Source organism: Thalassophryne amazonica, chromosome 1, assembly GCF_902500255.1.
Source record: "Thalassophryne amazonica chromosome 1, fThaAma1.1, whole genome shotgun sequence".
Classification (NCBI taxonomy): domain Eukaryota; kingdom Metazoa; phylum Chordata; class Actinopteri; order Batrachoidiformes; family Batrachoididae; genus Thalassophryne; species Thalassophryne amazonica.
The window spans coordinates 95735598-95807686 of record NC_047103.1 but is presented as its reverse complement, the minus strand read 5'-3'; the positions used below and the strand labels follow the sequence as shown (position 1 = coordinate 95807686).

The 72089-nt window shown below is 41.1% G+C and overlaps 1 long non-coding RNA gene across 1 annotated transcript; it reads left to right on the top strand.

Moving 5' to 3' along the window:
• The first annotated feature begins 51523 nt into the window (after positions 1–51523).
• Positions 51524–63857, top strand: LOC117519962. The gene is made up of 3 exons (XR_004563493.1): positions 51524–51534; positions 56726–56737; positions 63497–63857. It is a non-coding gene; the product is annotated as an uncharacterized LOC117519962 (long non-coding RNA).
• The last annotated feature ends 8232 nt before the right edge of the window (positions 63858–72089 follow it).

Genomic DNA, 72089 nt, shown 5'->3' with positions numbered 1-72089 from the left:
AGAAGGAGAGAGCATATCTCACCAATATTGGCCTCTCTTCATTGGCTTCCTGTTAATTCTAGAATAGAATTTAAAATTCTTCTTCTTACTTATAAGGTTTTGAATAATCAGGTCCCATCTTATCTTAGGGACCTCATAGTACCATATCACCCCAATAGAGCGCTTCGCTCTCAGACTGCAGGCTTACTTGTAGTTCCTAGGGTTTGTAAGAGTAGAATGGGAGGCAGAGCCTTCAGCTTTCAGGCTCCTCTCCTGTGGAACCAGCTCCCAATTCGGATCAGGGAGACAGACACCCTCTCTACTTTTAAGATTAGGCTTAAAACTTTCCTTTTTGCTAAAGCTTATAGTTAGGGCTGGATCAGGTGACCCTGAACCATCCCTTAGTTATGCTGCTATAGACTTAGACTGCTGGGGGGTTCCCATGATGCACTGAGTGTTTCTTTCTCTTTTTGCTCTGTATGCACCACTCTGCATTTAATCATTAGTGATTGATCTCTGCTCCCCTCCACAGCATGTCTTTTTCCTGGTTCTCTCCCTCAGCCCCAACCAGTCCCAGCAGAAGACTGCCCCTCCCTGAACCTGGTTCTGCTGGAGGTTTCTTCCTGTTAAAAGGGAGTTTTTCCTTCCCACTGTCGCCAAGTGCTTGCTCACAGGGGGTCGTTTTGACCGTTGGGGTTTTTACGTAATTATTGTATGGCCTTGCCTTACAATATAAAGTGCCTTGGGGCAACTGTTTGTTGTGATTTGGTGCTATATAAATAAAATTGATTGAATTGATTGACACATGCAGGTAGGTTATTTCTGAATGTCTGTCATTTTCATTGACTCACAATCAGTAACATCACAGCTGCCACTTTTATGATTTCAGCTAACTTTTTTCTGGCTTTTAGATAGACCCACTATGAAATCTCACAAAACTTATTTTAAACAATGAACTATTTCAGGGGTGGGCAACGAGGGCCGAGACACTGCAGGTTTTCCTTGCAACCAATCACCTCACCTGGTGGGTTGCTGATGAGCTTCTCCCCTGCACATAAACACCTGGTCATCAATGAAATCACCTGCTGAGACACCTGAACATTAATGAAATCACCTATGAAGGTGAGTGGTAGCAAAGGAAAACCTGCAATGTCTCGGCCCTTTATGGCACATGATTGCCCACCCCTGAACTATTTCAAAATATGACAATAAATCAGTTTCATGAATAAATGAAACAAACCTTGTGAGGCCTTTTTACATTTCCTACTTACTTTACTCAACTAAAACAAGTTGTTTGCTTTTAGATTTTGGAACATCAGTTGCAAAATGCCTGGAAAAACCCAAGATTCCAATGTTTTGTGCCATTCAGACCTTTTTGAGAGCTCAACTGCCAAAGGTACCTTTCAAACTTTTAAGAGAGAAAAAAAGTCATATCCACTACACCCTGTGCTTTTTTTCCCCTGATTTATTCTTAAGGATATAATTGCTCATTAACCATTTTCTGTTTTAGTGTGTGCAAAACAATGAGGGTGAAGACGTACGGCTACAAATCATTGGTGACCCTGCAGATCCACTCCGTGACTGGTTGCTGAAAGGCCACATAAATTCTACACATCTGACCCCAGAGGAGAAATCTGTTCATGTGAACCTCAGCTCACTCTGTGTAACAGTAGAAAACACTTCATGGATTTTGAAGTCAAGGTGGAGGGGGCTACTGGTTGGAGAACGCTGGTCACTTTGATGGCATGTCTCCTCAGCCTGGATCACAGGTCTCGATGCAGAGCCGTTCCGGTGGGAGCAGGACAAAGATGCCATTGAAGGAATACATGTTCAATCACTTCCCTCTCTGAAATGGTCATCTCCATTAACAAAATAATAATTTAAAAAAATCTGACAAACACATTTTCTCTTTTTTTGTTGTTAAAGTGAATATAACTTTCTGCCGTACACGTATAAAAATAAAAACCTGGCAGTACTACAACGATTTGGTTAAAAATAAAATATAGTGCTAAAAACTTTTATTCACTTCCATCAGATCTTGGCATTACTTCTTAAACTGCCATTACTGTGATGTCAGATCATAAAACCAAACCCTAAAGGTGGCTCTTTGTCAGCAAAATAACATACTTCCAGGAAAAATGTGAAGAAACTAAACATCAGGGCCAGTTTCTTATATTCAGTTTCTACATGTTGTGTGGGCTGTAGTCAAAGTTTCCACTGTTATTGGGTCGGGTGGTCAGGTGGTTCGCTGTGATTCGTGATGAAATAGTGGACTTAGTAGAGGACCTAGCTGAGATGCGTGCACATCATTTAGGAGAGATTAACTCACCTGTTCCAGACTAATATGACCCCAGTGAACAACTTGAGATATGTGCCAAAATCTCTGTCCAGGACTAACAGCCCAAAATGCCCACGCCCTTTTTCATCCCAAGTGTTACTTCAAATACAGATGTATTTTCTAAACAGCAGCAGCTAGAGATTTTCCAAGGTGTTGAAAATGACCAGTACATATTTGGGAGGGTCAGAAAAAAGTGTAAAATTTCTATTTTTATATTTTAAGAGAAAATGGTTAAAATAAGGGGGTCAACGTATTACCACACATCGAAAGAAAAATGAGCGTTTTCCAAATATTACATTTTTATTTTCAGTCCTACTGTTATCAAAAGAATATGCATTTAAAGTGGAAAATACAAAACAAACCTTGTATCTTTGGCAGACAGCAGTATCTAGAACTCTTAAATATTTTAAAGATTATCAGGGAACATCCACAACAGAAAGTTTAAGATACTAAATATGTGGTGATTCCAGACTGTATGTAGGTTGTTTGATCTTTTTTTTTTTTTTCTTAAAATATAAAAATTAGAAATTTTACACTCTTCTGTGACCCTTCTAAACATGTACTGGTCATTCTCAGCATATTGAGTACCTTGGAAATTCTATACCTGCTGCAGTTCAGAAAATCCAGTTGTATTTGAAGTAACACTCGAGACGAGTGGTAGTTTTCAGGCTGTTACATGCTTGTCTCAGCTAGGTCCGAGACTAACTTTGTTCATGTAAATGTAGAGCTGATGAGTAGGACTGCGAAAGGAGAGCCTGAAGACCATCACACAGTTGCCCTATAATGCTTTCAGTTGAGCGGGTACTTTCTTGGAAAGAAGTCTCTCTTCTCTTTCCAGATTCCTCTCATGCTGCTGTTGCATGTTGTCCAGGAAAGATCTCTGCTGGGCTGATCGATCACCCAGGAGCTTGGCATAACCAGATGATGGCTTTCATTCTAGAAAGAATGTATAATTTCAGTTAGCAAAGAAAAAAAATGTTCCTCATGTTTTTCTCTTTGTGGATCTCTCAGTCATGTATTATACCAAAGAATCATCCTGCTTCTGTATTCAAATGTTGTAACTCGTCCACACGGCTTTTGACTTCACAAAGCTCAAAACAGGAAAACAAAATTGAAATGAAAATATGTTTGTGTCTCAACTGTCTAAAGGATATTAACTGTCATATTCTGCTGGAACTTTCTAATATTATCATTTCTAAAAAATAAAGCACTCCAAATAAATAAATAAATATGCAATGACTTTGAACGTTATTTTTTGAACAAACTCTACAGGAACTGTCAAGAACTCACTGTGGTCTTAGTTTGCAGCATATTACTCTTAAAAAAAAAGCTCACTTTTTTGTCTGGAGTCTCCTCTGTGTGGTCTTCAGGTTGTGGAGATCTGCTGTCATCAGTCTCCTCCGACATGCTGTTTACATCATCATCATCATCATCTGTATATATGAGAGCAGAAATTAACGTGATGCACTAAAGTGAATGAGGATAAAGAGTGTTGGTTAACTCGATGATCAGACTGTGTTCATGCACTTTACTCCGAGAATAAACTTATGGGATAACTTAACATGAATCCCAAAGACTTGAACTAAAGCCACACATTTGGCTCAAAGTACGTCTCGTAAAAAAATTAAAAAAAGGAACGTTGAGTTAGAGTGATTTTATCAGGACTTACCTCCAGGCTTTCCGGTGTCTCGGGTGAACTTTCCTCCGGTGTAAAACCGACTTCTACTCCAGTGTGCTCCTTGGAGAGGGTCGTCCTCCGATTATTATCCATTAATTCATAATAAGTGAAGCTGGTTGGAGCTGCACTGCTTCTGCTCGTTTATCTTCTCCTTGTAGAAAGCACTCGTTGCTTCCCAGCAGTTTTTAATTTGCTCTACTGACCTGCTGACTCCGGACACAACAAGTCTGTGCTGCCAACTTACGTCCGTCAAGCTTTTCCACTTATTGTAAATTCTTTTAAAACGTTGAGGAGTGTTGTCTCTTGTAAAGTCCAGCTGTGTTTTTTCCGTCACCATTTCCGCGAACACAGAGCAGGAAGCATCACGTGGTGATGTGACGTAACAAACATGCGCAATAAGGCTCCTCACAGGCGGACAATCCGACGTGCCGTTTACATGGAACGCGATCAGGTTAAAAACAGGGTTACACCACCTCCTCTAACCCGATTGTAATTTCAATTGGATTGTGCTATTCTAATCAGATGGAGCTGTTTACATGGCGTGATTTTGATCTGATTGTTCAGTCTGGTTGTTCAATCAGATTACTTTTGGTCCATGTAACTGCAGCTACTATTCGAACGATTTTGTAATATTTTATATTGAACTCAATAACACAATTATGAGCAAAGAACTCTTGCTGAAGAACTTTATTGATACTTTTCCTGAGACTTCTCAAATATAATTCAAAATGAATCATTGTGTCTGCAGACTGTACATATTGTAAATAATTTCACTGTAAATAATAAGGCACAGCCACATAACGCAAAATACTTGTGTCTGTCATCTTTACTGTCACACACACCTCCCAGAGCCGAAACTACTACTTCTGATACTGGTCCATATCTTACCAAAATTCTCTTTTATAGTACTTGCTACGTACAGAAAATGTTTTAGATCTTTGAGTTCAGCTCATAAAAAATGTGAGCAAAAACAAAAGTGTTGCGTTTATATTTTTGTTCAGTGTACTTATGGACATGTCTGCAGGGGATATATTGGAAGGTTATTTTGTTGAATTGACTACATATACACATGTGGTAATTATTAAACAGTTATATAAAGTCAGATGTCACCTTACTATTGGTGAACTTGAGTAACCTTGAAAGGTCAAACTCATTTAGAATGGCAATTCAGAGAAATCTGTGACAGATACATCCTGACAGATGTCTCTTTAATCTAGCATAAAGTGGTCCAGTTTTAGACAAACGTTTCAAATGTCCAGGTCACACAGAACCATATATTACGGTGCCAGTGAAGCAGGTCAGGCTCTGGTTGGGTCTTGTGAGGGTGCTGCAGGTTGTAATATCCACAACACCATGGAACAAACATCCATGCAGACAACCTGGCCATCCCAACTATCTGCTGCAGGCAAGTAAAAATATGGGCATCCCTCGGCCTCCACTGTCCTCAAGTCCTCAATGCTGAGGCACCTGTGTGCTGGATTATGCCTACAACATAACTAAAATGTTGTACTGGGTATTCCCTCACAATGCAAGTAATATTCCACATCTGAGTCTCCCTTAGGAAGTGTGCTTTTGATACGAAGTCATTCCAGCAATGCTCAAGGCAGAGAAATCAGGTACAAAAGCCATCCAGTCATCGCGTTAGATCACTGGTTAGAATCCAAGTCTCACAACCATGCAGTAACAAAGATAAAGGGGCATAAAGGCAGTGGTGGGCACAGCTAACCAAAAAAAAAATTAGCTTCGATAATAGATAATCAGCTAACCAATAAACCACCCAAAAGTTATTGGAAGCTACAGATAACTGATAACTTCCAGTATTGTCTGCGGTACACTTGCAACTACAGTGGGGTAAAAAAAGTATTTAGTCAGTCCCTGATTGTGCAAGTTCTCCTACTTAGAAAGAGGAGAGAGGTCTGTAATTTTCATCATAGGTACACTTCAACTGTGAGAGACAAAATGAGAAAAAAAAATCGAGAAAATCACATTATAGGATTTTTAAAGAATTTATTTGTAAATTATGGTGGAAAATAAGTATTTGGTCAATAACAAAAGTTCAACTCAGTACTTTGTAACATAACCTTTGTTGGCAATGACAGAGGTCAAACATTTCCTGTAAGTCTTCACCAGGTTTGCACACACTGTAGCTGGTATTTTGGCCCATTCCTCCATGCAGATCTCCTCTAGAGCAGTGATGTTTTGGGGCTGTCACTGGGCAATATGGACTTTCAACTCCCTCAACAAATTTGGTATGGGGTTGAGGTCTGGAGACTGGCTAGACCACTCCAGGACCTTGAAATGCTTTTTACGGAGCCACTCCTTTGTTCCCCGAGTAGTGTGTTTGGGATCATTGTCATGCTGGAAGACCCAGCCACATTGCATCTTCAATGCTCTCACTGATGGAAGGAGGTTTTGGCTTAAAATCTCACGATACATGGCCCCATTTATTCTTCCCTTAACACGGATCAGTCGTCCTGTCCCCTTTGCAGAAAAACAGCCCCAAAGCATGATGTTTCCACCCCCATGCTTCACAGTACATATGGTGTTCTTGATATGCAACTCAGCATTATTCTTCCTCCAAACATGACGAGTTCAGTTTTTACCAAAAAGTTCTATTTTGGTTTCATCTGACCACATGATATTCTCCCAATCCTCTTCTGGATCATCCATATGCTCTCTGGCAAACGTCCGATGGGACTGGACATGTACTGGCTTAAGCAGGTGGACATGCGTGGCACTGAAGGATTTGAGTGCCTCTGTGCGTAGTGTGTAGCCTTTGTTACTTTGGTTCCAGCTCTCTGCAGGTCATTCATCAGGTCCCTCTGTGTAGTTCTGGAATTTTTGTTCACTGTTTTCATGATCATTTTGACCCCACAGGATGGATGGATGGATGGATAGCTTTATTATCATTGTCATTACAAATGCAACAACAATGAGATTACATCCACACTCACATTTCCACAGACAAACAGCAATTAATCCACAATTATTACTTGTTTACCGTAATAATGGCACACATCAGAATTAAGACAACACATATACATTTGACATTGTTTATGTGCACTAAACTTGAAACAGTCTGTTTTCCAAATTGAGGCGATGTGAGTGTGTGGTAGCCTCTGCAACTGGAATCGCGTCACCGCCAGCTTGGGGGGAACGGGGACCTGCCACAGCTAAAAACCGCGCAGCCCCTGCAGGGGAGAGGGGTGGCATGAGTGGTGGCTGGGATGGAGTGTGTGATCGGGGGGGCAGGAAGGGAGGTGAAGGGAAAAGTGGAGCATGCTTCAGTCTTTGTCCATGTGTAAGTCTGTCCGTTCTTGACTTCCGGTCTGATGGGCGACGCAATGGCAGTGTAAAAAGAAAGCTCCCAACAGCTAATTCGGGAAAATACCCGAAAACAAACTCGAATCACCCGTTTTTGTGATTAGTTGATAGTGGGTTACAAAAGTGAGACAGAATGTCGAAAAAGAACAAGAGGACTAACCAGCAGTTAATGGAACGAAGTGCAGAGGAAGAGGTGCAACAGCAAACTACTAGCAATAGCGACATCGAGAGCGACACACTGCTAAATGCTAATATGAAAGATGGGGAAGGCAAGTCTGACTTAATCCTAAAAGAGCTCCGCGATTTTAGGAGGGAAAACAAAGAACAACTAGAAGCAATGAGAGAAGACATGAGCGAAATAGGCAGGAGAATGGATGAAGCAGAGGAACGAACAGTGACTGTGGAATCGCGCGTACAGACCTCCGAGGAGATGCTAATGGATCTAGCAAAACTGCAATCTCAAATCGAAGCTCAACTCCTGGACTTACAGGGTCGCTCCAGACGCGATAACCTCCGAATATACGGAGTGAATGAGGGGGCCGAGGAAAGGGCTCCATCTGTCATTAATTTAGTTGAAAATCTTCTTGTAAATGGCTTGAGCTTTCCCACGTCTATTGCACTTGGTACTGAGAGAGCACATCGTGCTACCGGAGCTAAGCCTCCAGCCGGAGCACCGCCTCGGTCCTTTGTGGTCAAGTTTGCAAGTTATCAGAGGAAAGAGGAGATTTTACATCGGGCGTGGCAGACAAAAGGCTTTGATTTTCAAGGCAAGAAGATATACATGGATAACGACTATGCCCCAGAAGTTCATCGTAAGCGCAAGGAGTAGAAAGCAGCAAAGGCAGTACTCCGTGAGAAGAACATCCGATTCCAAACGCCTTTCCCGGCCAAGTTGAGAGTGCATTACAGCGGAGGTACAGTGACCTACAACTCTGCGCAAGAGGCAACAGAGGACATGATCAAGAGAGGGATGACAGTCGACGTGGTCAAAACCCCCGTTTCAATGATGGAGAAACTTAAGCAGCAAATGTGGCAGACAGTGAATGAGAGAAAGGAACAGAAAGGAGTCGGGACTCAGACGCCAGGATTTAAGGAGAAACTCCAGGAATTTCGACTCCATAATGGCATTGCTTGAAGCATTTGCTTCCAGAAATTCAGAAACTGCGGTAAAATGTTGTAATCTTGTTAACTGATGTTAGGACCTCAGAGAGCTAGCCTTATTTGTTGAGTACTTTTCGATTACGGGAACCACAATACTTTTTGGTCGGACCAATACTGATGGATGAGAAACAACACAGACCCACGTTACAGCCACCAGCCTAAAGAGGGCGCTCCAGCACAAGAAGACGGAGCAACCCTTTCCTTCTCCATGGCCAACAATGAGGCCCTTTTTTGGAAGTCACAGTGTTACTTTTATTTTTCTACTATTTGTTCTACTGTTAATAGTTCTTTGTTCGAGGGATACAGGTTTTGCTTAAAGGAAATATTAAAACACATAAATATGCAAGATATTAAGTCTGTTAGGGTAGCTACATATAATGTTAATGGGTTGGGAAATCCTGTTAAAAGGAGTAAGATTATGACAAAGTTAAAAAGGGAGGGAATTGAGCTGGCTCTGCTCCAGGAAACACATGTACCTACAACTGAACATGAAAAATTAAAGAAATGGAGATTTAAACAATTTTCATCATCTTGTTCCCAAAGTTCAAAGAGAGGTGTTGTAACACTGATCTCAAATAGACTAAATTTTGAGTGTATTCAGGAAAAAAGAGACTCTGAGGGAAGGTGTAGTTTGGTTAAAGGTTATTTAGAGAGTATTTTGATAACAATTATAAATGTTTATGCCCCTCCAGGTTCTGAATGGAAATTTTACAAACACATCTTTGAGTTAATTTCCATAGAAGCAGAAGGAATTCTGATTCTGGGAGGTGATCTGAATGTCCGGCTCAATCCACTGATTGATTCATCAAACCCACAGGCACAGGGAGCAAGTAAAATAACTAAAAGCATTAAAGCAATGATGAAAGAACTTGGGCTCCTGGATGTTTGGCGAGAACTCAACCTGATGCAAAGAGATTTTACATTTTTCTCACACCCTCATAATCTTTGTTCTAGATTAGATTATTTTTTCATATTTCAAAATAATATTCATAGGGTGATAAATTGTAAAATAGGAGTTATGGACTTATCAGATCATGCCCCAGTTTATTTGGACATAATTATAAGCGGTGAAAAAAGACATACATCCTGGAGATTACATATAAGTATTCTACAGCCTATGAGGGAGCAAATTAGAAAAGACATAGAGAATTACCTAATTGAAAATGATAATAAGGAAGTCACACCCATAATTGTGTGGGATGCATTAAAAGCGTTTTTTGGGGCAAAATTATTGGTTACAGTTCAAACTTAAAAAAGAAAAGGAATCACTGTCTAACAACTCTCCAAGCCCATTTAAATACTTTAGAAAATGCCCACAAATTGAACTCAAATAGGAACTTGAAAATAAATAGATAAAACAAAGAATGAAATAAATGAGATTCTTGCCAGTGAAATAAAGAAGAATATGACCTTTGTAAGGCAAAGTTATTATGAAGCGGGAGGAAAATCTGCAAAGTTACTGGCTTTCAAATTAAGAAAACAACAACTGGAAAATACAATTAATAAAATAAAGGACCCCCAGTCAAATATTATGGTCTCAAAATTAGAAGATATCCAACAGGCATTTTTGACATTTTACAGTCAGTTATACTCCCAACCAAGAGTGAATGATAGCCTTATGACTGCATTTTTGGATACCGTTAATTTACCAATAGTAAGTGAGGACCAAAACAATCACCTGGTCTCTGAAATTACTGAAAAGGAAGTCAAAAAAGCAATATCTGATTGTAAAACAAACAAACAACCAGGACCGGATGTGTTTCCATCCGAGTGGTATAAGGAGATGAAGGACCTTATTATCCCTATACTGACAGCCTCATTTAATCATGTACTAAAATATGGATCAATACCTCCATCTTGGAATGAGGCAACCATATCTTTGATTCATAAAGAGGGAAAAGATAAAACTGACTGTGCTAGTTATTGGCCCATAAGTGTACTTAACCAAGATTATAAAATATTTACACACATCATTTCCAAGAGACTAGAAAATATCTTACCCGAAATTTAGACCAGACTGGCTTCATTAAAAATAGACAGACACAAGATAATATTCGCCGAACATTACACATTATTGATAATGTAGTTAAAACCCAGGATAAAATGTTACTGTTGAGCCTTGATGCTGAAAAGGCATTTGACCGTATTAACTGGAATTTTCTGTATAAAATTTCAATTCCACCAATCATTCGTAAGAATGATACAGTCACTGTATCAAAGTAAATGGAGCCCTTTCTAAGTCTTTTAAACTAGAAAGGGGAAACAAGCAGGGATGCCCAAGTAGTCCGTTGTGCTTTGCCATCTTTATTGAAGCGTGGAGTCGAGGTGTTACCCAAAATACTAATATTACTGGGGTGAGCATGAGTGGTCAAGAACATAAGATTTCATTATTTGCAGACGATGTGCTGATATATTTGACACACCCTAACTCATCTCTTCCCAGTCTCCTTTCCTACTTGGATACGTTTGGCTCAGTGTCTGGGTATAAATTAAATATCTTCAAAACACAGATACTTAGATTTAATTATCAACCTTCCCAATCACTGACTTCTAAAATTCAATCAGACTGGAATTTGGAGTATATAGGGTATTTGGGGGCGAATATTCCAAAAGACTTATCAAAAATGTACAACTTAAACCTGAATCCTCTTTGCCAGAAGATCAAAAGTGATATCAAAAGATGGGGTTTACTACCAATTTTTAATTTTGATTCTATAGTGGATACAGTTAAAATGAACATTTTACCCAGGATCTTGTATTTATTTCAAACATTCCCAATTCCAATTAGTGACATGCAATTCAATAAATGGGATAAATTAATTTCTAGGTTCATTTGGCAGGGGAAGAGGTCAAGATTGAGGTTGAAGACTCTTCAATTGGCTAAAGAAAAGGCAGGCCTTGCCATGCCATGTTTTAAGGATTACTATATAGCAGCACAATTTAAAACCCTGGTGTGTTGGTGCAATATTGATTATGAGGCCAGATGGAAAGAAATAGAAGCTAAAATTTCTGAAGATGGTCCAATTCAAGCCAGTTTAGGAGACAGAAGACTTATTAAAAGACAGATTCAACAAGGAAATCAATGGATTAAATTGCCATTAAAATTATGGTTAAATTTTATTAAAATAAATAAATTTTTTGATCAGGTGAGAATACTACGCTGGGCTTCCAGTGACCCACATTTTGCACCAAACGGAATGGATAAGATGTACGGATCCTGGACAAGGAAGGGCCTAACTTCATACTGTACCTATTTTTCCAAGGAAACTTTGAGGGACTTCCAATCACTAAAAAGACAATTTTATTTTTTTTAAATTTATTATTAATTTATATAGCGCCAAATCATGACAAAGTCGCACCAAGGCGCTTCACATAATTCACAACAACACAAATTAATCTAAATTCAAAATTAAAAGCAAGAAAAGCACAGTTAAAAGATAAAACACAGTAGAATAAAAAGAAATTACAAAGCAAACACAAACAGATTAAAAAATTAATGATAAAACAGTCTAAAAAAGTGGGTCTTCAGTCTTGATTTAAAAATCTCCACCGTGTCAGACTGCCGAATAACAGCAGGTAGATCATTCCAAAGAGCCGGACCACGGTAGGAGAAGGCTCTATACCCCACAGACTTTTTGTTCATCCTCGGAACACACAGAAGCCCTGCGCCCTGTGAAGGCAAAGGCCTCGCAGGTACGTAGGGCTTAACCAAGTCCGCCAAGTAGGAAGGCGCCAGTCCATGAACAATTTTATAAACCAACAATAAAACTTTAAAATCCAATCTGGCAGAAACTGGTAGTCAATGAAGGGATGCCAGAATGGGAGTAATGTGGTCAAACCTTCTACTTTGTGTCAAAATTATGGCAGCAGCATTCTGCACCAACTGAAGTCCTCGAATGCTAGACTGCGGCAGACCAGAAAATAAAGCATTACAATAATCCAATCTAGAAGAGACAAATACGTGAATCAGAGTCTCAGCATCAGCCATAGACAGGATGGGGCGAATCTTTGCTATATTTCTCAGATGAAAGAAAGCAGTCCTCGTAATGTCCCTAATGTGGAGGTCAAAGGACAACGTAGGATCAAAGATTACCCCAAGGTTCCTCACTTTGTCAGCATGATGTATAACACATGAACCTAGGCTAAGCGCCAGCTGATCAAATTGGTGCCGATGTCTTGCTGGGCCAAGAACCATCATTTCAGTCTTATCAGAGTTCAAAAGTAGAAAGTTGCTAGACATCCAACTTCTCACTGCTGCAAGACAGTCCTGTAAAGATTTTATGTGGACAGGATTTCCAGCAGCTATCGGCATATACAACTGAGTATCATCAGCATAACAATGAAAAGCAACCCCGAAACGCCGCAAAATGTTCCCAAGGGGTGCCATATACAGGGAAAAAAGCAAGGGACCCAGAACGGATCCCTGTGGAACCCCGAACTTCATGCCCTTAAAGTCAGAGTAGTGTCATTGCACAAAACACAATGGGAACGACCAGACAGATAAGACGTCAGCCACACAAGAGCAGTTCCAGTAATCCCGAAACAGTTTTCTAGCCTATCAAGTAGAATATGATGATCAACTGTGTCAAACGCAGCACTGAGATCCAACAACACCAATGCTGTAGTAGTATCCGAGTCCATTGCTCGCAGAAGATCATTAACTACTTTAATAAGTGCTGTTTCTGTGGAGTGATGTCTTCTAAAAGCAGACTGCAGTGGCTCAAAAAGGTCATTCTCAGTAAGATAGTCCACAAGCTGCTGTGAAACCACCTTTTCCAGAATTTTAGAGCAGAATGATAGATTTGATATCAGCCTATAATTTTTCAATTCACCAGGATCAAGATTAGATTTCTTGAGTAGTGGTTTAACCACTGCAGATTTAAAACAATTTGGAACAGATCCAGAGTTTAAAGAAAGGTTAACAATTTCCAGCACAGTCGGCCCAAGAATGGGCCAAAGATCCTTAAACAATTTTGTTGGTATAGGATCAAATAAACAAGTTGTGCTTCTAGTAGACATCACGAGTTTCGTCAGCACACCTTGTGAGATACTGTTAAATTCTGTGACTCTAGGTAGCACCTCAGTAGTAGTCCCCAGCTCAGTAGTCCCCCAGCTTCAACCAAAGTATGCTGAGATGTGCTCAACCTAATATCTTCTATTTTCTTTTCGAAATAGTCCAGAAAGTCCTGTGCTGAAAAAGGAGAACGACCAACAGGTGGCTGTCCATGAATAAGAAATGCCACCGTATCAAACAAGAACTTTGAGTTATGCTTGTTTTTGTTGATCAATTCAGAATAATACGCCTGCTTCGTAGCCAATAAAGCATGCTTATAATCTAAAATAGCTTCACGCCACGCAAGGTGAAACACCTCTAGTTTGGAACTACGCCTTTTCCGTTCCAACACTCTAGCCTTCTTCCTAAGGTCACGCAAATAACTATTGAACCAGGGTGTCTGTGCTTTGGGAAGGCGTGGCTTTAATAGAGGAGGCGCAATCTTATCAAGTGTGGTTTTTAGCACTAAATTCAGGCTATCTGCAAGACTGTCTACTGACTGAAATTTCATCAAGCTTGAAGTTAGGATTTCAGGTAGTCTTGCTTCGAGTTCAGTCAAAGTTGAAGGTTTAATTTGTCGCCGCAATGATAGGCAAGGTTGTTGCTCCACTAAACGCGGCAGCGTAATTGTAAACCTAATAAGCGAGTGGTCAGTGACCGCTGATGCAAGAGGCAGGATGTCGATATTTGTGACAGCAAGGCCACGTGCAAGAACCAAATCCAGAGTATTGCCACTGATATGCGTTGAACCATGAACGAACTGCTGAAATCCTAATGCATCCATGATTTCCATAAATGATTTACCGAGGGGATCAGAGAGCTTATTTATATGAATGTTAAAGTCACCAATAATCAAAATGTTGTCTACACTAGTTGAAAGACTAGAGATGAACATGCCAAATTCATCTAAAAAATCAGAATATGGGCCAGGAGGCCTGTAGACAGTGACAATATAACATAGCTGATTTCCAGTTTTATGACCCTGACAGTACTTAGCATCATGGGCATAACGGAGAATCAGATGCTCAAATGAATTATATTTCTGACCCCCAACAGTTACTAAAGTAAACCTGGATTTATAAATAAAAGCAACACCCCCGCCTTTCTTCACATCACGTGAAACGTTACTAAAAGTGTACTCCGGTGGGCAGGCCTCATTCAGAGGAAGGACAGCTGTGGATTTAATCCAGGTTTCACATAATCCAAGCATATCCAGACAATGATCCACAATTAAGTCATTCACCAGCAATGACTTCAGAGACAATGATCTGATGTTAATGAGACCCAAACTAAGGATCTCGGTGGGATCAGCAGGTTTTAATGAGGTCATGCGGAAGTTCTGCTCCTCAGCAGCCAGTGACGCAGCGTGTTTCAACGGCCGGAGGAGCTCAGGTGAAACGCCTCGTCTGAGAGCTCGCGGACGACAGCACTGGCGTAAAAACTCCGCAGCCCGGCGAGAGGCAGCAGCGGGAAGCTGCGGCACAAACGGGCACAACAGGACGAATCCAGCAGCCTCTCGTGCGCAGCGCGCGCTCCTACGCCCAAAAATATCGTCCATCACAAAGGCGGCGAGGATCAGACCCTCTAGTGAAGGCTGCCAGGTAAAACTTAAGTTTCACCAACACACCGCTCCGCTTTCTGCGCCTTCTAAAGCGCCTCCTCCAGAGAGGAACGTAAGGAAAACGGAGCAGGTGGAGCGGGACGTCCGCAAGCACAGGTGGCAGAGCAGGGCGGGGCCCTCCAAGCCCGGACCCAGATGACAGCAGCGGCTCATAAAGAGCATTAATGTCCAAGAGAGACTGGCGACCATACACAAGCAAGGCTGAAGTGTCCCAACAGAACACACAGAGCAAAAACACAGCAACAAATAGCAAAAAACTCGACGAGCGACAGGGCTGACAGCATGCCAAACACACAGGCGCCATCTTCCTCCACCCACTCCAGCTCAATAACAAGGATTTTTACAGATTTTTACAAATCCGCCATTATATCACAAGCTTTATACCAAAGAATAGCAATGTATTTGAGATGCCAATATTGAGGATTTTTATTAAGGCCTACCAGGGTGATTCTGGTCTAAAATTGATTTCAAGATTATACAAGGATTTCCAGGATATTAAAAATGTAAACACAGAATATATTAAACAAAAGTGGGAAATGGAAACAAATACCAAAATGACAACCAAACTTTGGTTGAAATACACTGCATTCCAATGGAGAAATTCCAATTCAGTCTCCTTGAGATACTTTGGTTGAAATGCCTTAGTATAGATACTTTATTACACCAGTACAAAACTCATACTACTCAGGTCTCAAGTCTGTCAGTTTATTGTCTTTGTGGGCTGAGAGATAAGAAGGAGCCGAATAATCTCACCAAGGCCTGAATAAATTCCTCTGGAGGAAAAGAGTGGGCAATTTGTCCTTCAGGCTTGATAAGCCTGGAGTGTTGTGGTTGAGCAGTGAAAAACACTTTTAACAGTTCCACTTGAAGAACCAAATCCCAATTATGAATTAAGAATATTCCCAATAATGAATTAAGAATATTCAACGGCCTCTGAAACCTTCAACTTCAACTACAAGGCATGCATCTAGTCCAAGATGTCATCCAATTTGTGTCTGAGTTCAAGAGTCATCACAGTCTGAGAATGCACTGCCTTGCCAACCTCGTTAATCATGACGGACAAGCGAGGGGCCATGGTTCTTGATGCCGCCATCTTGCCAATTTTCTGGTAGATCAGGGCAGCACATAAGCCAAAAAGTACCAGCCCTGCTACCATAAGTCCATCTGGGCAGGTAGGATTCCCCGGTCCTGACCTTCTTGTAGAAAAAATGGTGTCAATAGCATTCAGAGACCAGCTGATCAATTCCATGGTAAATTCAATAGTAGTCCAATAGATCCAGTATCCAATATAATTTGAGGAATTCACAGTCTGGTGAAGTAGGGACTTGAAGGTTAAAGCAGAAAGCAGAGATAAGGGAGAGTGGAGGAGATGCAACCGCCCTCATTGGAGTCCCAAGCTATTAATGACATCTGGGATGACATCTTGCGTGGAGCCCCAGATCAAGGGACATTATCAATGGTCTTGTATATCTTCTATTTTCTTACAATTGCTCCCACAGTTGATTTATTCACACTAACCTGCTTGACTGTTGTACATTCACTCTTCCCAGCCCAGTAGATGTGTACCCAGTACACATCTACAATTTTCTTCCTGGTGTCTTAGACAGCTCTTTGGTCTTGGCCATGGTTGAGTTTGGAGTCTGACTGTTTGAGGCTGTGGATAGGTGTCTTTTATACAGATAATGAGTTCAAACAGGTGCCATTAATACAGGTAACAGGTGGAGGACAGAAGAACTTCTTAAAGAAGTTGTTACAGGTCTGCGAGAGCCAGAAATCTTGCTTGTTTGTAGGTGACCAAATATTTATTTTCCACCATAGTTTACAAATAAATTCTTTAAAAATCCTACAATGTGATTTTCTGGATTTTTTTTTTCTCATTTTGTCTCTTATAGTTGAAGTGTACCTATGTTGAAAATTACAGACCTCTTTCTAAGTAGGAGAACTTGCACAATCAGGGACTAACTAAATACATTTTTACCCCACTGTAACATCAGAAAGAATGACAAATATACTTCAGATTGAAAGTGTTATTCACTCAGGTTTGTCATGCTTTTCTCAATAATCTCTCTGTTTAATGTGAGACATCTGTGATATATAAACAATATATCAACTATCAAACTTTGTATCCTATTCATTACAGCTGGCAATTTTGCAATGATACCATATTGAAAGCAATTTCTGTAATTTATTCCAAATCCAAATTTTCAATACACATGAAAAATTACAGCATGATGGTGAAATTTATTGGAAGTTTTGTGAAAACCTGAGAAGCATGTGACCAACTTTGTGTGAATCAGTCTTTAGTATGTGTGTTATAAGGAATAGGTTTAATACATGTGTGTTATAAGGAATAGGGACCTTTCTGCAGCCTGCTGACCAGGTGCAGACCCACTGCACTTTTTGGATGCTTGCCGTGGTCCAGGTAGAGATTTCTTTTTTGATTTCAGGCTATACTTTACAGGAGCCTTGTCCACTGCATCTAGTCGCAAGTACAATTTTACATTCTGCTGGGCCTCATTCACTGACAAGGCAGTAATGGTCTGATTTAAAGCCACAACATATGAGGCCAGCCTGTCCACTGCCTCCCATCCAGGCAGACCCCTGGCATCCTGTAAGACACATTTTTGAATCATAAACTAGGTGGGGTGGTTTATGGGTTGAGGATTTTCTCCTGCAATTTTTGGTCAACATGTAATATAAAACATTTATTTGTCTGTTAGCAGGATTACGTAAAACCGCCTCACAGATTTTCACCAAATTTGTACCACAGATACATATTACGGCATGGAAGACTGAATTTTGGAGGTGATCCAGATCGGCGGACATCAGAAATCTCTGATTGCTCTTATTTTAACTTTTACTTTTATGACAAGTTATGTTCATGGATCTATGAATTTTTTTAATACAGAGTTCCTAATTAAAAATACATTCAATAAAACTAAAAAAATTGAGAAATTTAAAACAGACTAATTTTTCATGATCTGCAAGTATTTATACACTCATTACAACAATGCACAACTCACATGTGCAGTCATGTCAAAGGGAAAGTCTTATTCACTCTCTGATGATGATGATGATGCTAAAAGTTCTCCACTTCCACCTGTTAGATAATATCTGTGCTAATTCTTTATTTTGTGTTAGCTATCAACTATTTGTGATATTTGTTTTTTAAGTTCTGAGAAATATAAATTAAGTTTTACGTGATCATGTGTCCAAGTTTCAGACACAGGGAGATCTTCCCCTGTTGGTGAGAGCCAGCAACATTAGAAATGTGACTAAACCACACCTACTGTTAACACCCACAAGGTATAAAAAGTGTTGTATGACTCATTTTAGGGGCCTTTCACAAGATGGACACTGTCTGTGAGGGTCCCAGGCCTGGTTTCTAACATGACCTTGAATAAACAAAATGAGGAATACAATGGTTTGGTTTTTGGCAAGGGGCAGAATCTTACATAAAAGAACCGGTGTCACATACAGTTCTTTCCGCCATACAATTCTTTCCGCCTGATTTCATTGGGCAGTGCACGGAATGTTACGCATGCGTAGATCTATTTAATCGTATTTATTCGTTGTTGTTATGCATGCGTAGATCGGTAGAACGGTAAGGTCTGATTTAATCAAAATTAGAGACTGTCAAGTTGTAGCTTAGAGTAAATTTCATGACATATAAATATTATAATTTACAATCTAATGATACGGTAAGTTTTGTTTGAGGAGTTTTGGGTTTGACTCCCAGGCTGGGTTTTCATCTTTATTGATGGGAGTTTCATCTAATTTGTTTGTGTATCCATAAATTCTTTAGAAATGATGAAACTTTCATTAGCATAAGATGCCTCTTGTTGGTTAGGGACAAATTACCCAGTGTCCCTCTCCTCTAAATGAAATTTGTTGATTACAATTCACATTTAATTGTGTACTAATATGCAGTGGATACATATTATAAATTTCATACCCCATTCAGTGCAAAAGATTGAAATTTATTGAATTGTCATTCAGTTGACATCCTTTTACACAATTCTCCAAATGAAGGAAAATCACAAATACTTACAGATCAGCTCATGTACTGCAAGTCACCATCGGCAAACTTGAAGGTTGTCACCACGCTCGACCAGGTGAAGGAGATCCTGACGAACTTCCACTCCATAGCTAACACTACGGCAAAGATCCTCAAGCACTACTGCTGGTCGGCAATGAAAAGTGCCGTGGCAGAGTTTGTGAGTATGGTAGCTGAAACATGTTATGAAATGCAGATCCTTTATTTGGCAACATAGATGCACATTTATTTAACTGAGAACTTGATATAATTTCAGTCACAGGCCTGCTACATATTCCACCAGTAACATATGAATGCCATACTTTGTATGACCTGTAAGATTTAAAAATTATCTATAACAACGATAGATAGTCCAGTTGTTAGCAGTTAACTTTTCCCATATGAAGATGATGGAAGATTGGTCCTGCTTGAAGCATTTTGGTCAGAGCCATTATATGGATGCGGTGAGTATTATGCATTGATAACCAATACAATTATGGCTTTATCATGTCCTGTTCTCAATGTTCTGATCAATTGACTATAGCATACTTCATGGCTCTTCTGAACGACTGATGCTTTCACTGATTCTAAAGCTATGTATTTGGAATTATTCAGAAAAGAAGAATCTCCCAATCCTGTTAGCTGTGACTTCTCTGGAAATGTAGTTCTTAGTGATCAGTGAAACGTTGAGTGTTTCATATACAAACACAGAGAACTGACATATTTCAAGAGGATGTCCAAACTTAATTAACACATGGAAATGTCAGTAAGACATAATTTTCTGTGATAAATTAATTACATAAACAATTGGTGATGATACAGTCAGTTTTGTTTGAAGAGTTCTGGGTTCGACTCCCAGGCTGGGTTTTCATCTTTGTTGATGGGAGTTTCATCTACTTTGATTGTGTTTCCATGAAATCTTTAGAAATGATGAAACTTTCATTAGCATAAGATGCCTTTTGTTGGTTAGGGGCAAATTACCCAGTCTCCCTCTCCTCGATATAACATTTATTGTTAAATTATGTATATATTCAGCAAATTCACATTATGGGATGCAATTGAAATTAATGTCTGGTGTTGATTTTCAGCAAATTTCTCAAATGCTATTCTTTGCTTCACATAGGTACAACTGAAGGGGGAATACCAAGATGGCAAGAGATACTCATGACCTATCAAGGATCCACAAAGATGCACATTGAAAATTTGGAATATCCTCATGGCATTATAACATATGGTCAAATTTGCATTACTTCTTATGACAGGCCATCATTCATTATATGTTACTTAACCTCTGAACTCAAAAGATTAAACGAAAAATGCTATTCCCCTCTGTGTTTGTGTTCACTCCACAATAATTGGAAAAGTTGTGTGATTACATTTTCAGTACATGTAATCAGTACATGTAATGCAATAGCAACAAACACTACTTGGCGGACCTTAAGAACTTTATTGTAAATAACATTTGTACATGATGTTGTTATATTTTTATTCAGAAATATAATTAGTATGCCTTAGTATGATTTCTCAAAGTTGCTATTGACGTCTATTGTTGAGTAGGCAGGACTTGCCCGTTCACTGCTGATCATTGTCGATTCCTCTGGAAGGAAAGAAAGGAAGAATGAATGAATGAATGAAAGAAAGGAAGGAAGAAAGAAAGAAATAATGAATGAATGAAGAAGGAAGGAAGGAAAGAAAGTAAGGAAGAATGAATGAATGATAGCAAGAAAGAAAGAATGAAGGAGGAAGGATGATTGGATGATTGATTTTAAAATTGATATTTTTGGATAGTTTTGGTTACCTTTATGATACTGATGAGGGCAGTATGGGAACATGCTCTTTACTGCCATGGTAATTGATAGGTCTCTCACGTCAGAAGATCTGAAAGATATAAATTATGTCACATAAATATACGAGGTCTGTGATAAAAGTAATGGACCTTATTATTTTTTTCAAAAACCATATGGATTTGAATCACGTGTGATTACATCAGACATGCTTGAACCCTCGTGGGCATGCAAGAGTTTTTTCACACCTGTCGGTTACGTCATTCGCCTGTGGGCAGTCTTTGAGTGAGGAGTGGCCCACCCTCTCGTCGTTTTTTCATTGTTTAGGAATGGCTCAGAGACTGCTGCTTTGTTTGATAAAAACTTTTTCAAAAACTGTAAGGCACAACTGAGTGGACACCATTCGATAAATTCAGCTGGTTTTCGGTAAAAATTTTAATGGCTGATGAGAGATTTTGGTCTGGTAGTGTCACTGTAAGGACGGCCCATGGCGCCTGACGGCGATCTGCGTTTTGAGGCGGCAGTGTCTCGCCGTTTCAAGTTGAAAACTGTTATGTGTCGACGCGGGTTGAGGAGCAGACCTGCGTCTGACGGAACCCAGCGCTAAAACAACCAGAAAGCGGTTCCAATAACAAAACAATTTATTTTTCCCCCTTTGGTGCATAACAAAGTGTACAAACAAAAACTGCGTCGGTCTGGCGGAGTGAAGGACGGCACGCTCTCCAGCGCCCAAAAGGATCGAAGCCCAGCGCTTCTGGACCCACGTTCACCGCCAAACACCCCCCAGGTGGACACGACAAACCGACTCTGCGAAGGATAGAAAAGGTGAGGTAAGTCAGCAGCTACAACTAATATCCTTCAAAAGGCACACACTATCAGCAACACATTCAGGTCCGAATTCAAGCTTTATGTAAATGAGCAGCTTCTCACAACAGGTGGAGGACCATCAATCCGCATGCCACGGCAGTGAGAAGCGAGCTGCACAACTCTCATCAAAGTTCAAATATACTGCGTAACAAAATACCAAGTTACTGTTAACAATTATTCAGATAATCAATCACCTCTGATGTGTGCTGACAGCATGTGTCCCTCACCCTTCCTCCTTCACAGGCACGATGTATCAAACCCAGGCGCGGTCCTCATTGTCTCACAAATGAACATCACAAGGTCGAGTTCCCGGCAATTCTGCTTGAATCACACATGACTTAAATGCAAAACGCCATCTCATTATCTGCTTCAGCTGAAAGTCTTTAAGGTTGCACGTGAGCACCATCCACAGGTGCTGCACATCATGTTGATGAGGGTGAAGGACTCTTCTGCCAGCACCTTCTCCACAGACAATAAATCAGTTTGCATACCACCTGGAGAGCAAAGAAAAGAAAAGAACACCAAAATGTCCAGCCACACCCCCCCAACACACAACAGAAAACTTCCACATTTCAGGCTCTGTTGACCCAGGAAGTCGTCAGAGAACAGAGAACTTTCAGAAGTCGGCATGAGGAGTTTATTCGGACATTCCATTGTTAACGGACATTTTGTAATGAAAGAACGTGCGGGCAGAGTCGCATGTCGGGCCGGACCCGACCGCGGGGGGTCGTGACAGGAAAAAACACCTCTGTTGGAAACCTTAACGGGCAAGTTGGAACATGCCCAAACTGTTAAACAATTTCTCAGTTACTCACTTGTTGAAAGCCATGAAAAGCCGCCTGAATTTTACAAATGGTTTTCAACACGGAGGTGTTTTTCCTGTCGCGGCGCACACAGATTTGCCGAGTTGTCACGGAAACAACTCAGCGAATTTGCGCGCACGTCTTTCATTACAAAATGTCCTTAAACAGTGGAATGTCCACATAAAGTCCTCAAGCCGGCCTGTTCTGAATCTTCTCTGTTCTCTCACGACGTCCTGGGTGAATTAAGCCTTAAAGTAGAATGTTTTCAGGTCGAAACAGGCCGACGACGGCGCCTGGAAGTGCTGTGCGACATCCCGCTCCGTGGGAAGTCCTTACAGCGACAGAAACACCCCATAATCTCTCATCAGCCGTTAAACTTTTCACCGAAAACCAGCTTAATTTCTCGAATAGTGTCCACTCAGATATCCCTCACAGGTCCAGAAAAAATGTTGATAAAGCAACGCGCGCCGTCCGCAGCGGCTATTCAGACAAACAGATTCCGACGGGCGGGGTGGAGCACTCCTCACTCAAGGCCTGCCCACAGGCAAATGACGTCACCGACGCGTGAAAAAACTCACGCATGCGTACGAGGGTTCAAGCTTGTCTGACGTAAAAACATATGAATCAAATCCATTTATTTGTTGAAAAAAATAAAAAGGACCGCTTTTTTCATCACAGACCTCGTATGTTGGATTATCAATCAATCAATCAATCAATTTTTTTTTATATAGCGCCAAATCACAACAAACAGTTGCCCCAAGGCGCTTTATATTGTTAGGCAAGGCCATACAATAATTATGTAAAACCCCAACGGTCAAACCTATGTAACTAAATCATCTATTCATGACTTTGCAGGTGAGCACATGCGCAAAATGCCAAGTATATGAAAAGCTCAAGACATAGGCATCAGATCTGACTCCGATCACCGTCAAGGAGCCCATGGAGTTGGTGGGCATGGATCTAAGGGGTATGTTTTGCAAAATAAGGAATAATGTGTTTGAAAACAAAGGTAATGATAGTCATCAAAATTTAATAAAATTTAATTGACATTTAACTCTCATACCCTATGGCCATACCCAGAGATGTGCGTTGGCAACTGATACATCTTAATGTTCACAGATTATTTTACAAAGTTTGTGGACTTCTACCCACTGAAGTCGAAAGCAGCAGAAGGGGTTCTGAAGTGCCTGAAGAAATACATTTGTCGTAAGATGATTTTTTTTTTTTTGATATTCATATTGTGATATATTTTCAAGCCCAAAAGAAATGTAACATCCAAACCCCTTAATTGTTGATGTGTTACATGTAGCCATATATTGAATATGTTGTGTCTTCAGTTGGGGTGCTCCAGCCAGACTCCTATCGGACCAGGGATGGGAGTTTGTGGCTGAAGTAAATACCAATATGTGTGTCCAGTTTGGGATCAAGCGCAGCATCACCTCCGCCTAACAGCTGCAAACGAATGGACTGGACGAGCGGACAAATCAGACACTGAAGACCCGTCTCAGCAAACTTGTGAATGACCAGCATAATGACTGGGATGACATGCTGGATGAGGTGGCATTTAGTATCAGGACCCAGAAGCAGGCCACCACCAAACACTTACCCTTCTTTTTGATGTTTGGACTTTTTGAGTGGGCCGGACAGCACTAGAGGTTAGCCATTTATTCATAAGTTTGCTTTACTATCAGGTGTATAACAGCAATATATCTGCTTCATATGATTGAAACCTACAGCTATAAAACTTCACGATCCTGATGCTAAATGAGACAACTTATTGGAGACTTCCCTTCATTCACAGATGGATGAAGGTGTGGATGACGCCCCTGTCCCCGAAGGACCTGTCGACACAGACGGATATGTGACGAAAAGGCTGAAGGTCCGGGAGGGAGTAGTAGAAAAAGTAAAATTATCTATTTGTGATTGAACATGTATGAAGTGGGACATAATAAAAATAAAGTCTTAAAGGTAGTCTTATAGAGTGGATATTTCTCAGCACAACCTTAACCCTTTGGGGTCCGAGGGCATTTTTTTGGACAGTTCACTCACCTGGCATAAATGTTTTATTATTGCTGTTAACAGCTCTCCCTGCATCCCACAATCAAGTTTTATGTCTCTTTTTTTTCAGGACAACCTGTGCTTTCAGAATATATATGTTTTTGTGTAATAAAGGTTTACAATCAAAAACAGGCAAGGAAAAAATAAAGCGAAAAAATTTTTCCACACACATTTATTCAAAACACACAGAAAACTATAAATAACAACTGTTTTGAAACTTTATAAAGGTAATTTATTTAAGGTTTTGTGTGAAAGACTGTACAACAATAAGGTTCAAACAATAAACACAAATGCACATTTTGAACAATATATACAAAATGGTCTGTGCGTTTTGTTGTCCATTGATATGGTAAACAGTGCGTTACGCAGAGAAAGCAACAGAGTTATCCAGTAACGTTCACATGCAAACTAGTGGAGCAATCCTGATAGTTACACACTCTTTGTTTGAGCGTGTGAGATTGTCATCAGAGGCTTTCCGTGTGCTCCTGCTTTCACTGATCGCTGTGCGTAATGGCGCAGGGCCCACTGATTATGCACTAATAGTATGTACTCATTGGAGCAGTCAGGGGGCTATTCAAATGGGCCAATTAGTAACATATGACTCCTGAAAATGATCTTTGGCTTTTCACGTGTGGTAAATCTGCCCTACGATTGGATTTTGGAAAACCATGTGGCGGTGAACCAATTCTGATTAGACACTCAGATTGCGCACATCATCACACAGCTTCTATGAGGAGTACAAAGATGGCCGATGGCTGGCTCGAAAGTCTGCAGAGTTAACTTTTCAGCAAAAAAAAAAAAGGAAGTTTCTATCTTATATCATTCAAAAGTTATTTATAATTTAGTAAAGCGTGGCCTTAGCCGTCATATACGATGGCATCGGCCCCAGAGGGTTAAAGCAGTGAACAATTAACAATAAGAATAAGTATGATAAGTTAACCAGTTGCCATGTTGTTTATTGCATTTGATATTTCAGGTCAGGACAAATATGGAGGAGACTCAAAAGAAGCAGAAGGAACAACACAAGAAAAGGGTGTCCAAGGGGGTGAAGACATTCAACCTCTCACCCAGGATGACGGTCTTGCGCCATCTCATGCGGAATGTTGGCTGGAAGGACGGAAAGATGGAACCACTGTGGAGTGGTCCATACAGGTCAGTGACTGAAGGACAGGTAACCTACGAAAGCTGTGGTACCTGATGTCATCTTACCACGTTACAAGAAATTTATGTGCCATTACTAATTAACATTATGTCAAATGATAAAGAAATGTGGAATATATGGTCCTAATGAAATTGATGTAGGCCTGTGCAGACTACTAAACTCCATTGGTGACTTTCATTCTTCTCTCTAGGGTTGTCGACGTGGACAAACTACAGCGGGTGACACTGGCCAAAAACGATACCATTCTGACGAGCAAAGTACCATATGCACAAGCAAAGCCATTGAAGACAAGCAATCTATACGTACCTCCAGCCGCCACCGTACCTCCAGCCACCGCTCATCCAGCTGCCACCATACCTCCAGCCACCGCTTGTCCAGCCACCACTGCCAGTAAGATAAGGAATTACATAAGTACACACAAAATTTGTAAGATCCAGATGATATCTACGAATGTATTTTGCCAAAGGGAAATTTTTAAATGAACCTTTTCCATTGAACAGTTTAAAAGGGTGTCACAGTGCCTAAGGATGCCACAGAGAAAACCAAAGGAGCACTGACAGCACCTGTAGGTGAGTCTCCAAGAGAATACCAGAATCTACATTTCTGAAATAAACATAACAGACAGAGTTTTGGAAGACTTGACCACAAAAGCCACCTCGGTCAAACGCAAGAAATCAGCTTCCGCTAGATTCTATGTTGGGGAGTGGTGTTGATGATGGAAGACTTCAACACACTGAAGGATCCCAACTGGCTAAATGACAGAGTAAATATTACCACAAATGTTCAGATCAATAAGAAATATACGGTGTTCCCTATATCATATTCCTCTGTATAGTGTATTTACGCATAACAAAGGAATATTAATGTATATTATATATACGTGTGTTATAAAATAAATGACATTGTTCTTTCATGTTATCTCATTATTGATGATGTCAACGATGACTACACCATCAGGTTATGAATGCTTATCTGGGTGTGCTGAAGGAGGAGCAGAACCAGCACAACAACCACCATATATTTGTCATCTCCTACACAGCGTTAAAGTGGGAGAGAGAAGACTACACAAGGCTGTACAAAAAGGTACCAAGAAAATTGTAGATGTGTACTGGGTACACGTCTACTGGGCTGGGAAGAGTGAATCTACAACAGTCAAGCGGGTTAGTGTGAATAAATCAACTGTGGGAGCAATTGTAAGAAAATGGAAGATATACACGACCATTGATAATCTCCCTTGATCTGGGGCTCCACGCAAGATGTCATCCCAGATGTCGTTAATAGCTTGGGACTCCAATGAGGGCAGTCGCATCTCCTCCACTCTCCCTTATCTCTGCTTTCTGCTTTAACCTTCAAGTCCCTACTTCCCCAGACTGTGAATTCCTCAAATTATATTGGATACTGGATCTATTGGACTACTATTGGATTTACCATGGAATTGATCAGCTGGTCTCTGAACGCTACTGACACCAGTTTTTCTACAAGAAGGTCAGGACCGGGGGATCCTACCTGCCCAGATGGACTTATGGTAGCAGGGCTGGTACTTTTTGGCTTATGTGCTGCCTTGATCTACCGGAAAATTAGCAAGACGGCGGCATCAAGGACCACGGCCCCTCACTTGTCCGTCATGATTAATGAGGTTGGCAAGGCAGTGCATTTTCAGACTGTGATGACTCTTAAACTCAGATGCAAATTGGATGACATCTTGGAGCAGATGCGTGCCTTGCAGTTGAAGTTGAAGGTTTCGGAGGCCGGTGAATATTCTTAACTCATAATTGGGAATATTCTTAATTCATAATTGGGATTTGGTTGTTCAAGTGGAACTGTTAAAAGTGTTTTTCACTGCTCAACCACAACAGGCTTATCAAGCCTGAAGGACAAATTGCCCACTCTTTTCATCCAGAGGAATTTATTCAGGCCTTGGCGAGATTATTCGGCTCCTTCTTATCTCAACCCACAAACAATAAACCGACAGACTTACACATGGACAAAGACTGAAGCATGCTCCACTTCCCTTCACCTCCCTTCCTGCCCCCCCGTCACACAACCCAACCTGGCCACCACTCACGCCACCCCTCTCCCCTGCAGGGGCTGCGGGGTTTTTAGCTGCGGCAGGTCCCCATTCCCCCCAAGCTAGCGGCGACGCGACTCCAGTTGCAGAGGCTACCACACACTCACATCGCTTCAATTTGGAAAACGGACTGTTTCAAGTTTAGTGCACATAAACAACGTCAAATGTATATGTGTTGTCTTAATTCTGATGTGTGCCATTATTACAGTAAACAAGTAATAATTGTGGATTAATTGCTGTTTGTCTGTGGAAATGTGAGTGTGGATGTAATCTCGTTGTTGTTGCATTGGGGTGGCTGGCTCTCACTGCGGTATTGGCCACCCATATTGGCCTCTCTTCATTGGTTTCCTGTTAATTCTAGAATAGAATTTAAAATTCTTCTTCTTACTTATAAGGTTTTGAATAATCAGGTCCCATCTTATCTTAGGGACCTCGTAGTACCATATCACCCCAATAGAGCGCTTCGCTCTCAGACTGCAGGCTTACTTGTAGTTCCTAGGGTTTGTAAGAGTAGAATGGGAGGCAGAGCCTTCAGCTTTCAGGCTCCTCTCCTGTGGAACCAACTCCCAATTCAGATCAGGGAGACAGACACCCACTCTACTTTTAAGATTAGGCTTAAAACTTTCCTTTTTGCTAAAGCTTATAGTTAGGGCTGGATCAGGTGACCCTGAACCATCCCTTAGTTATGCTGCTATAGACGTAGACTGCTGGGGGGTTCCCATGATGCACTGTTTCTTTCTCTTTTTGCTCTATATGCACCACTCTGCATTTAATCATTAGTGATCGATCTCTGCTCCCCTCCACAGCATGTCTTTTTCCTGGTTCTCTCCCTCAGCCCCAACCAGTCCCAGCAGAAGACTGCCCCTCCCTGAGCCTGGTTCTGCTGGAGGTTTCTTCCTGTTAAAAGGGAGTTTTTCCTTCCCACTGTAGCCAAGTGCTTGCTCACAGGGGGTCGTTTTGACCGTTGGGGTTTTACATAATTATTGTATGGCCTTGCCTTACAATATAAAGCGCCTTGGGGCAACTGTTTGTTGTGATTTGGCGCTATATAAAAAAATTGATTGATTGATTGATTTGTAATGACAATGGTAATAAAGCTATCCATACATCCATCCATCCTGTGGGGTCAAAATGATCATGAAAACAGTGAACAAAAATCCCAGAACTACACAGAGGAACCTGATGAATGACCTGCAGAGGGCTGGGACCAAAGTAACAAAGGCTACACACTACGCACAGAGGGACTCAAATCCTGCAGTGCCACACATGTCCACCTGCTTAAGCCAGTACATGTCCAGTCCCATCGGAAGTTTGCCAGAGAGCATATGGATGATCCAGAAGAGGATTGGGAGAATATCATGTGGTCAGATGAAACCAAAATAGAACTTTTTGGTAAAAACTGAACTCGTCATGTTTGGAGGAAGAATAATGCTGAGTTGCATATCAAGAACACCATATCTACTGTGAAGCATGGGGGTGGAAACATCATGCTTTGGGGCTGTTTTTCTGCAAAGGGGACAGGACGACTGAACCGTGTTAAGGGAAGAATAAATGGGGCCATGCATCGTGAGATTTTAAGCCAAAACCTCCTTCCATCAATCAATCAATCAATCATTTTTTTTTATATAGCGCCAAATCACAACAAACAGTTGCCCCAAGGCGCTTTATATTGTAAGGCAAGGCCATACAATAATTATGTAAAACCCCAACGGTCAAAACGACCCCCTGTGAGCAAGCACTTGGCTACAGTGGGAAGGAAAAACTCCATTTTAACAGGAAGAAACCTCCAGCAGAACCAGGCTCAGGGAGGGGCAGTCTTCTGCTGGGACTGGTTGGGGCTGAGGGAGAGAACCAGGAAAAAGACATGCTGTGGAGGGGAGCAGAGATCAATCACTAATGACTAAATGCAGAGAAAAAGAGAAAGAAACAGTGCATCATGGAAGCCCCCAGCAGTCTACGTCTATAGCAGCATAACTAAGGGATGGTTCAGGGTCACCTGATCCAGCCCTAACTATAAGCTTTAGCAAAAAGGAAAGTTTTAAGCCTAATCTTAAAAGTAGAGAGGGTGTCTGTCTCCCTGATCTGAATTGGGAGCTGGTTCCACAGGAGAGGAGCCTGAAAGCTGAAGGCTCTGCCTCCCATTCTACTCTTAACAAACCCTAGGAACTACAAGTAAGCCTGCAGTCTGAGAGCGAAGCGCTCTATTGGGGTGATATGGTACTACGAGGTCCCTAAGAAAAGATGGGACCTGATTATTCAAAACCTTATAAGTAAGAAGAAGAATTTTAAATTCTATTCTAGAATTAACAGGAAGCCAATGAAGAGAGGCCAATATGGGTGAGATATGCTCTCTCCTTCTAGTCCCCGTTAGTACTCTAGCTGCAGCATTTTGAATTAACTGAAGGCTTTTTAGGGAACTTTTAGGACAACCTGATAATAATGAATTACAATAGTCCAGCCTAGAGGAAATAAATGCATGAATTAGTTTTTCAGCATCACTCTGAGACAAGACCTTTCTAATTTTAGAGATATTGCGTAAATGCAAAAAAGCAGTCCTACATATTTGTTTAATATGCGCTTTGAATGACATATCCTGATCAAAAATGACTCCAAGATTTCTCACAGTATTACTAGAGGTCAGGGTAATGCCATCCAGAGTAAGGATCTGGTTAGACACCATGTTTCTAAGATTTGTGGGGCCAAGTACAATAACTTCAGTTTTATCTGAGCTTAAAAGCAGGAAATTAGAGGTCATCCATGTCTTTATGTCTGTAAGACAATCCTGCAGTTTAGCTAATTGGTGTGTGTCCTCTGGCTTCATGGATAGATAAAGCTGGGTATCATCTGCGTAACAATGAAAATTTAAGCAATACCGTCTAATAATACTGCCTAAGGGAAGCATGTATAAAGTGAATAAAATTGGTCGTAGCACAGAACCTTGTGGAACTCCACAATTAACTTTAGTCTGTGAAGAAGATTCCCCATTTACATAAACAAATTGTAATCTATTAGACAAATATGATTCAAACCACCACAGCACAGTGCCTTTAGTACCTATGGCATGCTCTAATCTCTGTAATAAAATTTTATGGTCAACAGTATCAAAAGCAGCACTGAGGTCTAACAGAACAAGCACAGAGATGAGTCCACTGTCCGAGGCCATAAGAAGATCATTTGTAACCTTCACTAATGCTGTTTCTGTACTATGATGAATTCTAAAACCTGACTGAAACTCTTCAAATAGACCATTCCTCTGCAGATGATCAGTTAGCTGTTTTACAACTACCCTTTCAAGAATTTTTGAGAGAAAAGGAAGGTTGGAGATTGGCCTATAATTAGCTAAGATAGCTGGGTCAAGTGATGGCTTTTTAAGTAATGGTTTAATTACTGCCACCTTAAAAGCCTGTGGTACATAGCCAACTAACAAAGATAGATTGATCATATTTAAGATCGAAGCATTAAATAATGGTAGGGCTTCCTTGAGCAGCCTGGTAGGAATGGGGTCTAATAAACATGTTGATGGTTTGGATGAAGTAACTAATGAAAATAACTCAGACAGAACAATCGGAGAGAAAGAGTCTAACCAAATACCGGCATCACTGAAAGCAGCCAAAGATAACGATACATCTTTGGGATGGTTATGAGTATTTTTTTCTCTAATAGTTAAAATTTTGGTAGCAAAGAAAGTCATGAAGTCATTACTAGTTAAAGTTAATGGAATACTCAGCTCAATAGAGCTCTGACTCTTTGTCAGCCTGGCTACAGTGCTGAAAAGAAACCTGGGGTTGTTCTTATTTTCTTCAATTAGTGATGAAAGATGTCCTAGCTTTACGGAGGGCTTTTTTATAGAGCAACAGACTCTTTTTCCAGGCTAAGTGAAGATCTTCTAAATTAGTGAGACGCCATTTCCTCTCCAACTTACAGGTTATCTGCTTTAAGCTGCGAGTTTGTGAGTTATACCACGGAGTCAGGCACTTCTGATTTAAAGCTCTCTTTTTCAGAGGAGCTACAGCATCCAAAGTTGTCTTCAATGAGGATGTAAAACTATTGACGAGATACTCTATCTCACTTACAGAGTTTAGGTAGCTACTCTGCACTGTGTTGGTATATGGCATTAGAGAACATAAAGAAGGAATCATATCCTCAAACCTAGTTACAGCGCTTTCTGAAAGACGTCTAGTGTAATGAAACTTATTCCCCACTGCTGGGTAGTCCATCAGAGTAAATGTAAATGTTATTAAGAAATGATCAGACAGAAGGGAGTTTTCAGGGAATACTGTTAAGTCTTCAATTTCCATACCATAAGTCAGAACAAGATCTAAGATATGATTAAAGTGGTGAGTGGACTCATTTACATTTTGAGCAAAGCCAATAGAGTCTAATAATAGATTAAATGCAGTGTTGAGGCTGTCATTCTCAGCATCTGTGTGGATGTTAAAATCGCCCACTATAATTATTTTATCTGAGCTAAGCACTAAGTCAGACAAAAGGTCTGAAAATTCACAGAGAAACTCACAGTAACGACCAGGTGGACGATAGATAATAACAAATAAAACTGGTTTTTGGGACTTCCAATTTGGATGGACAAGACTAAGAGTCAAGCTTTCAAATGAATTAAAGCTCTGTCTGGGTTTTTGATTAATTAATAAGCTGGAATGGAAGATTGCTGCTAATCCTCCGCCCCGGCCCGTGCTATGAGCATTCTGACAGTTATTGTGACTCGGGGGTGTTGACTCATTTAAACTAACATATTCATCCTGCTGTAACCAGGTTTCTGTAAGTGAGAGCATTTCATCAGTGAGAGCATTGAAGATGCAATGTGGCTGGGTCTTCCAGCATGACAATGATCCCAAACACACTACTCGGGGAACAAAGGAGTGGCTCCGTAAAAAGCATTTCAAGGTCCTGGAGTGGTCTAGCCAGTCTCCAGACCTCAACCCCATACCAAGTTTGTTGAGGGAGTTGAAAGTCCATATTGCCCAGTGACAGCCCCAAAACATCACTGCTCTAGAGGAGATCTGCATGGAGGAATGGGCCAAAATACCAGCTACAGTGTGTGCAAACCTGGTGAAGACTTACAGGAAATGTTTGACCTCTGTCATTGCCAACAAAGGCTATGTTACAAAGTACTGAGTTGAACTTTTGTTATTGACCAAATACTTATTTTCCACCATAATTTACAAATAAATTCTTTAAAAATCCTATAATGTGATTTTCTGGATTTGTTTTTCTCATTTTGTCTCTCACAGTTGAGGTGTACCTATGATGAAAATTACAGACCTCTCTCCTCTTTCTAAGTAGGAGAACTTGCACAATCAGGGACTGGCTAAATACTTTTTTAACCCCACTGTAGTTGCAAGTGTACCGCAGACAATACTGGAAGTTAACAGTTATCTGTAGCTTCTAATAACTTTTGGGTGGTTTATTGGTTAGCTGATTATCTATTATCGAAGCTAATTTTTTTTTTTTGGTTAGCTGTGCCCACCACTGCCTTTATGCCCCTTTATCTTTGTTACTGCATGGTTGTGAGACTTGGATTCTAACCAGTGATCTAACGCGATGACTGGATGGCTTTTGTACCTGATTTCTCTGCCTTGAGCATTGCTGGAATGACTTCGTATCAAAAGCACACTTCCTAAGGGAGACTCAGATGTGGAATATTACTTGCATTGTGAGGGAATACCCAGTACAACATTTTAGTTATGTTGTAGGCATAATCCAGCACACAGGTGCCTCAGCATTGAGGACTTGAGGACAGTGGAGGCCGAGGGATGCCCATATTTTTACTTGCCTGCAGCAGATAGTTGGGATGGCCAGGTTGTCTGCATGGATGTTTGTTCCATGGTGTTGTGGATATTATAACCTGCAGCACCCTCACAAGACCCAACCAGAGCCTGACCTGCTTCACTGGCACCGTAATATATGGTTCTGTGTGACCTGGACATTTGAAACTTTTGTCTAAAACTGGACCACTTTATGCTAGATTAAAGAGACATCTGTCAGGATGTATCTGTCACAGATTTCTCTGAATTGCCATTCTAAATGAGTTTGACCTTTCAAGGTTACTCAAGTTCACCAATAGTAAGGTGACATCTGACTTTATATAACTGTTTAATAATTACCACATGTGTATATGTAGTCAATTCAACAAAGTAACCTTCCAATATATCCCCTGCAGACATGTCCATAAGTACACTGAACAAAAATATAAACGCAACACTTTTGTTTTTGCTCACATTTTTTATGAGCTGAACTCAAAGATCTAAAACATTTTCTGTACGTAGCAAGTACTATAAAAGAGAATTTTGGTAAGATATGGACCAGTATCAGAAGTAGTAGTTTCGGCTCTGGGAGGTGTGTGTGACAGTAAAGATGACAGACACAAGTATTTTGCGTTATGTGGCTGTGCCTTATTATTTACAGTGAAATTATTTACAATATGTACAGTCTGCAGACACAATGATTCATTTTGAATTATATTTGAGAAGTCTCAGGAAAAGTATCAATAAAGTTCTTCAGCAAGAGTTCTTTGCTCACAGACAATATTTTTCAGAGTACAAATCCAAACACAAAGAAGTCCAAAGGTGTTCTCCACATTGCCACTTAGGCAATAAACCACAATCCCATCCACAATAACGAAATGGATTGAATGACCAAAGGAATGACCAGAGTTCATTGGAATATTATGGAATGTCCATGAATGCGCATAACCAGAAGGAGTGTGAATGGGAAGGGAGAGGGGAAAGGAGAGAGCCGGCTGCCAGCGTCCTACCAGACCACAGACTCTTGTTTTTCAGACATTTTCCAGAAATGTTTCAGAAGATGAAGTTCGAGCTCTTAGCTCGCCATCATGGTGGGGGTTTTCTTTGCACCCAACAGGTACACCTGGCCTGTGTTGAAACAGGACCAAGAATAAATTAAAGAGTTCCTTAAATACTTCCACTAGCTAGATTTCTTTCAAATGAATTCAAGTAAATACATTCAGTGTATACACATTCAATGTTCATAAACTGCACAACCAAAAATTCACAAAAAATTTACACTGGCACATTCCAAAACCAAACACTCAAAAGTGAGCTGATGTTGCCTAAACACACAGCCAATCCAACACAGCTAATGAGGCTAATAAGGCACAGAATTAGCATCCAAATGAATGTAAAGTGTGCAGTTAGTGCTAAGCTAAGTGACATAACGGGTTGACCAGCACTGGACATAAAGGGTTGACAAGTGACCCTTGTCCATTAATTAGTTCAGGGTCCAGGGTACAACTGCTTTTAATTTGCATTTAGCTTAACCACAAATTGAGGCCAAAGAAAGGAACTAATCCAGTCATTCATTTGCCATTTCCATTTGCCCAAAGGAAAGTAATACAGTTAAGAAACAGGGGGGTTAATGATATTTGTGAATAATTCTGTATGCTGAGGATTTCGTGTTAAGTCTTAAGACACAGCGAGAGAAAGAGAGAGAGTAACCCATCCAGTGACAGGGATCCATTTGGAAATAATCAGGCAATAGTGCTTTAGCTATTAAAAACAAATTAAGCAGCAGCATAATTAGGGAGCATTGTCATGCAAATGATATGAGATGCACATTCTTCACTAAAACACATGTTAAATCTAATTAAAGTGAGCTCTGTGTTGTTTGCTCTGTTATTTTTGAAGGGGAATAAGAGGAACACAGAGGACACACAAGAGATAACACATGATGAGACAGGCATACTGAACTCTGAAGTCTGTCTCTTCTGCTTTTCTTGACACTTTTAATTGTTTCATGTTCCAGGGAGGTTAGGTTTTGTCTTGGTTACTCTTCTGTCTGCCTACCTGTCATTATAGTACGACTAGGTGTTCCACTCATATAAATTATTCCTAGAAATTGCTGTAATCTGCAACAAGTTCTGCAAAATGAACAACAATAACAAGCGTAATAGTTATATTCTTAGTTTTGCACCAATGTTGCAGATAGGAGTTACACGTCATAGCTAGATATGGGCAGCACGATGACTTAGTGGTTAGCACTGTTGCCTCAGAGCAAGAAGGTTGTGAGAAAATTTGCGGATGACACAACAGTCATCGGACTGATCACTGTTGGGGTCAAGACAGCATACAGAAGAGAGGTGGCAGATCTGGTAGCCTGGTGCTACGGAAATAATCTACACTTCAATGCAGACAAGACCAAAAAGATGGTCATTGATCCAAGGAGGAATGGGGAGCTGCACACACCACTATACATTGATGAGACAGAGGTGGAGATGGTGAAAACCTTCAAATTCCTTGGCACTCACATCAGTGATGATTTCTCCTGGTCTTACAACACTGACTATACTTTCTGAGAAGACTGAGAAACTTTGGTATATCAGCAAAAATTCTCAGCAACTTCTACAGGTGTACGATTGAGATTCTAATCCAATTGCATTTTTTCCTCAAATCTGATTGGTTAATCGTGTGAGATTTCGGACCGTATAATATTGGGGTAACGGTGGCAAAATATTCAACCGTTTCACATTTGGATGTATTACTCTGCGCCTTGACCAGCATTCTGATGAGATGTCATTCCTGTCAACAAGGCAGAGTCCTCCGTGCAACTGCACATGCACATTATTGTCAGGACACGGAACTGTCGAAATACACAGTTTGACAGAACACCGACTGTGCGCGCTGCTATGCAGATGTCATAATGGCGCTGTTAGCTGAGAGCGAGAGAAAGTTGCATACTGCCACCGCCAAAATGGGTGAATTTAAGCTACCATACAAAAGTATTGATATGGATTCTGACACAGAAATACCATTTCACATTCACTCCGTGCCCTGACCGCTGTTGGAGCGACAATGCCTCACAGTAAGCCTCGCCGACCGAATTACCAACACAAGAATAAACCATGCAAAGATGGAATTGGATTAGAATGGGAATAACCCCCTTGTGTCTGATGATTTGAGGGCGTTCATGCTCTTATACGGTCGCAAATATCCGTTTTACCGGATCCTCTAATGCGTCGCCGATAAAACTCCTTTTTACTGGTAAAGCTCAATTTGGTTAACGTTAGGTTCATTTTGTCACGGGAGCACAAAAAAACAAAGTGAGACTGGGCTGTAATTGCACAGTCCAAGACAGGAAAAACAAAATTGCAAATACTACATGAACTGCACATCTCCACATCATCTAACCTGTACATCCTTCAAATAATGTATACAATATATATAATATAATATATTCAGACAGCGTGTGATCTAGATACAACTGTACTAGGGACTGAGCTAGAGTTTGTGGTGGAGGTGTCAGAGAGGAGGATGTTGAGGAAAATGCTCAGCATCCGGGACAGCACCTCTCAGCCCCTGTATGCCACACTGGTGTCCTATCAGAGCACCTTCAGCCACAGACTGAAACTACCAAAGTGCATCATATAGGAAATTTTGCTGAGTAAAATTTACTCTGCTGGGATAGCATTTGATCCAAGTCCAAATAAAGTGAATTATACTCTATCACAGAGCTAAATCAACTCAAAACAATGTAAAATCAATTCTTGTTGGAGTAAAACCACTTGCATTGAACAGATGGTGTTGCAGACCGAGCAGTCCTCCATCCACCCTTCCTTCACTGTGCTTACATCATCAGCTACAGTTCACTGATAATCACCTTGTTTCTGCTTAAAACTGCACTCCAGTCATCATCTATCTCAGCGACAGACAATCTGAAGCTTTTGTACAACAATTCTATCTGCATAAATTCAGCATTATTCCACAATAACAGACAGAGGAAGTGATCAGAGCGGTGCGGCTGCACAAGCTGTTAGCTGATGTGTTCACTGCGCGTTGGACATTTCAATGCATCACTGTTTAAAGCCTCGTTTCTGCTTAAAACTGATTTTAGAATGATTCAAGAGGTTTTATCTTGTCATCTGATGCTTAATAATCCCATTAATCCATTTGATCGCTTTGGGTGAAGAGACTCTGTGTCACATGGGTGGCTGGGCTCCAGCATGGCACATGCACAGTGGAGGCAGGGCGGACCAATGTTTAGGGAGCAGACTGTTCGGTCTGCGACAACCTTCAAGCTGATTCACTCTAGAGTGTAATTTACTCTATTTAGACTGGGATCAAACGGTATCCCAGCAGAGTAAATTTTACTCAGCAAAATTTCCTGTGGACAGAACGCCACAGGAGGTCTTTCCTACCTCAGCATTATTCACCGTTTATTTTCACAGTTTCGATACTTTGGCAAAATAATTTACTTTGGGAAAAATAAAGGTGATCCTATTCTTATATTCTTTACTCTAATAATACATATTTTATGTCTGGCTTTTTTTTTATCATCTGATGTGAACTATTTTATAGAGAGAATGAACAGAGTAAGAATTTAATTGTGGTATAATTGCCCGTTTTTACTGTGCACATGACAAATAGAACTCTTATTTAATTATTAACTCTTAAAGGCAGTGGCTCTATGTCTGAAGTAGGTCCCTGGGTGCTGGACTGTGACTGATCACTTCTCCTAGTGGTTGGATTGTGTATAACTGTATTTAGAATGGGTTAAATGCAGAGGACACATTTTTTTTGTATGTATTTGTCTATATGCCATATTCTGTTGAGCACATTTTCTCATATTTAACACATTATTCTTCTTTCACATTGTCAATGACCCTGTCACACCTTGATGACTTAGCCTGCCTATGCCAACATATTAAAAAATGTGGCGAATACGATGGTGTACATCTAATAAGTTATGAGTAAGTTTTGTATATGGTAAGAGCACAATGAAGCATGCTGGTGGTATATGTTGTAGTATGAGAGGGCGTTGAAAAATTTTGTCCATGCACAATATTTTCTACGCATGCCAGCGTTTGGTTCATACGATCCCACATACAGTATGCGGGCCATAAGTTATGTGATTGTTGACACACATTACTTGTCTGTTACTTATGAGTCGAAATACTGAGATCATGTCTACCATACCCAAAACTTATTTATAACCTATGAGCAACATGATTTGAACCTATATGTAACTTAAATCGAACTTATCCCCAGCGCATATTGACATGTAGATGTATTTGATGTGTTCCAGACAACCAAAGAACTCACTGAATGTGTCAGCTACCATATAATGGTGTTTTGACAGCATTTTTAATACACTGGCATACACTGGCTAAATCATCATGGTGTGATAGCTGCATAGCATATTCGATGTAGACAGCATATTAGCCAATTTTTTATGTCAGCATAAGCTGGCTAAATCATCAAGTTGTAACAGGCCCTTAAGTTGCTGTGCCCTGAGTTTGCTGACATGTTTTTGGCAAAAAAAAAAAAAAAAGTATGACAGATCCATGTATTCACCCTCCTGGAAGGCACCTTGGGGTGGCACATGGTGTGATTTGGCACTATATAAATAAATTGAATTGATCATACTGGACAAATGTGAAGTTTTTTACAGCTTTTCATGTTGGCCACAATTTATGTAAAATATGTGTGTTGCTGAATGAACTGAAGGCTGAATTATCCAAGTATCAAAAAATAATATTACTCACAGTTGTTAAACTTAACAATCATGACAGTAATATTGGTGTTCCTGTATGTCTGTGTTCAAACTCCTTTCATACGAGCATGCCACAGAAAACTAAACTTGTGATTATTTCATCTGTATTTTATTAGACTGAGACAGCACCACAGAACATCTCTAAAAAATGGTCAGACCCACACCAGCAGGGCTCACTGGTTACGGCGCAGAGCGCTCACCCTACTTAACAAACTGGACTATGTAGGCGTAACACTCAGGCTTGAACCAGACTGTATAGTTTGATTTCACCTAAAATGAATAATGACATTTCTGCCAATTTTATTGTAGAAACAAAAGCTTTTATGTGATTAAAAAGTAGCTCCTTTGGGCACTGCAGTGTTCTCTGTTGTGATCGCCTGTCATTCCTGTAGTGTAGTTTATTGGAACTTCTGTTGTGAAAGTGTAATGACACGGACCCACAACAGGGGGCGTAAATGAACGGACAATAGATGAGCCAAAAATACAACACTTTACTGTTGTGAAGCGTGCACAACGAAATACAGACAAATACAGAATTTGGACAGAGTCAAATGTACTAAGGTGATGTGTGGGCAGGCTCGAGGATAGAAGACATCCGTCCAGAGAAGAGCCGGATCCCACACGATTTCCACTGCCACCGAACCCGGAGAATACTGGAGCCGCCAAGTTCCGAGTCCCCAGGTGGCCACCGTCTCCAGCTGTCGGATCTGGTACTGCTGGCAGGAAGCAGAAACAGTTATGTGTGGGTGTGTGTACACCCAGCAATACACTCAGTGACAGTTCCTCAATGGTGGGTAAAACACCTCCACCTCCGAAACAGGAACACAGTAAGAAATAACAGTAGCACCTACTACTTAACAGAGTACGGCTGAGAAAATACCTCGAAGGCAAACAATATCTCGGCAGCAGGGTGGAGATGTCGTCCGGCTTTTATGGAGTGGTTAATGAGTTGATGATAGGTGACAGCTGTCAGGAGTTAATGAGTGACAGCTGTCACTCCCGGCTCCTGTAAGGCGGCAGCGCCCTCTCGTGCCTGAAGCCCGCACTCCAGGCAGGGCGCCCTCTGATGGTGGGCCAGCAGTACCTCCTCTTCAGCGGCCCACACAACAACTTCTGTCACATCGCTGCCTATTTAAAAACATGTTTTTGGGACAGATATGTATGGGTGTATTGTGGGAAAACTGTCAGGGTGTGTCACATAGTTTGTCATCATAGGTGGATTCACGCCTCATATTACCCTTATCAATACGTACAGTAGTGTTCAGACTAATAGTAGTGCTATGTGACTAAAAGGATTAATCCAGGTTTTGAGTATACGAGGTCTATTAGAAAAGAAACCGACCCTTTTATTTTTTCAAAAACTATATGGATTTGAATCACATGTGATTGCGTCAGACAAGCTTGAACCCTCGTGCGCATGCGTGAGTTTTTTCACGCCTGTCAGTTGCGTCATTCGCCTGTGGGCAGGCTTTGAGTGAGCACTGGTCCATCCCCCTCATCTGAATTCCTTTGTCTGACTTCTTCCTGAGAGACTGGCGCTTTGCTTGATCAAACTTTTTTCTGAAACTGTAAGGCACATGCAAGTGGACACACCATTCGAGAAATTCACACGGTTTTCGGTGAAAATTTTAATGGCTGGTGAGAGATTATGGGGTGTTACTGTCGCTTTAAGGACTGCCCACGGAGCCGGACGGCGTGCCGCACTCCGAGCCACCGTTTGCGCGGCACCACAGCAAAAGACCTCTGTTGGAAGCATTACAGGACAAGTTTGAACATGCCCAGCTGTTAAACAATATTAAACAAAAAAGCCATCTAAACAAAAAAGCCAATTAAACAAAAAGCCATCGAAAACCGCCTGAATCTTACGAATTATCAACACAGAGGTGTTTTGCTGTGGCGCCGCACCATGAGCGGCTGGGTGCCGACGCGCGAATCCGTCCGCAGGTCTTTCATTACAAAATTTCCTTTAACAGTGGAATGTCCGGATAAACTGCTGATCCCGAGCTCTTCTGAAACTTCTCTGTTCTCTCACGATGTCCTGGGTCAACAGAGGCTTAAATTTGGAAGTTTTCAGCTTGAAACAGGCTGACGACGGCGGCTCGGGGCGCTGCGCGCCGTCTGGCTCTGTGGGCAGTCCTTAAAGCGACAGTAACACACAATAATCTCTCATCAGCCGTTAAAATTTTCACCGAAAACCGTCTGAATTTCTTGAATGGTGTCCACTTGGATGTGTCTCACAGTTTCTGAAAAAATTTTGATCAAGCAAAGTACCAGTCTCTCAGGAAGAAGTCAGACAAAGGAATTCCGACGAGGGGGGTGGACCAGTGCTCACTCAAAGCCTGCCCACAGGCGAATGATGCAACCGACAGGCGTGAAAAAACTCACGCATGCGCACAAGGGTTCAGGCTTGTCTGACTTATCACACGTGATTCAAATCCATATAGTTTTTTAAAAAAATAAAAAGGTCGGTTTCTTTTCTAATAGACCTCGTATTTCTTATTGTTACATGGGAAACAAGGTACCAGTAGATTCAGTGGATTCTCACAAATCCAACAAGACCAAGCATTCATGATATGCACACTCTTAAGGCTATGAAATTGGGCTATTAGTAAAAAAAAAAAGTAGAAAAGGGGGTGTTCACAATAATAGTAGCATCTGCTGTTGACGCTACAAACTCAAAACTATTATGTTCAAACTGCTTTTTTAGCAATCCTGTGAATCACTAAACTAGTATTTAGTTGTATAACCACAGTTTTTCATGATTTCTTCACATCTGCGAGGCATGGAGCATGGAGTCAACCAACTTGTGGCACCTTTCAGCTGTTATTCCACTCCAAGATTCTTTAACAACATTCCACAATTCATTCACATTTCTTGGTTTTGCTTCAGAAGCAGCTTTTTTGATGTCACCCCACAAGTTCTCAATTGGATTTAGGTCCGGGGATTGGGCAGGCCACTCCAAAACATTAATTTTGTTGGTTTGGAATCAAGATTTTGCTCATTTACTAGTGTGCTTGGGGTCATTGTCTTGTTGAAACACCCATTTCAAGGGCATGTCCTCTTCAGCATAAGGCAACATGACCTCTTCAAGTATTGTGACATATCCAAACTGATCCATGATACCTGGTATGCGATATACAACCCCTGGCAAAAATTATGGAATCACCGGCCTCAGAGGATGTTCATTCAGTTGTTTAATTTTGTAGAAAAAAAGCAGATCACAGACATGACACAAAACTAAAGTCATTTCAAATGGCAACTTTCTGGCTTTAAGAAACACTATAAGAAATCAAGAAAAAAGATTGTGGCAGTCAGTAACGGTTACTTTTTTTAGACCAAGCAGAGGAAAAAAATATGGAATCACTCAATTCTGAGGAAAAAATTATGGAATCACCCTGTAAATTTTCATCCCCCAAATTAACACCTGCATCAAATCAGATCTGCTCATTGACGTTGACCCTATGCCATGACATTGACCCTATGTGTCTTTTTGCAAGGAATGTTTTTGCAGTTTTTGCTCTATGGCAAGATGCATTATCATCTTGAAAAATGATTTCATCATCCCCAAACATCCTTTCAATTGTCCAAAATATCAACATAAACTTGTGCATTTATTGATGATGTAATGACAGCCATCTCCCCAGTGCCTTTACCTGACATGCAGCCCCATATCATCAATGACTGTGGAAATTTACATGTTCTCTTCAAGCAGTCATCTTTATAAATCTCATTGGAAAGGCACCAAACAAAAGTTCCAGCATCATCACCTTGCCCAATGCAGATTCGAGATTCATCACTGAATATGACTTTCATCCAGTCATCCACAGTCCACAATTGCTTTTCCTTAGCCCATTGTAACCTTGTTTTTTTCTGTTTAGGTGTTAATGATGCCTTTCGTTTAGCTTTTCTGTATAAATCCCATTTCCTTTAGGCGGTTTCTTACAGTTCGGTCACAGACGTTGACTCCAGTTTCCTCCCATTTGTTCCTCATTTGTTTTGTTGTACATTTTTCGATTTTTGAGACATATTGTTTTAAGTTTTCTGTCTTGACGCTTTGATGTCTTCCTTGGTCTACCAGTATGTTTGCCTTTAACAACCTTCGCATGTTGTTTGTATTTGGTCCAGAGTTTAGACACAGCTGACTGTGAACAACCAACATCTTTTGCAACATTGTGTGATGATTTACTCTCTTTTAAGAGTTTGATAATCCTCTCCTTTGTTTCAATTGACATATCTCGTGTTGGAGCCATGATTCATGTCAGTCCACTTGGTGCAACAGCTCTCCAAGGTGTGATCACTCCTTTTTAGATGCAGACTAACAAGCAGATGTGATTTGATGCAGGTGTTAGTTTTGGGGATGAAAATTTACAGGGTGATTCCATAATTTATTCCTCAGAATTGAGTGAGTCCATATTTTTTTCCTCTGCTTGGTCTAAAAAAGTAACCGTTACTGACTGCCACAATCTTTTTTTCTTGATTTCTTATAGTGTTTCTTAAAGCCAGAAAGTTGCCATTTGAAATGACTTTAGTTTTGTGTCATGTCTGTGATCTGCTTTTTTTTCTACAAAATTAAACAACTGAATGAACATCCTCCGAGGCCGGTGATTCCATAATTTTTGCCAGGGGTTGTATATAGGCCCAACACCATAGTAGGAGAAACATGCCCATATCATGATGCTTGCACCACCATACTTCACTGTCTTCACTGTGAACTGTGGCTTGAATTCAGAGTTTGGGGGTCGTCTCACAAACTGTCTGTGGCCCTTGGAGCCAAAAAGAACAATTTTACTCTCATCAGTCCACAAAATATTCCTCCATTTCTCTTTAGGCCAGTTGATGTGTTCTTTGGCAAATTGTAACCTCTTCTGCACGTCTTTTATTTAACAGAGGGACTTTACGGGGGATTCTTGCACATAAAGTAGCTTCACACAGGTGTCTTCTAACTGTCGCAGCACTTACAGGTAACTCCAGACTGTCTTTTATCATCCTGGAGCTGATCAATGGGTGAGCCTTTGCCATTCTTGTTATTCTTCTATCCAATTTGATGGTTGTTTTCCATTTTCTTCCATGTGTCTCTGTTTTTTTTGTCCATTTTAAAGCATTGGAGATCATTGTAGATGAACAGCCTATAATTTTTTGCACCTGCAAATAAGTTTTCCCCTCTCCAATCAACTTTTTGATCAAACTACGCTGTTCTTCTGAACAATGTCTTGAACGTCCCATTTTCCTCAGGCTTTCAAAGAGAAAAGCATGTTCAACAGGTGCTGGCTTCATCCTTAAATAGGGGACACCTGATTCACACCTGTTTGTTCCACAAAATTGACGAACTCACTGACTGAATGCCACACTACTATTATTGTGAACACCCCCTTTTCTACTTTTTTTTAACTAATAGACTGATTTCATAGCCTTAAGAGTGTGCATATCATGAATGCTTGGTCTTGTTGGATTTGTGAGAATCTACTGAATCTACTGGTACCTTGTTTCCCATGTAACAATAAGAAATATACTCAAAACCTGGATTAATCTTTTTTTTTGTCACATAGCACTACTGTTATTCTGAACACTACTGTAAGTCATGTGACCAACAGAAAAGTAATATATGACTGATGACCTAAATGATGACCTTCATCAAGGTTACAGGGGAAGGGTTGTGAGGAGAGGACCCTCGTGCCCATTCCTTGTTAGACAAGAAAGTCACTGAGGTGCCTTAAAGCTAGAATACCAGCAATCTTCAATAGATAAAATATAGTCTGAAGTTTAATATATATAAACTACATCATATTTAGAATCCATTAAATTTTGGGGGGAATTTTTAATTCATGAGAACATATATAATTTGAGGGAAAGCCATAGTGTATTTCGCCCCAGCGAATGTCAAAGCCTGCAGACGAATTCAAGCCGGATGTACGTCTGCGCTTGCGCAGATGCACTTAATAACTCAGATAATCAGATATTAACAGACTCAGATAATAACCATAACTGTACACTGTCAGACACCAGTCTCCAGGCAACTCACCTGTCCAAAAGAAGCGCTGCAAAATCCATGTGAGTTGAATCGCCAGTCTTCTGTCGCAGTTGCTCCCAAAGATCCCTCACCGTCCTTGATCTTCTCTTTTTCTCTCGCTCCAAATGATGTCTTTTCTTCGCACTTTCTGTGTGTATTGCTGGTCTTCCTCGCTTTCTTCCACTTCTACTGTCTCTCTCCTCGTTCTTGCCTTCTTCAGTCTCAATTTCAATATGCTTCCAGCTTTAAAAGTCCTTAATTAATTCCTGGTGTGCAGCCTTGCTTAGCAGCACCTTGACATCAGTGTGTGATTATGTGTACACATGAATGGTTGAAGTAAGGAATCATTCTGAATCATTTTGAACACCAGCATTAGCTGTAATAGTGGTAAAGAAATACAGTCCAACTGAAACCAGTTTTTCAAAATTATATTGTGGAAGTGTTGTGTGTTCAGTGACGACAAAGTGTGTTACTTGTGGAGAGAATTTATCACATGGCAAAAGCCGCTCACAACTATTTATTATGCTGTTAGTGAATTAAAAAGAATACAGTTGTGTGAATTTGTGTAAAAAATAAGACAGGGGTGTTGCCCTCTCTGTAGTGATGCGCAAGTTTTTAAAAACCTGCTACCACCCACTGTAGATGAGAGCCAATCTACAGTACTGACCCACAAAAATAGACAGTGATTTATGACACAAACCCGACCCGACCTCTCTCTCAACACACACACACACACACACACACACACACACACACACACACACACACACACACACACACACACACACACACACACACCCCATAAAAAAAAAGGCTACAGTTTTATCTTAGCCAAAACTGATTACTGCCAGCCTGCACAAAGTCTTTATATTATAATAGCTAAGTGGCCTCTGTGTGCACACATGCACACATGCGTGTGTGCTTTTAATGTCTTCTGCCACCATCTGTGTTCGTCAAATTATAAGAACCTGCTTACAGCAAAATGAAGAAAAGGCAAAGACCTCTGTGTGCATGTGTGCAATTTGAGAGACCACATGGATGTTTTTTTTTTTTATTACTTGAGACCAAAATATGGCCATCGGGTGTTGCAAAGGCTTTGCGTCCAGCCGTCTGTCCATCTGTCTGTGCTCAGCATAAGTCCAGTCCTATTACTGCCAGGGTCTTCAAAGTTCACAGGGAACACTATTGGGACACAGATCTTGCACAAATTCAAAGATGGCTAACCTCTACCTATGTTATGAGGTCAAAAGGTCACATTCTATTTCCTATCTATACAGCTATATGCAAATGTTTGGGCACCGCTAATAATTTTCATGATTTTGCTTTCTAAATCATTGGTTGTCTGGATCAGAAATTTCGGTTAAATATCATATAGCAGATGAACACACTGATATTTGAGAAGTAAAATGAAGTTTCTACAACCCCTGGCAAAAATTATGGAATCACCGGCCTCAGAGGATGTTCATTCAGTTGTTTAATTTTGTAGAAAAAAAAGCAGATCACAGACATGACACAAAACTAAAGTCATTTCATATGGCAACTTTCTGGCTTTAAGAAACACTATAAGAAATCAGGAAAAAAAATTGTGGCAGTCAGTAACAGCTGTTTTTGACAGCTCTTGCTTGCCTCTACTGGTGGTTGGCTCTCACTGCGGTATTGTATCACTTCCTGTTCCGGAGCACAGCGGTGTTTTTCTGTATCTGTTAGCTGTTTAATCTGCACAGTTAGATTGATCTAGTTACCTAGATAACGATTTGTTTCCCAGTGTAATCTTCACGTGCCTTAACTAAAGCACTCCCTCTGCTGAATCACCTCTAAATTATTTACACATTATTCACTTTGTGTGTTTTAGGAATCCGCTAGCTTAACGCAGCTACTAGCTCTTAGCCGGTTTAGCATGGCGGCTTCTCCTGTCTCTCCCGCACTTTTCTGCTCTGGGTGTGAAATGTTTAGTTATTCCTCGGCCTCCTTTAGCAGTAATGGTACTTGTAATAAGTGTAGCTTATTCCTAGCTTTGGAGGCCAGGCTGGGCGAATTGGAGACTCGGCTCCGCACCGTGGAAAATTCTACAGCTAGCCAGGCCCCTGTAGTCGGTGTGGACCAAGGTAGCTTAGCCGCCATTAGTTTCCCTCTGGCAGATCCCGAGCAGCCGGGAAAGCAGGCCGACTGGGTGACTGTGAGGAGGAAGCGTAGTTTAAACAGAAGCCCCGTGTACACCGCCAACCCGTTCACATTTCTAACCGTTTTTCCCCACTCGACGACACACCCGCCGAGGATCAAACTCTGGTTATTGGCGACTCTGTTTTGAGAAATGTGAAGTTAGCGACACCAGCAACCATAGTCAATTGTCTTCCGGGGGCCAGAGCAGGCGACATTGAAGGAAATTTGAAACTGCTGGCTAAGGCTAAGCGTAAATTTGGTAAGACTGTAATTCACGTTGGCAGTAATGACACCCGGTTACGCCAATCGGAGGTCACTAAAATTAACATTGAATCGGTGTGTAACTTTGCAAAAACAATGTCGGACTCTGTAGTTTTCTCTGGGCCCCTCCCCAATTGGACCGGGAGTGACATGTTTAGCCGCATGTTCTCCTTGAATTGCTGGCTGTCTGAGTGGTGTCCAAAAAATGAGGTGGGCTTCATAGATAATTGGCAAAGCTTCTGGGGAAAACCTGGTCTTGTTAGGAGAGACGGCATCCATCCCACTTTGGATGGAGCAGCTCTCATTTCTAGACATCTGGCCAATTTTCTTAAATCCTCCAAACCGTGACTATCCAGGGTTGGGACCAGGAAGCAGAGTTGTAGTCTTACACACCTCTCTGCAGCTTCTCTCCCCCTACCATCCCCTCATTACCCCATCCCCGTAGAGACGGTGCCTGCTCCCAGACCACCAATAACCAGCAAAAATCTATTTAAGCATAAAAATTCAAAAAGAAAAAAATAATATAGCACCTTCAACTGCAACACAGACTAAAACAGTTAAATGTGGTCTATTAAACATTAGGTCTCTCTCTTCTAAGTCCCTGTTAGTAAATTATATAATAATTGATCAACATATTGATTTATTCTGCCTTACAGAAACCTGGTTACAGCAGGATGAATATGTTAGTTTAAATGAGTCAACACCCCCGAGTCACACTAACTGCCAGAATGCTCGTAGCACTGGCCGAGGCGGAGGATTAGCAGCAATCTTCCATTCCAGCTTATTAATTAATCAAAAACCCAGACAGAGCTTTAATTCATTTGAAAGCTTGACTCTTAGTCTTGTCCATCCAAATTGGAAGTCCCAAAAACCAGTTTTATTTGTTATTATCTATCGTCCACCTGGTCGTTACTGTGAGTTTCTCTGTGAATTTTCAGACCTTTTGTCTGACTTAGTGCTTAGCTCAGATAAGATAATTATAGTGGGCAATTTTAACATCCACACAGATGCTGAGAATGACAGCCTCAACACTGCATTTAATCTATTATTAGACTCTATTGGCTTTGCTCAAAAAGTAAATGAGTCCACCCACCACTTTAATCATATCTTAGATCTTGTTCTGACTTATGGTATGGAAATAGAAGACTTAACAGTATTCCCTGAAAACTCCCTTCTGTCTGATCATTTCTTAATAACATTTACATTTACTCTGATGGACTACCCAGCAGTGGGGAATAAGTTTCATTACACTAGAAGTCTTTCAGAAAGCACTGTAACTAGGTTTAAGGATATGATTCCTTCTTTATGTTCTCTAATGCCATATACCAACACAGTGCAGAGTAGCTACCTAAACTCTGTAAGTGAGATAGAGTATCTCGTCAATAGTTTTACATCCTCATTGAAGACAACTTTGGATGCTGTAGCTCCTCTAAAAAAGAGAGCTTTAAATCAGAAGTGCCTGACTCCGTGGTATAACTCACAAACTCGTAGCTTAAAGCAGATAACCCATACGTTGGAGAGGAAATGGCGTCTCACTAATTTAGAAGATCTTCACTTAGCCTGGAAAAAGAGTCTGTTGCTCTATAAAAAAGCCCTCCGTAAAGCTAGGACATCTTTCTACTCATCACTAATTGAAGAAAATAAGAACAACCCCAGGTTTCTTTTCAGCGCTGTAGCCAGGCTGACAAAGAGTCAGAGCTCTATTGAGCTGAGTATTCCATTAACTTTAACTAGTAATGACTTCATGACTTTCTTTGCTACCACAATTTTAACTATTAGAGAAAAAAATACTCATAACCATCCCAAAGACGTATCGTTATCTTTGGCTGCTTTCAGTGATGCTGCTTTTGATACTGTTGACCATAAAATTTTATTACAGAGATTAGAGCATGCCATAGGTATTAAAGGCACTGTGCTGCGGTGGTTTGAATCATATTTGTCTAATAGATTACAATTTGTTCATGTAAATGGGGAATCTTCTTCACAGACTAAAGTTAATTATGGAGTTCCACAAGGTTCTGTGCTAGGACCAATTTTATTCACTTTATACATGCTTCCCTTAGGCAGTATTATTAGACGGTATTGCTTAAATTTTCATTGTTACGCAGATGATACCCAGCTTTATCTATCCATGAAGCCAGAGGACATACACCAATTAGCTAAACTGCAGGATTGTCTTACAGACATAAAGACATGGATGACCTCTAATTTCCTGCTTTTAAACTCAGATAAAACTGAAGTTATTGTACTTGGCCCCACAAATCTTAGAAACATGGTGTCTAACCAGATCCTTACTCTGGATGGCATTACCCTGACCTCTAGTAATACTGTGAGAAATCTTGGCATCATTTTTGATCAGGATATGTCATTCAAAGCGCATATTAAACAAATATGTAGGACTGCTTTTTTGCATTTACGCAATATCTCTAAAATCAGAAAGGTCTTGTCTCAGAGTGATGCTGAAAAACTAATTCATGCATTTATTTCCTCTAGGCTGGACTATTGTAATTCATTATTATCAGGTTGTCCTAAAAGTTCCCTAAAAAGCCTTCAGTTAATTCAAAATGCTGCAGCTAGAGTACTGACGGGGACTACAAGGAGAGAGCATATCTCACCCATATTGGCCTCTCTTCATTGGCTTCCTGTTAATTGTAGAATAGAATTTAAAATTCTTCTTCTTACTTATAAGGTTTTGAATAATCAGGTCCCATCTTATCTTAGGGACCTCGTAGTACCATATCACCCCAATAGAGCGCTTTGCTCTCAGACTGCAGGCTTACTTGTAGTTCCTAGGGTTTGTAAGAGTAGAATGGGAGGCAGAGCCTTCAGCTTTCAGGCTCCTCTCCTGTGGAACCAGCTCCCAATTCAGATCAGGGAGACAGACACCCTCTCTACTTTTAAGATTAGGCTTAAAACTTTCCTTTTTGCTAAAGCTTATAGTTAGGGCTGGATCAGGTGACCCTGAACCATCCCTTAGTTATGCTGCTATAGACGTAGACTGCTGGGGGGTTCCCATGATGCACTGTTTCTTTCTCTTTTTGCTCTGTATGCACCACTCTGCATTTAATCATTAGTGATCGATGTCTGCTCCCCTCCACAGCATGTCTTTTTCCTGGTTCTCTCCCTCAGCCCCAACCAGTCCCAGCAGAAGACTGCCCCTCCCTGAGCCTGGTTCTGCTGGAGGTTTCTTCCTGTTAAAAGGGAGTTTTTCCTTCCCACTGTAGCCAAGTGCTTGCTCACAGGGGGTCGTTTTGACCGTTGGGGTTTTACATAATTATTGTATGGCCTTGCCTTACAATATAAAGCGCCTTGGGGCAACTGTTTGTTGTGATTTGGCGGTATATAAAAAAATTGATTGATTGAATTGATTGATTGATGTAAATACACAATGATATTAAAATGAACAAGAATTGTTGATGACTGATTAAAGCATTTTTACCCCTTCATGATGTGGCTGGTCTTCAGTAATCTCTGTGGGATGTGTCCCATAATTATCTGTATATAAGCAAAAATGAGACTACTTAATAATATGAAGGAAAATTTGCCTTCTGGTACCACCAGTATTAAAATAAAAAAAGTATAAAATGGATGAATTTCTTGAATTAGTGCTACTATGTATGTCTTCAATAGGACTAAGTAGTAACTAAAGTAGTTGTAAAATACTAGCCAAAGAAGTTGGTTAGTAGTTCAAGTATTAAAAAATCTGTTTGTATTAAAACAAAAAGAAATCTGAAATGTGTAGACATTTTATTTAAATTGTGTAGTTTTTTAAGAGAATATCTTATACATAAATTGTATTATTCATATAACAAACTCATGAGGAATGATAGTAAATCCTTAAAAGCAGATGAAAGAAGTCACACTACTGACTTATTTGGAAAATATAAGAATTGTATATGACATTTGCATGTGCTTTTTGTATGCATCTTCATCCTGGTGCCGCTCCGCTGTCGCGTCTTTTTCCAAAAAAAAGCATGCAAATTTACAAACCCTTGTCTTGAGCATGAATGTCATGGTAATTTTGATCATTTATTGATGTCCTTGAGCTGTTCTTTTGCCAGGGTGGAATGATTGTACAATATAAATCATTAATGACTTTAAACAAACAAGAAATGGGTACAGAAGTTTGAATTTAATTTGGACCTTCTCATATCCACACAAAATTATACATACAGTCAGGCTCAAATCCATACACAGACCCCCATTAATATTTGGTTAAATGTCCCTTAGTAAGCTGCACATCGATCAGATGCCTGTGGTAGCCACCAACAAGCTTTGGCATAATTCTGGATGGATATGTGACAGCTCATGTTGGTGGAACTGGTAGAGTTCATTTAAATTGACTGGTTTCCTGGCACAGATCCAGCCTTTAAGCATAATGTACAAATTATAAATAGAGTTGAGGTCAGAGCTTTGGGAAGGCCATTCCAGATTTCTGCATTACCCAACTCAGAACCTATTTTGATGTGTTTTCGGATCATTGTCCTGTTGGAATACCATTTATGGCCAACTTTCAACTGTCTAGCTGTTGATTTAATGTGATGTTGATCATTATTCCATCTGCTTTGTGCAATGCAGCAGTACCACTGTTAGCAAAACAGCCCCAGAGCATAATGCTACCACCACCATGGTTGAGAGCTGGTGCAGTGTTCGTAGGTTGGAAACCCTGACCTTTACTCTTCCAAACATACCTCTTGACATTGTGACCAAATAGCTCAATCTGTCTTGTCTGACCTTAAAATCTTGTCCATGTGGGCAGCTGCAATTTTCAGTCCAGCTTGAAGGTGTCCATCATGGAGCAGTGACTTCTGTCTTGATCAACTCCCTCTCAGTCCATGACTATGTAAAACTTGCTTCATGTTGGACAGCAATGCTGGTGTTCCAGCAGTTTCCAGTTCATGGAAGGCCTGAGGCTTGGTGGATATTGGGTTGTTCCAGAACATCCTAATCCTTTTTCTCTTATCTGAGGGTGACAGTTTGTGTCTTCTTTCAGACCTTGGCAAAGTGGCAACACATCTGACTAACTTGTATTCTGTAAAATTGTTTGAACTGATGGTCTTGGATTCTCTAGTTGTTTATAAATGACTTCAAGAAACCTTCCCAACTTCTTCAAAATCTACAATTTTCTTTCTTAGCCCTCCCTGAGTTCTTTGCACTTTCCCATTGTTCTGATTATTGATCAGTTCAGTGTGTGCTGTCAAACTCATCCTTTTTTATGTTGGCAAAGAGAAACTATCAGCTGTTTTTCATCATGATTACTAACAAGGAGTTAATAGGCTTTAACCAGGTCACATTAAAAGACATCGTCCAACCTTCAGCACCACTTATTAAAAGATTTAAGTGAATGCTTGTATATATTTGAGCCTGAATGTATAATTTTGACCCGTGTGAATGACAAAAAATCCAAAGGGCATTCAGACTTGTGCAACCAGTTCTTGTTTTTTTAAGTCATTAGGGCCTCTTCACACATAACATGATTGAGGCTGAATGGCGCACGAAGCAGGATTCAAATGCCACTCGTGAAAAATCGGAGCCGCCTTGAATGCCTCGTACAGCAGTCGTCACATCCATTCGGGCACAGCACATGTATTCTACATCCGCATGTTGCTCGTGCAAGAAACCAATTCGAACAGCGGATAAGATGAGGATGCATTGCCATCTGATTGTGCTCGCAAAATTCGCACGACATGTTGAACACAGTTCAGACAAATCGTGGTGCAAGCGAGGGGCTTTTCAAAATCATTGGCCATGTCGAACCCTGGCTGAATGTCGCAGTTGAGGCAGCCTTTGCACCATTGGCCAAATGACGGCGAATGTTGTGTGAGTGCCTATTTAACCCACTCTTGTCCGGAGTCGACCGGAGTCCAGAAAAGGTGGGGCCCTTCGTGCAGCCAACACAAAAGTAGTGAGCAGGCAGCCCACTTTCGAACTGGCTGTGAGAACTGAAGAAGTGCCCTGCTAGTGTGCTGTTTCCCCTCGAGCAACACAAATGGTGTGCGAGTGTGCTTCCCCCCCCCCCCCCCCCCCCCCCAAACACACACACACACACACCGTGATCCAACATTGTTGAGGTGCGGCTGAAGTGTCGAAGGCTCGAACAGTGGCAGGAGTGCGATCACTGTCCAGCACAGCGCACATCTGGATGGCTCTCATGTCCATGACGGAACAGCCAACCACTGTGTCATCACAGCTCACAGCTGGAGAACACATATCATGCCATGGACAACATTACCTCTCAACACAACACCGCAATGCACATGTGTGGGCAGGCTGATGACATACTGATAATTAAAAACAAACAAGATCAACTTTGGATCGCCCCCAGCCATGTCTCAGTGTGCACAGCACTGACTATGCAGCCAGGCTGGGCCATCTGAAATAATCTATGAGATATGTGGAATCAGCCGGCCGGTGAGGCTAATGTCACATCCACCATGTAAGTTAAGTGTAAGCGGTGAGTGAGTCACTAGCCAGCAATTACCAGACATGGTCCCTTGTCTGGAGCAGTGAACAGCAGCTTCAGTCTGCACAGTACCAAAAAGGACAAATAAAGAATATAAATAAAGAGGGAAAAGAACACTGTGTGGTGGAAGGTAAGCAGGTGGGCATGTCAGGAGGATGTTAGATAATATCTGTGCTAATGCTTTGTTTTATGTTAGCTATTAAGTATTTGTGTTATTTATTTGTTTGGAAGTTCTGAGAAATATGTTAAGTTTTACTCTATCATCTGTCCAAGTTTCAGATACAGGGAGAGCTCCCCCTGTTGGTGAGAGCCAGTAACATTAGAAATGTGAGACTAAACCACACCTATGTTAACACTCTCAAGGTATAAAAAGTGTTGTATGACTCATTTTAGGGGCCTTTCACAAGATGGACACTGTCTGTGAGGGTCCCAGGCCTGGTTTCTAACGTGACCTTGAATAAACTCAAAATGAGGAATACAATGGTTTGTTTTTTGGTAAGGGGCAGAATATCACATAAAAAGAACCAGGTAGAAATAGCAAGGAGCATTGTGGTCCTCTGTCCCGTCTCAGCTCTGTTCCTTTTTTCTGTGATTATTTATTTTACTTTATTTTATTTTTACCCTATTTATTCATTTTCATATAATTTATTTTTGTGTTATTTATGTATTTAATCATTGTTTTATTTTAGTTATGTATTTGTTATGTAAATATGTATTTATTTATTGTATGATTTTATTTATTTTGTTCCCTCTCTCTTTTCTCTTTGTTTTAATTTAACGTCATGTTCACTCTGTCAGTTCCAGTCGAGTGTGAGTTGCTGGCCGGCGGTCAGCTGACATGCCCCCTTGTCCAGAACGTGAAAGGCAAAGCAATCGCACATGAATGAGTTCACACCTTTCCCCTTATTGCATGTATATATTTATTTATTTTCCACTCGTGTCATGTGCACTATAACTAGGTGGTGGACGTGACATTAACCTGGCTGGCTGGCTGCTCACACTGACAATTTCAGATGGCCCATGGACAGTGCCATGCATTTGAGATGTGGCTGGGGGCAATCCAACGGTGCTCTTGTTTGTTTTTTTTGTTTGTTTGTTTTTTTTTACCATGTCAGGAGAGCATGCCAACACATGTGCATCACAGTGGCATGTTGAGAGGTGATGTTCTTCATGGCACGATATGTGTTCTCCAGCTGTGAGTTGCTCTGGACAGGTGGGCATGTTGCCAGCGAGCTGCTGCAACAGACCGCTATGTCATCACTAGTTGTGACAGGCCCTTAAGAATGCCACGATTTCTATACAGCATAATCTTCCCTGTCATGTGCCCAAGTACTTCACTGCTTGGCTCGTCAGCAAAGGCTTCAAATATTACAGAATTATCACATCAGCCCCTTTCTCAGTTGACTTAAACATTAAGAACTTCTAAGGCCTTCTTAAATGTGAGATTTGGAGGGAGGGACAACAATACACCTCTTCGAACAGCATTTGTGAGGCTGTGGATGCTGCATAAAAAGCTGATCATCAACAGATCAAGAAACTGTCAGACTCCATGGATGGAAGGCTTGTATCAGTTATTGAAAAGACGGGTGGCTGAATAATTTTAAATAATTTAATATTTTTTAAAATGTGAAAAGTGACTGAGTTTTTTAATAGTAGCCAAGTGGCCTGTGTGTGTGTGTGTGTATGCATGCTACGTGCCTGAGTATGGCTTTGATTAGGGAGAAACTGGAGTGATACCAGTTAGATCTGGTGGGCCTCGCCTCCACACACAGGCTCGGTTCCGGAACCACTCTCCTTGACAGGGGTCGGACCTTATTCTTCTCTGGAGTTGCCCAGGGTGTGAGGCGCCGGGCGGGTGTGGGGACACTCACGAGTCCCCGGCTAAGCGCCGCTACATTGGAGTTTATCCCAGTAGATGAGAGGGTCGCCTCTCAGCCCCTTCAAGCTGGGGGGGACTCTGACTGTTGTTTTTGGGTACGCACCGAACAGCAGTTTGGAGTATTCAGCCTTCTTGGAGTCCCTGAATTGAGTCATGTATGGGGCTCCGGTGGGGGATTCCAATGTTCTGCTGGGGGACTTAAACGCACACGTGGACAATGACAGAGACACCTGGAGAGGCGTGATTGGGTGGAACGGCCTCCCTGATCTAAACACAAATGGTCGTTTGTTATTGGACTTCTGTGCTAGTCATGGACTGTCCATAACGAACACCATGTTCAAACATAAGGATGCTCATAAGTGGACATGGTACCAGAGCACCCTAGGCCGAAGATTGATTATCTATTTTGTGATTGTATCATCTGAGCTGAGGCTACATGTTCTGGATACTCAGGTGAAGTGAGGGACACAGCTGTCAACTGATCACCATCTGGGGGTGAGTTGGATCAGAGGGTGGGAGAGGACTTTGGACAGAGCTCGTGGACACCGGTAGTCTGGGAAGCTGTCCGACTGAAGAAGGAGACCTTCTGTGATATTTATCTTGGAGGATTCTGGAGGCAGTTGCAAGGTACCAACAGGCCTGAAGGGCAGCAGCCTCTGCTGTGAGGGAGGCAAAGCAGTGGGTGTGGGAGGAGTTCAGAGCAACCATGGAGAAGGACATTCAGTTGGCACCAAGGTACTCCTTGCGGACCGTGAGGCACCTGGAGAGGGGAAAATGGGTAACCATCCAAGATGTCTACAGTAAAGATGGGACTCTGTTGACCTCAATTGAAGATGTAATCCAAAGTGTTCCTGGAAGGAATACTTTGAGGAACTCCTGCATCAGACCAGAGTACCCTCTATAGTAGGGGCAGAGCTGGAATCTGATGTAGGATTTTCATCAATTTCCCTGGTGGAATTCACTGAGTTAGTCAAACAACTCTGCAAATGCAAGGCCCAGGGGTTGATGAGATCCGTCCAGAAATGCTAAAGGCTCTGGATGTAGAGGGACTGTCTTGGATGAGATTTCTCTTCAACATTGCATTGAGGTCTGGGACAATGCCTAAGGAGTGGCAAACTGGGGTGGTGGTCCCCATGTTTAAAAAAAAATTTGATCAGTTGTCCTCAGTTATAATCCAAAGTTCCATTTGTCATAGGATCCTGATCCGGAGTGGTAAGTGTTGAGATGGACATGGGAAATAAAGGAAAGAGAGTCCGCTTCAATTAGTTAATGTGTGTGCGCGAGAGTAGAAGCCAGATGACGTAAACAGACTTTCAAAAAATACAAAAGAGCAACTATGAGTTATCAACAAAGTATTCATTCTAGAAAGTTTTGGCTTTTTCTGCAGTGTCAAATTTATATTCCATGCCTTCATGTGAAAACATGAGGATGGCAGGGAAGCATAGCGTAAACTTTACCCTGTTCTTGTAAAGTTTAGACTTTGCAATGTTGAAGGTAGCACACTTCTTGGTAAGCTCAGTACTCAGATCCTGGAAGATGAAGATCATTTTACCTTGGTAATGGAGCGGGCCTCGTTTCTTTGCCAGTGCAAGTACTTGCTCCTTCTGCCTGAGGTGTAAAAAGTGAATAATCATGGCTCGGGGTTGCTCTTCTTCACGGGGTTTAGGTCTCAAAGACCGATGTGCTCTCTCGAGCTCCGGGGGCGATGTAAGCGATTCATCTTGTCGCGTATCCACCAAAAATTTCCCCATAAACTGCACAGCTGAGTGACCCTCCGTATCTTCTGGCAAACCAATGATTCTCAGGTATTTGCGCATGGAGTGGTTTTCTAGGTCCTCCAACTTTGCTTTCAGGTGTCTGTTTTCAGCCTCCAGGTGCTCGATCTGACCTTCCAGGCTTGTCAATATGTTGCTGTAGTCCGAAAGCACCGCTTCATGCAATGCGATGCGTGGGCCAAAGTCTTCCACAGTTACATGAATGGCATTTAAAGTTGACTGAATAGGTGACAGAGATGCCTGAATTTCAGATGAAATTGCCGCTCTGTTCCTCTCAAGCTCTGCTTTCAGATCGGCGATTGTTAGCGCTGGGTTAGCATTGGGGCTAGCCGGAGCTGCAGCTAGTTTAGCCTCCTGATCGGTTTCTCCTCCTTTTCCCTTCTGGGACTTATTTTTGGCCAACATCATCTCTAGGTGTGTAGGTAATGTCAAATACAGCGACGCATGAAAATTCCTCTTGGTAGTGTGTATTGAAAGTGGACAAAAAGATTGCCCGGGAGCTGACCCGTGGACAACCACTCTACTCAGTCACCATACCTCTTCAGGGAAGACTGACTCTGGCCAGCAGCCCGTGCATAATTTGAGTTTGAGCTTGCCCCAAGTGAAGTTCAAATACCTCGGGGTCTTGTTCACAAGTGAGGGGATAATGGAGCATGAGATTGGCCAGAGAATTGGTGCAGCAGGGGCGGTATTGCAGTCGCTCTACCGTACTGTTGTGACGAAAAGAGAGCTTAGCCAAAAGGTGAAGCCTTCGATCTACTGGTCAATCTCAGCTCCTACTCTCACCTATGGTCATGAGGTTTGGGTCATGACCAAAAAAACTAGATGGCGGGTACAAGCGCCTGAAATGGGCATCCTTAGGAGGGCAGCTGGTGTCTCCCATAGAGATAGGGTAAGAAGCTCGGTCAGGAGCAGAGCCACTTTGAAAAGCAGTGGTGGGCACCCTTCTGCTAATCTGCTAATTATCAAAGCTAATTTTTTCATTATTGGATTAGCTTTTCAGATAACTTTGGAAACCATTTGTGGACTAATTATCTTTTGATAAATTTTGGTCTGATAAATTTTAGACAGCTAACATATTTTTGCAGGTGTAGTGAACAAATCTTAACAGGTTTAAACATTTACGAAATCTGAAATCAAAGATTTGAGTACCTATCTGTTAAATGTTTTGTCATAGATGTACAGTTCTATCCTCTGTAAACAGAGGAACTGGTCACAAAAAGATCATTTCTTTTGACCCGATATTGATGCGTTGGCAATATCACCCAAATCATCCAGAGGCATAGAGTTTTAACTTATGGTTAAAATTTTAACAAACTAATTTCAGACAAGTTATTTAAATTGATGTCATGCCTGAGGTTTTATAAAGTGAAAATATCAGATATATGTTTTAGTTTTAAAGTAATGCACTAATTTTTAAAAGTTTTAGTGTGGACATGCTGTTTCCAGGTGCATTATGGGTAATCTCAGTACATTCACAACAAAGGAAATGCATTTGAGACACTCTGATCAGGCTCCACATGGACAACAGCATTAAATCCTTTGTACGAGGTCTGTCAATAAAGTAACAGTCCTTTTTATTTTTTTCAAAAACTATATGGATTTCATTCATATATTTTTATGTCAGACATGCTTGAACCCTCGTGCGCATGCGTGAGTTTTTCCACGCCTGTCGGTGACGCCATTCGCCTGTGAGCACACCTTGGGAAGGAGTGGTCCCGCCCCCTCGTCGGATTTTCATTGTCTGGAAATGGTGGAATGAAAAGGACTTTTTTACCATCAGAATTTTTTCAGAAGCTGTTAGAGACTGGCACCTGGAAACCATTCGAAAAATTTATCTGGCTTTCGGTGAAAATTTTATGGGCTTCACAGAGAATAAGGTCTGTTACTACAGCTTTAAGGACCCCTTTAAGGACCCCTTTAAGGACCCCTTTAAGGACGCTCGGCACGCCGCGCTCCGAGCTGCGATGACGAGGCACAAACCACCGGACCATTTCTAAACAGATGGCTCTATGGATACGAGACCGTCGTGTGCTCTTTCTCTGGTTATCACAAGAGCTGGACATCAGCCATTTTCCGGCAGATTTCACTTTTAACAAGAGATTTTGTCATGGAAAGCCGCGCGGAGGCTTCGCGCGTAAAGACCGATTCGCTTTGGAAGCGAGACAAAGGAACACCTCCATTTCGGCATGTCAGAGGACAAGTTTAGACATGTCTATCTCGGCTTTCGATGCTTACCAGTCCAGTAAGTATCAGTGAAATTGTGGAGAGCCCAGGGCTTCCACTAGGCCAGGTCACATTTCCTCTGCCTCGTTCTGTCATGGTGTCAATATGCTGACAAATGATGTAAAAATAATATACTTACGTATTCAAGAATGAATTAATTTTAATGCAGAGATCAGTTAAAAGGTTAATAATGAAAGGTTCCTGACAAAGATGAAACTCGGTGGTATGTTCAGCTTCTCCATACTTAGAATGGACTCACATTACACATGCATGAGTTTCTATATTGTTGTTCCCTTGCAGAGCAAATTACAGTAACATGGTATCAACTTCCAACAGATTGACTTCCAAATGATAAGAGGTTGAGTAATGATAACATTAAAAATGATTCCAGTTGTTAAGCCTGTTATAATGCTGTACTGGTGAACAATCAAAAACAACTAATGGTAGAAATGCTCCTATCAGGAAAAAGAAACATGAACAAAGTTATATCTTAAAATGGTTTATTGGAATCAGCACGTCTTGATGTCTGTTACTTAAACAGAAGTTCATCCTCATCCTTATTGTTATTACCACTCTTTTGCAGCTGACTCCATTGTCTGGTTTCTGTGTTGTTCACACACTTTACACAGGCACATAGACTACCCAGACTGCTGTATTGAACCTTCAGAGCACCCACAAGTACAACTGCGATTTCCAACTTCCAGATTCTTCAGCTGGGGACAAAGCTCTGACAGGCAGTCCATCCTGGGCTTGTTGAACAGCAGTCAGACAGTACAGTTGTTGGCTGTTCATTATTACTGGTGCTGCTTCACATACAGTAGTTTTCAGAATAATAGTAGTGCTATGTGACTAAAAAGATTAATCAAGGTTTTGAGTATATTTCTTATTGTTACATGGGAAACAAGGTACCAGTAGATTCAGTAGATTCTCACAAATCCAACAAGACCAAGCATTCATGATATGCACACTCTTAAGGCTATGAAATTGAGCTATTAGTAAAAAAAAAGTAGAAAAGGGGGTGTTCACAATAATAGTAGCATCTTCTGTTGACGCTACAAACTCAAAACTATTATGTTCAAACTGCTTTTTTAGCAATCCTGTGAATCACTAAACTACTATTTAGTTGTTTAACCACAGTTTCTCATGATTTCTTCACATCTGCGAGGCATTAATTTTGTTGGTTTGGAACCAAGATTTTGCTCATTTACTAGTGTGCATGGGGTCATTGTCTTGTTGAAACACCCATTTCAACGGCATGTCCTCTTCAGCATAAGGCAACATGACCTCTTCAAGTATTTTGACATATCCAAACTGATCCATGATACCTGGTATGCGATATATAGGCCCAACACGATAGTAGGAGAAACATGAACATGTCATGATGCTTGCACCACCATGCTTCACTGTCTTCACTGTGAACTGTGGCTTGAATTCAGAGTTTAGGGGTCGTCTCACAAACTGTCTGTGGCCCTTGGACCCAAAAAGAACAATTTTACTCTCATCAGTCCACAAACTATTACTCCATTTCTCTTTAGGCCAGTTCATGTGTTTTTTGGCAAATTGGAACCTCTTCTGCACATATCTTTTATTTAACAGAGGGACTTTGCGGGGGATTCTTGCAAATAAATTAGCTTCACACAGGCGTCTTCTAATGGTCACACTTACAGGTAAATCAAATCAAAATCAAATTAATTTTATTTATATAGTGGCAAATCACAACAGTTGCCCCAAGGCACTTTATATTGCAAGGCAAAAGCCATACAATAATTACAGAAAAACCCCAACGGTCAAAACGACCCCCTATGAGCAAGCACTTGGCGACAGTGGGAAGGAAAAACTCCCTTTTAACAGGAAGAAACCTCCAGCAGAACCAGGCTCAGGGAGGGGCAGTCTTCTGCTGGGAATGGTTGGGGCTGAGGGGAGAGAATCAGGAAAAAGACATGCTGTGGAAGACAGCAGACATCAATCACTAATGATTAAATGCAGAGTGGTGCATACAGAGCAAAAAGAGAAAGAAACACTCAGTGCATCATGGGAACCCCCCAGCAGTCTAAGTCTATAGCAGCATAACTAAGGGATGGTTCAGGGTCACCTGATCCAGCCCTAACTATAAGCTTTAGCAAAAAGGAAAGTTTTAAGCCTAATCTTAAAAGTAGAGAGGGTGTCTGTCTCCCTAATCCGAATTGGAAGCTGGTTCCACAGGAGAGGAGCCTGAAAGCTGAAGGCTCTGCCTCCCATTCTACTCTTAAAAACCCTAGGAACTACAAGTAAGCCTGCAGTCTGAGAGCGAAGCGCTCTATTGGGGTGATATGGTACTAAGAGGTCCCTAAGATAAGATGGGACCTGAGTATTCAAAACCTTATAAGTAAGAAGAAGAATTTTAAATTCTATTCTAGAATTAACAGGAAGCCAATGAAGAGAGGTCAGTATGGGTGAGATATGCTCTCTCCTTCTAGTCCCCGTCAGTACTCTAGCTGCAGCATTTTGAATTAACTGAAGGCTTTTCAGGGAACTTTTAGGACAACCTGATAATAATGAATTACAATAGTCCAGCCTAGAGGAAATAAATGCATGAATTAGTTTTTCAGCATCACTCTGAGACAAGACCTTTCTAATTTTAGAGATATTGCACAAATGTAAAAAAGCAGTCCTACATATTTGCTTGAAGGACATATCCCAATCAAAAATGACTCCAAGATTTCTCACAGTATTACTAGAGGTCAGGGTAATGCCATCCAGAGTAAGGATCTGGTTAGACACCATGTTTCTAAGATTTGTGGGGCCAAGTACAATAACTTCAGTTTTATCTGAATTTAAAAGCAGGAAATTAGAGGTCATCCATGTCTTTATGTCTGTAAGACATTCCTGCAGTTTAACTAATTGGTGTGTGTCCTCTGGCTTCATGGATAGATAAAGCTGGGTATCATCTGCGTAACAATGAAAATTTAAGCAGTGCTTTCTAATAATACTGCCTAAGGGAAGCATGTATAAAGTGAATAAAATTGGTCCTAGCACAGAACCTTATGGAACTCCATAATTAACCTTAGTCTGTGAAGAAGACTCCCCATTTACATGAACAAATTGTAATCTATTAGATAAATATGATTCAAACCACCGCAGCGCAGTGCCTTTAATACCTATGGCATGCTCTAATCTCTGTAATAAAATTTTATGGTCAACAGTATCAAAAGCAGCACTGAGGTCAGCAGCAGCTGACCTCAGTGGGAATCTCGTTCATCCATTCATGCGCTACACTAATTAGATGACAAGGCATTTGGCTACCTTAAGAGAGTCATAGTTACTCCCGCCATTTACCCGCGCTTCATTGAATTTCTTCACTTTGACATTCAGGGCACTGGGCAGAAATCACATCGCGTCACCACCCGCCGTGGGCCTTCACGATGCTTTGTTTTAATTAAACAGTCAGATTCCCCTGGTCCACACCAATTCTAAGTCAGCTGCTAGGCACCAGCCGAGGCGACCCGCCACCGCAGAGGGCGTCGGGGGAGGTCCTGGCAGGCACCGTAGCTGGGGAGATCCGCAAGAAGGGCCCGGTGTGCGTGCAGAGTCGCCGCTGCCGGCCGCCGTACCCATCCCCCAGACTGTCTTTGATCATCCTGGAGCTGATCAGTGGGTGAGCCTTTGCCATTCTGGTTATTCTTCTATCCATTTTGATGGTTGTTTTCCATTTTCTTCCATACGTCTCTGGTTTTTTTGTCCATTTTAAAGCACTGGAGATCATTGTAGATGAACAGCTTATAATTTTTTGCACCTGCGTATACGTTTTCCCCTCTCCAATCAACTTTTTAATCAAACTACGCTGTTCTTCTGAAAAAATGTCTTGAACGTCCCATTTTCCTCAGGCTTTCAAAGAGAAAAGCATGTTCAACAGGTGCTGGCTTCATCCTTAAATAGGGGACACCTGATTCACACCTGTTTGTTCCACAAAATTAATGAACTCGCAGGGGTGGTGGTCAAGTGGTTAATGCGCTTGGTTTCAGTGCAGAAGGTTCCAGGTTCAAATCCCACCCCTGCCACATTTCTCCATGTAATGTGGAGTTGCGTCAGGAAGGGCATCCGGCGTAAAACCTATGCCAACTCAACATGCAGATCCACCTCAGATTTGCTGTGGCAACCCCAAGTGCAAACAAGGGAGCGGCCGAAGGGACTTACTTTACTGACTGAATGCCACACTACTATTATTGTGAACACCCCCTTTTCTACTTTGTTTTTACTAATAGCCCAGTTTCATAGCCTTAAGAGTGTGCATATCATGAATGCTTGGTCTTGTTGGATTTGTGAGAATCTGCTGAATCTACTGGTACCTTGTTTCCCATGTAACAATAAGAAATATACTCAAAACCTGGATTAATCTTTTTAGTCACTCAGCACTACTATTATTCTGAACACTACTGTATGGTCCTCAGTTCATCTACTTCTGCAAAGTGGTTTGATGGTTTGGTGGAGTGCCATTTGCCTCTGATGAGGGTGCATATGATTGGCTAGGTTCCCTTTTGAAATGCTCTAAAAGCACTCCAGCTCAGAGCATGTCTGCACAGACAAGCTGACTTTGATTTGGCTTGGTTGGTTGGATGATAGAACACAAGCTGTTGGTCATCTTGCTGCAGCTTTAGTCGGAGCTTGTCTGCCCTGTTAAAAACACAAAACAGATTCATGAGTTGAAACAGTTCATTGATGATCAAAGCATGTATTTTTATCCATGATTTTCACCTGACAGCATGATTAAGAAAAATAAATCAATATTGTTCATTCAAGATTCAAAGTTTGTGTCAGTTTCATATTGACAAAAGAAAAGAAGCAGCAAAACAAAACACAAATTATCTCTATCTTCCTGAAGTGTGTGGGAGGAGTTCCTCCTCTTTGAAGACATTTCATGTAGAGATCATATATTTTATCCATCCGATCCGCACTTTCTCCAAGGACAAATAAGCCTCGGCAGAGAGGTGACTGAAATGAAGTGAGGACCAGTTAGTCTTCATGTACATAAAGAAAAAAATTCTTAAATGGACTCCTTATCCTGCACCAAAACCCACTGAATTAAAGTTTACCCTCATTATGTGATCAACCACTAAAGAGGATCAGCCAGCATAATACTCTCCGTAGGCTGGCAGAGCATGGCCAGGGTAATTGGCAGGCTAAAACTGATAAAGGATTATTCACAGCATATTTTTTGCAGGAATTACCATCCTGGGAGCCCAGAAAACACTGACTGTTACAGTTGTCATCCTACAACTATATCAAGCCTCTGAAGATACAAAATTCCTATTTTTGGGTAGATTGTGAATAGCTGTCACTATTATTCCACTACCATCATAGAAATTACCTCTCAGGAGTGGCATATCATTCTTTCTTTGGATTCTTTCACTGCAGTAACATAGAGCAACACCCCTTTCCCCTGTTGAACTTCATAATGCCTCCACTGTTCTTAGTATAACTGCATCAAGTAATTTTCCTGAATAGGTAGATCATGTCAGTATATATATATATATATATATATATATATATATATATATATATATATATATATATATATATATATATATATATATATATATATATATATATATATATATAATGGATGAACGAGATATATTTTGCCTGAGGAAAATGGGATGTTCAAGACATTGTTCAGAAGTACAGCGTAGTTTGATTAAAAAGTTGATTGGATAGGGGAAAACTTATACGCAGGTGCAAAAAATTATAGGCTGTTCATCTACAATGATCTCCAATGCTTTAAAATGGACCAAAAAAAGCAGGGACACGTGAAAGAAAATGGAAAACAACCATCAAAACGGATAGAAGAATAACCAGAATGGCAAAGGCTCACCCATTGATTAGCTCCAGGATGATCAAAGACAGTCTGGAGTTACCTGTAAGTGCTGTGACAGTTAGAAGACATCTGTGTGAAGCTAATTTATTTGCAAGAATCCCCCGCAAAGTCCCTCTGTTAAATAAAAGACATGTGCAGAAGAGGTTACAATTTGCCAAAGAACACATCAACTGGCCTAAAGAGAAATGGAGGAATTTCTGTGGACTGATGAGAGCAAAATTGTTCTTTTTGGGTCCGAGGGCCGCAGACAGTTTGTGAGAAGACCCCCAAACTCTGAATTCAAGCCACAATTCACAGTGAAGACAGTGAAGCATGGTGGTGCAAGCATCATGATATGTTCATGTTTCTCCTACTATGGTGTTGGGCCTATATATCGCATACCAGGTATCATGGATGCTGAAGAGGACATGCCCTTGAAATGGGTGTTTCAACAAGGCAATGACCCCAAGCACACTAGTAAACGAGCAAAATCTTGGTTCCAACCCACAAAATTAATATCTCGCAGATGTGAAGAAATCATGAAAAACTGTGGTTATACAACTTAATACTAGTTTAGTGATTCACAGGATGGCTAAAAAAGCAGTTTGAACATAATAGTTTTGAGTTTGTAGCCTCAACAGAAGATGCTACTATTATTGTGAACACCCCCTTTTCTACTTTTTTTTAACTAATAGCTCAATTTCATAGCCTTAAGAGTGTGCATATCATGAATGCTTGGGATCAGGTTCACACAGAGTTGTGTGAACCTGATCCCATCAGACGGCTTTCGGTGGCTTTTCAGTGGAGTGAGTATCCGAGAAATTGTTTAACAGCTGGGCATGTTCCAACTTGTCCTGTGAGACTTCCAACACGGAGGTGTTGTTTGTCCCGCGCCATGAGTGACTGCGTCGCGACGCGCGAATCCGTCCCCACGTCTTTCATTACAAAATCTCCTTTAACAGTGGAATGTGACGATAAAGTGCTGATCCCAACCTCTTCTGAAACTTCTCTGCTAGTCATACGATGTCCTGCATCAACAGAGCCTTAAATTTGGAAGTGATCTGCTCGTTCCAGCGTGTCGATGGCAGCCTCTCAGCCATTTCCCTGACAATAAAAATCTGATGAGGGGGATGGACCACTGCTCACTCAAAGCATGCCCACAGGCGAATGACGCAACCGACAGGCATGAAAAAACTCATGCATGCGCACGAAGGTTCAAGCTTGTCTGATGCAAGCGCACATGATTCAAATCCATATAGTTTTTGAAAAAATAAAAAGGTCGGATACTTTTCTCACAGACCTCGTATGTCAAATAGGAAGCTTTAGAGAAAACATTCTTTTAATCTAGAGCAAATGAGCACTCACTGCAGTCAAACTGGACTCATCTGTACTTTATCTTTTCCCCCCATGATCAGAACACCTCTGCCAGTCAGGCTAGACATGTGGCAGCAGCCTGTCTCCGTCCATGACTCAAAGTGCTCACCTTAGTAAAACAAACCAGATTTTGCATGTGTCCAGACTTTGACTTGTATCAGGGTGCATCATGAAAAAAAACCGTGAACAAGTGTTTAGGTGTGTTGCATAGTGTTTCCTTCTGCAGGCATGGCTGTAGCGCACACATTTTGCAACAGACCCATCCTCCTTCTACTTTGAGAAAATGCACCATGGACAGCTCCCTCCTGCAAAAAGGATGACAACTATAATTTTGTGCCACATATAGTGCATCTGGAAAGTATTCACAGCAATTCACTTTTCCATATTTTATGTTATAGCCTTATTCCAAAACGGAGCAATTTCACTTTTGTTCCATCAAAGTTCTACTCACAACACCCCCATTTATTTTATTTTATTTTATATATTTTTTTTTGCAAATTTATTAAAAATAAAAAAACTAGGGGTGATGGCCAAGTGGTTTGTGTGGAAGGTTCCTGGTTCAAACCCCAGCCCTACCACATGTTTCCATGTATTGTGGAGTTGCGTCAGGAAGGGCATCCGGCGTAAAACACACACACACACACACACATATATATATATATATATCCAAGAACAAAATCTCAAAAACCCTTTTACCATTTTGTCATTATGAGGTATTGTGTGTAGTATTTTGAGGAAAAAAAATCATTTCATCCATTTTGGAATAAGGCTGTAACATAACAAAATGTGGAAAAAGTGAAATGCTACGAATACGTTCTGGATGCAATGTACACATGGCCATCACAAACCGGTGTTGCCAACAAAATGCATGTGTGTGCATCAGTGCCTTTCACAAAAGAGTCTTAGATACAGTATGTGATTGCAACTTTCACTAAAACATCCACCACTGTATTCTTGAGACTGCTGGAGACTGTCTGAAATCATTGTCAGTTTATCTCCATGTGACTAGGCCTTATGATGCACATCCTGACAGTCAGCAAACAGAACATTTTCTTTCTTACCATAACTATGATTTTTTTATCATTTGTTTTGGGCACCAAATCATATGCCCTGTGCACAGTAGCTTTAAATCTCATCATCAGTACTTAACTCAGAGGGATGTACCACAAAGTGAGATTCTTCCCAGTGAGCATTTTCCTTTGAAAAAACATTTAAAATATGTCTAGGCCCACCATTGAAAAGATGCTAAAAAATAGGTCAACAGTAAAAGTTTTTTCACTATCTATTTGTAGATATTTAATCAACATTCGAATTTTGATAATTACTAACTGAGATTTTCAAAACTGGTATTTTTAACCCTCTGGGGTCTGAGGGCATTTTTTGGACAGTTCACTCGCCTGGCATAAATTTTATTATTGCTGTTAACAGCTCTGCATCCCACAATCAAGTTTTATGTCTCTTTTTTTCAGGACAACCTCTTCTTTCATAATATATATGTTTTTGTTGTGTTTTATAAGTGTAATAAAGGTTTACAATCAGAAATAAGAAAGGAAAAAATAAAGCGGAATATAATTTTCCACACATTTATTCAAAACACACAGCAAACTATAATAAACAACTGTTTTGACACTTTATAAAGGTAATTTGAGGTCTTGTGTGAAAGACAATTTCTGTCTGCTTTTACACAAAGGTCACATCACAAATATCTATTTCTACTGTGTTTTGGAGTCTTCTGTCTGACTCTGCAAGCAGCTTTCATTTCACACTTTGACTCCTTGCAGTCTGAGGAGCGGCCCCTCTCCCTCACCTCATTGATATGGTAAACAGTGCTTTACGCCAGAGGGAGAGAGCCACGGAGTAATCCAGTAACATTCAAATGCAAACTAGTGGAGCAATCCTGATAGTTACATACTCTTTGTTAGAGCACGTGAGCTTGTCACGCGAGGCTCTCCGTCTGCTTTCACTTTCGCTGTGCATAATGGCGCAGGGTGCATTGCAAGAGTTAGGGGGCTATTCAAACAGGCCATCTAGTAAGATATTACTCCTGAAAATGATCTTTGGTTTATCACGTAAGGTAAATCTGCCCTACCATTGGATTTTGGAAAACCATGTGACGGTGAACCAGTTCCGATTGGACACTCACATTCCGCACATTATCACACAGCTTCTATGAGGAGTACAAAGATGGCCGACGGTGGATCGAAAGTCCACGGAGTTAACCTTTCAGCAAAACAAAGTAAGTTTCTATCTCATATCATTAAAAAGTTATTTGTAATTTAGTAAAGCTTGGTCCCAGCCATCGTATATGATGGCGTCGGCCCCAGAGGGTTAAACCTGTACAGCCTGGCAATGCAAATACCATTGAAAACGTGAATAAACTTTCATTTTTAAACCTTTAAACACTTTTTTCACCATAACCATTTTTTAAACATCTATTCAGAATCGGATTTATTTGGCCAAGTATGAAAACACATACAAGAATTTGACTTTCTACTCCCTTTGTTCACTTTACACAATAGACATAGATAGACACCAGCAAATAAAGCACACAAGTAGACACATACACACACAAAACCATAAATAGGCATAATTAAAACAAAAATAGACATGCATGAAGACCCCTTCACACATAACATGATTGAATCTGACTAGCATTTTTTTCCGTTTTTCCGTAATTATTCTATGGCCTTGCCTTACAATATAAAGCGCCTTGGGGCAACTGTTTGTTGTGATTTGGCGCTATATAAATAAAATTGATTTGATTTGATTTAGCGCACGAAGGAGGAACTGCGTGCCATTCGTTAAAAATCAAAGCCACCTGTAACGCTTCGTACTCTTGTCACTACAACTATTCACACACACCAGCAGCCTAAAGACAGAAAGTGCCCTGTGAGAGCCCATTTGATCCATCTTGCGCCAAATTCCAGGTGACACACACGAACATCCAACACTTCTCACTGCACACTAAGAAAATGTGGAGGCATTCACGCTGTCAGCACGAAAATAGTGAGCAGGCGATCACTTTCGAGCTGGCGGTGAAATTTGTCAAAGTGCGCCCACATGTGTGGCATTGCAAAAAGCAACACACGTGGCGTGCGTGTGTATCGCATGTGTACGTGTGTGTCGCCCTCCCCACAACACATGTGGCATGCATGTGTTTCACACTCCCTGCCCCCGCCCCCCCCCCCCCCCCAACACATGTAGTGTGCAGGGGGAGCACACTTGCATGAAATTCTGATATGTATGTACAGACATGATCACATGGGGGCCGGACAACCACATCTGAGTGCACACAGCACAGCAAGGCACCTCTCAGCTGATCGCAGCACACTGACAGCTGGAAATGATGGCTCAGTGCACACAACGTGTTACATTAATAACACAGAGACCACCGCCCGGGCAGGTATATAAATAATTACAACAATAAATACATACACAATTACATGCCAAATAACTAAAATGAATGACCACATAACACAGAAACAGAGTGTGTCACATTTGTCTGGGCGCTGAACAAACAGACAAGGGGACGTGGCTGCCAACAGCAGCAGCTTTTGAGATCTCTGCTCCTGGACGTCACAGCTGGGACACACATACCGTGTTTTGAAGGACATGACCATACAATTTTCCTCTGTGAGGCACGTGTCTCTGCATGCTGTCCTCATGTGGAAATACATAAAACATCTTTCGCCTTTTCGCCGGGCTGCAGCGGTTGCACACAGTGCACTTCAGCAGACTGCTCCATGTGAAACGGACTGTCAGATCATGTGAACAGGCAGCAGGCAATCAGAATGTCATGCGTGTCCGGCTCAACATGCATGTTCTGTGAGTGGAGTGCCGCAGGACTATGAAAAGCCAACAGTGAGACAAATACCCCACATTCAGTCACGTATCACCATCTTACGCCGTAAGAAACGCTGTTTTGTCACTTAATAAGGCTATTTTTTGCCGTAATTAAAGACGACAAAAGCTTCCTCTTCTTTTCATCGCCTATTTCTCTTTTTAAAAAAAAAATTTATGTCCTTTTTGATTTTAAGCATTTTAAGCAGCGCAGTGGTAAAGTTTCCATCTGTTAATCAGAGCTTTTGTAAATTGCAGGTTTGAATCCCGCGAGTGGCATTTATTTTTATTTAACCATGGTTATTTAACCACAGAGTTCTGCATTGGGTTCTCTTTTATTTATTATTTATATTAACCCCATGAATTTCACTAATTATACACTAATATCTAATCTATCAGTGTCTGGTGATTGTAGTAATTATTTATATACCCAGCTGGACATGATAAGACATAATGAGAGCGAACTGCTTCATTCATGTCATTTCATGACTGTATGTCTGTGACTATGGGTCATATACAGAGGCACAGGGGGATCCTACTTGTATTGTCCGCTTGATAAGAGGGATTAAATATTAGACATTGCGGTGTTTTTTTATGGTGTGTAGTTTTTGTTTTTGTTTTTTTTTATCTCCACAGCAGCGGCGTGATGTGGCTCCACACGCTCCAGCTCATAGACATCCCATAACAGACAGGCATTTTGGTCATGTGACCTGGAGTGCTGAGCTGCCGATCTTGGAAGTTTGAAGCGCTGCAGCGGTCTCTCTCTGTCAGTGGAAAATGCATGCTCTGCACTTGTAATCACTGTTGATTCTCTGGCTG